Source organism: Meriones unguiculatus, chromosome 1 (genome assembly GCF_030254825.1).
Source record: "Meriones unguiculatus strain TT.TT164.6M chromosome 1, Bangor_MerUng_6.1, whole genome shotgun sequence".
NCBI classification, from domain to species: Eukaryota; Metazoa; Chordata; class Mammalia; order Rodentia; family Muridae; genus Meriones; species Meriones unguiculatus.
This window is the reverse complement of record NC_083349.1, coordinates 75331587-75403490: the sequence shown is the minus strand read 5'-3', so window position 1 is coordinate 75403490 and position 71904 is coordinate 75331587. Positions and strand designations below refer to the sequence as shown.

The 71904-nt window shown below is 44.6% G+C and overlaps 2 protein-coding genes and 1 pseudogene across 2 annotated transcripts in view; 2 read left to right on the top strand and 1 right to left on the bottom strand.

The window, feature by feature from the left end:
• LOC132652380 (grainyhead-like protein 2 homolog) overlaps positions 1–1673 on the top strand; it is a 22784-nt gene extending 21111 nt beyond the window's left edge. Inside the window, exon 4 of the mRNA XM_060377670.1 lies at positions 1377–1673. Coding sequence (XP_060233653.1) covers positions 1377–1673 — 297 coding nt within the window. The remainder of the gene's footprint in view (positions 1–1376) is intronic.
• Positions 1674–18117: 16444 nt separating this feature from the next.
• LOC132652361 (grainyhead-like protein 2 homolog) lies at positions 18118–42024 on the top strand. Its single transcript, XM_060377598.1, has 7 exons — positions 18118–18265; positions 18642–18781; positions 21004–21035; positions 27261–27355; positions 30379–30464; positions 40124–40188; positions 41910–42024. Exons 1-7 carry the CDS (start codon positions 18118–18120, stop codon positions 42022–42024), a joined length of 681 nt encoding a protein of 226 aa, XP_060233581.1.
• Positions 42025–42943: 919 nt separating this feature from the next.
• LOC132652348 (neurocalcin-delta-like) lies at positions 42944–68074 on the bottom strand (annotated as a pseudogene).
• Between the last annotated feature and the right edge of the window lie 3830 nt (positions 68075–71904).

The window sequence follows — 71904 nt, the reverse complement described above, 5'->3', positions numbered from 1 at the left end:
CATTATGTAGAACAGGGTCATTTTTAGCTCATTTACACTCATCCTCTGTCTTTACCAATCCTTTACAGTGAAACTTGTTTTTTATTCTGTTAATCAAATAGAACTCTCAAAAACTGATTAGAGTTTCTGTCCTGTTGGCATCATGTCATTTCTATTGTATATTTTTTGTTTGTTTGTTTGTTTGTTTTTTAGCTTGAAGGTTTTAAAAGTTTTTCTATTGCATTTCCTGATGCCACATGTTATAAGATGAGGATTTAGTTTGTTCAGAATCTTGCTATAATTCCCAGGTTGCACTGGTCCTCATGATCCTCCTGACTCAGCTCCCTGACTGCTGGATTACAGGTGTGTGCCACCACTTCCTGTTAACAGGAGGAGGTTTATGCTGTTATTTAATCCCTCCTGTTTCGTTTCTTGCCTTTGCCAGCTCCTCTTCTTCACTAATGTGGAGTAGGTTAGCATTTAGATTTTCTTTTTCAGGGAGAGGGCTTGCAGGCACTTTAATGGGACCATTGAACATGGCAAGTATTGAGTGACATGTATGAGGCCCCTTAGCTGGTTAATGCTACTAGAGGCTGAAGTCGGGGCTTTTGACTTGCAATCTAGTGGGATTCCTGTAAGTTCAGTTATCTAATGCTTAGTGAGTTCTTTGCTAGGCATTGTATTAGGTGCCAGGTCATATTAAATAATAAGAAATTATTCCAGACAGACCTCACGCTCCACAGTCAAGGAAGGAAGTTTTACAAAACATAACTGGGTTTCAATGCTATTCTATTAAAAAAGAATAGTTATCTAATTATTATTATTTTTTATCCTGCAGGTCAGAGGTTAGGGAAAGTTATAACTAGAAGTGTCAACTTCTTAGATTAATTGACTAATTTAGTATGTGGGTGTGCCTGAGTGTATGTATGTGTGCCACGTGCATCCAGGAGCATATAGAAGCCAGAAGACGGTCTCAGATCCGCTGGAACTGGAGTTACAACAGTTGTGCACCACCGTGTGGGTCCTGGAAATCAAACCCTAGTCCTCTGCAAGAGTAGCAAGTGCTCTTAACTGCTGACACATTTCTGTAGCCCCAGAAGTGGCGATTTTAATATACCAAGAAAATAACCTAGTTAACTCATTTATAGTGATGTGCTTTCTAGACAGTCATTTAAATTGTCTATTTCAAGTTCAAATATCAAAGCAAATTGTTTAGAAGTTTACAGCCATATAATGTTTTGTGCATCTGGCAGGATTCTATGGGAGAGTATTGAACAGTTATCAGTTGTCCTTATAGGTTTGTGTAGGATTTTCACTTCACATGCCTGCCTGCCTCCCTCTTTGAAGGTCCTCTGCATGGCAGTTTGTGAACTTTCTTCTTTTTCTGCCTCCTTCAGATTTTCATCACAGTGAATTGCTTGAGTACAGATTTCTCCTCCCAGAAGGGCGTGAAAGGACTTCCTTTGATGATTCAGATTGACACATACAGTTACAATAACCGCAGCAATAAACCCGTCCACAGAGCGTACTGCCAGATCAAGGTCTTCTGCGACAAGGTGAGTAAAGACAAATTTGTCAGAAAGGTTCTGTTTTGGCTAGATGTTCTTTTTAATGACATTTCTCCCTTGTCGCTGTTCTCGGCCAACCACAGAGACATGGCAGTCTTTTATTCTCAAGTCCTGTTAGATATTTAGGGAGTCACCAATCCACTGTCCTTTGTCTTGGCTCTTGCTGTTTTCAGTATTTTTACCATTAATTTAATGACTGGCATTGCCCTGGGGCTTAGTTCTCTCAGGCTGATAAAACAAAATACCTGAGGCTAGGTGGTGTGAGCAATAGAAATGTACTTTCTACGGAAACCTCAGCGCTATGAGTTCAGTCCCTGTGAGGGACTTCCTGGCTGCCGGTAGGCATGTTCTTTCCTTGTGCTCACATGGAAGTAAAAGAGAAGAGCTCTCCTGTGTCTTTCCATGGGACACTGTCACATCAGGGATCAGCCTCATCACCTCACCAGCGTTAAGGGCTTCGCTTCAGCACATGTCGGGTGAAATGAGGGAACCTTCAGTTTGTAGCATACTGTGCTTTGGTCCGAGCGTGCAGCTGAGATGACAGATCTGGAATATCCGCTGGGTGTAGACACTACTGTAGAATACACATTGCAATCTTGGCCATTTGTTGAGTTGCATGGGGCCTCACCTAGAACTTTCAGGACTAGAAACCTTGCCTACAAAATAAGTTCATCATTTCTTACACAGCACACAGTGCTTTCATCTCCATGATTGCTACTATACACTTTAACAGAATAGTTAGAATAAGAAAGCTTCAACCCTGAAGGTCAGGTACAAGAGATGGTCACAGGTGTGAGCACGTGTACTGATCATTTGACAGCCTGTGTGAGGTCAGCCTCTGTGAGGGCAAGTAACGGAGCCTAAGGTACTCGTTGGAAAGCACCAAGGGGCCTTCTGAGGACAGGGTGTGAGGTGGGCTGGGGGAAAAAATTCTAAAGACCCTAGCTGGCTGGTGTGTGCAAAGGGACTGACATTGCTATGTTGTTTTGCATGAGAAGTTACAATGTAAAGCCCTGATCTAAAGGGAAAACCCTGTTCTGGGCAAAACTGGTAAGAGTAAAATCAGCTGCTGGAGTGGGCAAACAGGTGGCCGGGAAAGAAAAGCACAAAAGAAAATTAAGATAGGAAGGGACACTCTCCTGGTTAGTTTTTGCCACACAGCTGGAGAGTTTTCTCGTAAGAGAAGGGCCAACCGAGAAAATTCCTCTAGCAGATTAGCATGTGTGTAAGTCTAAGGAGCATTTTCTTGATTGATGGGTGATGTGGAAGGGCTTAGCTTACTAAGGGCTTAGCTTGCTAGCCCTGGGCAGGAGATCCTGGGTATATAAGAAAGCAAACTGAGCAAATCTTGAAGAGCAAGCCAGTACGAGACATTTCTTCATGGTCTCTGATTCTGTTCCTGCCTCCAGGTTCCTGCCTTGAGTTTTTCTCCCTCAGTGATGGCCTGCACCTGTAAGAGGAAGTAAGCCCTTTGCTCTCCAGGTTGCTTTTGCCGTGGTCTTTATTGTAACAATAGAAAGAACACAGAAATGTCTATCTATACTCTGTATTTATATACAGAGTAGGCCATCTTATAAAACAGAAGACTAGGGGCTGGCTCAGTCCTAAAGAACACTTGCTGCTCTTGAAAAGGACTCAGATTCAGTTTCCAGTAACTGACAGCTTTACAGCCATTGGCAACTCCAGTTTCAAGGGATCTGGTACCCTCTTCTGGCCTCTGTGGGCACCAGGCACTCTTGTGGTGCATGTACACATGTGCAAACAAAACACTCCCCAAAATAAAATGAATAAACCTTGAAGTAACAATAACAGTGCGCTTCTTTGTATTACTGTGTGAACATTTAAGAAGAGGGATTGTAGGTTACAAGCCTCGGGGGAGAACTGTCCTGGCTTCTCATGTTGCCCAAAGTGACTCCGAAAATAGCCCCCCCCCAAAAAAAACGCATTTCATTAAAAACAAGATTAAGGTCAGACCAACTTCCTTATGAACAGTGAATGAACATCATGAAGCTACTACCACCCAGCAGATGAAAAACAGCCCAATATCTCAAAGTGAGCCAATGAATCTCGCTAACAGGAAGCTTGAAAACCATGTATATGAAGAATAGACCTATGCTTGAGCTCAGACAAGAACTTGCAATAGAAGCAGAAGTATTCCATAATGTACGAGAAGCAGCTAGTGGCTAGGCCAGTGACAGGTCATAAGGAGGTGCAGGTGGGAAAACAGCGCAGAATAGAAGGAAATTATAAAAGAGAGGAGTGAACATACCACAGACAAGAGCTAGAGATGACTGAATATTTGTAGAACAGTGGTCATTGAGAAGAACAAACCAAGAAAAAAAACAATAAACTCCCAAGCAACAGAATACAACAAATGCAAAAATGGTACATCAGAACCATGGGAGAGTGTTTATACCGTGCTGGGGGAACTGGCTCAGGAAAACAATATGAAACAACAGCTATCAGATGGGCAGAGTGGCACACACCTTTTAACCCAGCACTAGGGAGGCAGAGGCAGGTGTGTGTCTGTAAGTTTGACCAGCCATGTCTATGTAGTGTGTTCCAAGACAGCCAGTGAGACTCTGTCTCAGGGGGTTAAAAAAAGAAAGCATAGCTATCAGACTTTGAAAAGATGAAAACTATTCTTTGGGCATTTAATTAAAGGAAAATAAATAATTAGAAGTGAATAGGGATATTTTTATCATCAAAAATTTCAACAGTGGGGGGAGGGGCAAGATGGCGGCGCCTGGAGGACTCTCATTCTGAGCAGCAGCACAGCAGGATCAGCACAGTGAACAGCAATCAGAACTCTCGGCCATAAAACACAGTCATTGTGTTTCCCAGGTGAGAGGATACCCCACGGTGGGGGATTCAATCAGCTTTTAACTCACCCGGCTAAACCACGGAAGAGATCCCGGTTCCGCCAGACGCTTGGCTGCCGGCCGCCAGCCCCAGCCCCAGCCCAGAGCCACAAGCCAGTGTCTCTGGTCACGGTCCCAGACTGAACCTTGGGCACCACACTATCAGAGACTGGAATTTTCGTCGAGAGATAACCCCAGGGTACAGGAAACGATTGGGACCGGCCTTAGGTCACCCAGACATCCCCTGGAAAAGACTCGGGCGGGTTCCACGGGCACCCCAGGAGCCAGCCCGGAGCCAGAGCCGGGGACCCAGGTTCCTGCACAGAGCCCTGCCTGCCTGCACGCCTGATTCGCCGCCGGAGATAGAAACGGCGGGTCTGATCTCAGAGCACTCAGCTCACCCCCAACCTGAAAAGGTCCCCGGAAAATTACCCAGCTTAGGGAGCCACTCGGGCTCCCAAAAGCCGCAAAGGCAGACACAGGCAGTTTCTGCGCACCAGACAGCTGGCAGAGACTGAGCCGCCATCACACAGCTGTGCTCCAGGCACAGGCAAATTTCTGTGGCCAGCCAGCTGGCGGACACTAAGCAGTGTGCACCAGGGCAAAAAAAGACACTAGGAGTCCTTGTCTCCAGAGAATCCACGGGGAAGGAAGGAAACTGTACTGATCTAAATCACCCAATCCTTCCCTAGAAAAAGTCTAGCAGTCTAGTGGGGCCGAGGCGCCAGCACTCAGCTGTGCTCCAGACACAAGCACAAACAGTTGAGGCGCGCCTGATGTCCAACTGGGTCACAGCAGCTGATCATTAAATTTGCAACAAGAAACCCAGAAACAGGGCAGCTGCCCTCAGGACTTCCCTGGGTGAGAGGAGAACCCTCTTGACTAACAAAGACCACAGTTACCACTCAGGTCTATATCCCTGAGGTGAGCAACTCCTGAAAAAACACCAGCCATCCAGGGACTATACCCAAAAAGCTGAGAAGACATCCTTCAGGAAAAACCAGCTTTCTGCAAAGGGGATTCTCTCCACCACAGGATCCCCAGGAACCACCAGAAAATAACCCCAAACTCCTAAGATAACACAATGGGTAGAGGCCAGCGTAAAAGCTCAAGCAACAAAAGACAGAGCAATATGGCATCTCCAGAACCCAGTTACCCAGGGGCAAGTAGCCCTGGACACCCCACCATAACTGAAATCCAAGAAGATGACCTAACAAGTATGCTCATGAAGATGATAACAGAGGAAACAAATAAGATTCGTAAAGACATAGAGGAAGATAAACTCAAACAGAATATTGCCATCCGTAAAGAAATAGAGGAAGCTGCAGCCAAACAGTTTATGGCCTTTAGAAAGGAAATGCTTAAAACACTGAATGAAATGATAGAAACAGAGTTGAAGGAACTAAAAGAAAAACAGGAAAGTACAATCAGACAGGTGAAGGAAGTAAACAAAACAACTCAAGACCTGAAGATAGAATTGGAAAAATTAAAGAAAACACAAATGGAAGAAATAATGGAAAGGAAGAATCTAGGGAAGAAAACAGGAACTACAGAGGTAAGCATAACCAACAGACTAAAAGAGATGGAAGAAAGAATCTCAGGTGTAGAAGATACAATGGAAGAAATCGATGTATCTGTCAAAGAAAATGTTAAATCCGAAAAATTCCTGACACAGACCGTCCAAGAAATGCAAGACAATATGAAAAGACAAAACCTAAGAATAATAGGTATAGAGGAAAAAGAAGACTCCCATCTCCAAGGCCCAGAAAATATTTTCAACAAAATCATTGAAGAAAATTTCCCCAAGCTAAAGGAGAGGCCAATTAGAATACATGAGGCCTACAGAACACCCAACAAATTTGACCAGAAAAGAAAATCCTCCCGCCACATAATAATCAAAACAGTAAGTATACAGAACAAAGAAAAAATACTAAAAGCTGCAAGGGAAAAAGGCCAAGTAACATATAATGGCAAACCCATTAGAATCACACCTGACTTTTCAACAGAGACTATGAAAGCCAGAAGGGCCTGGACGGATATCATGCAGACCCTAAGAGAACACAGATGTCAGCCCAGGCTACTATACCCAGCAAAACTCTCAGTCCTCATAGATGGAGAAAACAAGATATTCAATGACAAAAACAAATTTCAACAATACCTACAAACAAATCCAGCATTACAGAAGACACTGGAAGGGAAAATACAACCCAAGAAAGCTAGCTACATTCAAGAAAACACAGGAAATAAATAACCTCACTTCAGTAAAACAAAAAGCAACCAAGCACACAACCTGATGACCACAGCCAACATCAAAATCAAGAGATCTAACAGCCACTGGTCATTAATCTCTCTCAACATCAATGGACTCAACTCTCCAATAAAAAGACACAGATTAACAGAATGGATACGTAAACAAAACCCAGCAATCTGTTGCATACAAGAAACACACCTAAGACACAAAGATAGACATTACCTGAGGGTAAAGGGTTGGAAGACGACTTTCCAAGCAAACGGACCCAAGAAGCAAGCAGGAGTAGCCATTCTAATATCTGATAAAATAGACTTTCAACCAAAATTAATCAAAAGAGATGGGGAAGGACACTTCATACTCATCAAGGGAAAATTCCACCAGGAAGACATCACAATCCTGAACATCTATGCCCCAAATACAAGGGCACCCACATTTGTGAAAGAAACATTGATAAAATTTAAAGCACATATAGATCCACACACATTAATAGTGGGAGACTTCAACACCCCACTCTCAACAAAGGACAGGTCAACAAAACAGAAATTAAACAAAGAAACAATGTCTCTGACAGAGGTCATGAATCAAATGGACCTAACAAACATTTACAGAACTTTACACCCAAACACAAAAGAATTTACCTTCTTCTCAGCACCTCATGGAACCTTCTCCAAAATAGACCACATAGTGGGTCACAAAGCGAGCCTCAACAGATACAAGAAGATTGAAATAATCCCATGTATCTTGTCTGATCACCATGGAATAAAGCTGGACCTCAACAATAACAGAAATAACAAAAAGCCTACACACACATGGAAACTGAACAACTTGTTACTAAATGACAGCTGGGTCAGGGAAGAAATAAAGAAAGAAATTAAAGTCTTTCTAGAAATCAATGAAAATGAAGACACAACATACCCAAATTTGTGGGACACAATGAAAGCAGTGCTAAGAGGAAAGTTCATAGCACTAAGTGCCTTCAAGAAGAAATTCGAGACAGCTCATTCAAGCACCCTAATGGCTCACTTAAAAACCCTAGAAAAAGAAGAAGCAGACACACCAAGAAGGAGTAGACGGCTGGAAATAATCAAACTCAGGGCTGAAATCAATCAATTGGAAACAAATAAAACAATTCAAAGAATCAATGAAACCAAGAGCTGGTTCTTTGAGAAAATCAACAAGATAGACAAACCCTTAGCCAAGCTAACTAAAAGGCAGAGAGACACCACCCAAATCAACAAAATCAGAAATGAAAAGGGGGATATAACTACAGACACTGAGGAAATCCAAACAATCATTAGGACTTACTTCAAAAGATTATATGCCACAAAATTTGAAAATCTAAATGAAATGGACAATTTTCTTGATCGATTTGACTTACCAAAGCTGAACCAGGACCAGGTAAATCAACTAAATAAACCTATATCCCCCAAAGAAATAGAAGCAGTCATCAAAAGTCTCCCATCCAAAAAAAGCCCAGGACCAGATGGCTTCAGCACAGAATTCTACCAGAACTTCAAAGAAGAGCTAACACCAATTCTCTTCAAACTATTCCACAAAATAGAAACAGAAGGAATATTACCAAATTCATTCCATGAAGCCACAGTCACCTTGGTACCTAAACCTCACAAAGACTCAACAAAGAAAGAGAATTTCCGGCCAATCTCCCTTATGAACATTGATGCAAAAATACTTAATAAAATACTTGCAAACCGAATCCAAGAACACATCAAAGATATTATCCACTATGACCAAGTAGGCTTCATCCCAGGTATGCAGGGGTGGTTCAATATACGGAAATCCATCAATGTGATCCACCATATTAACAAACTGAAAGAAAAAAACCACATGATAATCTCCCTAAATGCTGAAAAAGCCTTTGACAAAATCCAACATCCATTCATGTTCAAAGTATTGGAGAGATCAGGGATACAAGGCACATATCTAAACATAGTAATGGCGATATACAGCAAGCCTATAGCCAACATCAAACTGAATGGAGAGAAACTTAAAGCAATCCCACTGAAATCAGGGACAAGACAAGGCTGCCCACTCTCTCCATATCTCTTCAACATAGTGTTGGAAGTCCTTGCTAGAGCAATAAGACAGTTGAAGGAGATCAAGGGGATACAAATTGGAAAGGAAGATGTCAAATTATCACTATTTGCAGATGATATGATAGTATACGTGAGTGACCCCAAAAACTCTACCAGGGAACTCCTACAGCTGATAAACACCTTCAGCAAAGTGGCAGGATACAAAATTAACTCAAAAAAATCAGTAGCCCTCCTATATACAAAAGACAAAAGGGCTGAGAAAGAAATTAAGGAAACAACACCCTTCACAATAGCCACAAATGACATAAGGTACCTCGGAGTAACCCTAACCAAGGAAGTCAAAGACTTGTATGAAAAAAATTTCAAATCTCTGAAGAAAGAATTAGAAGAAGATATGAGAAGATGGAAAGATCTCCCATGCTCATGGCTTGGTAGGATTAACATAGTAAAAATGGCCATCTTACCAAAAGCAATCTACAGATTCAATGCAATGCCCATCAAATTACCAACACAATTCTTTACAGACCTGGAAAGGAAAATTCTCAACTTCATACGGAATAACAAGAAACCCAGAATTGCTAAAACAATCCTCTACAATAAAAGATCTTCTGGAGGTATCTCCATCCCTGATCTTAAGTTGTACTATAGAGCAACAGTTTTAAAAACTGCATGGTTCTGGCATAGAAACAGAATGGTGGATCAATGGAACCGAACAGAGGACCCAGAAATAAACCCACACACTTATGGACACCTGATCTTTGACAAAGACGCCAAAACCATACAATGGAAAAAAGATAGCATCTTCAACAAATGGTGCTGGTCTAACTGGATGTCTACATGTAGAAAAATGAAAATAGATCCATACTTGTCACCCTGCACAAAACTGAAGTCCAAGTGGATCAAAGACCTCAACATAAAACCAGACACATTAAATCGGCTTGAAAAAAAAGTGGGAAATACCCTAGAACTCATTGGTACAGGGGGAAACTTCCTGAACAGAACACCAACAGCACAGGCTCTAAGAGCAACAACCAATAAATGGGACCTCATGAAACTGAAAAGCTTCTGTAAAGCAAAGGACACCGTCATCAAAACAAAGTGACCACCTACAGATTGGGAAAGAATCTTCACCAACCCTTTATCTGACAGAGGACTCATATCCAGTATATATAAAGAACTAAAGAAAAAAAGCAGCAAACCAAGTAATCCACTTAAAAAATGGGGAACAGAGCTAAACAGAGAATTCTCTGTAGAGGAATACGGAATGGCAGAGAAGCACTTAAAGAAATGCTCAACCTCACTAGCCATTAGGGAAATGCAAATCAAAACAACCCTGAGATTTCACCTTACACCCATGAGAATGGCCAAGATCAAAAACTCAAGTGACAATACATGCTGGAGAGGTTGTGGAGAAAGGGGAACCCTTCTCCACTGCTGGTGGGAATGTAAACTTGTACAACCACTCTGGAAATCAATCTGGTGCTTTCTCAAACAACTAGGAATAGCGCTTCCTCAAGATCCAGCCATACCACTACTGGGCATATATCCAAAAGAGGCTCAAGTACACAAAAAGGACATTTGCTCAACCATGTTTGTAGCAGCTTTATTTGTAATAGCCAGAAGCTGGAAACAACCCAGATGCCCCTCAACTGAAGAATGGATGCAGAAATTGTGGTACATCTACACAATGGAATATTACTCAGCAATGAAAAATAAGGAAATCATGAAATTTGCAGGTAAATGGTGGGATCTGGAAAGGATCATCCTGAGTGAGTTGTCCCAGAAGCAAAAAGACACACATGGTATATACTCACTCATATAGACATACAACATAGGACAAACCCACTAAAACCTGTGCATCTAAAGAAGCTAAGCAAGAGAGAGGACCCTAACTAAAACGTCCAATCCCCATCCAGAAAGGCAAAGAGGATGGACATCAGAAGAAGAAGAAAACAGGAAACAACCTAGGAACCTACCACAGAGGGCCTCTGAAAGCCTCTGCCCTACAGACTATCAAAGCAGATGCTGAGCCGGATGGGCAACTGTTGGGCAGGAGAACGGAATTTTAGGTAAGAACTGGGAAATAGTAAGAGCTGGAGAGGACAGGGTCTCCACAAGGAGAGCAACAGAACAAGAAAATTTGAACATAGGGAACTTCCCAGAGACTCATACTCCAACCAAGGATTATTCATGGAGATAACCCAGAACCCCTGCACAGATGTAGCCCAGGGCAGTTCAGAGTCCAATTGGGTTACATAGTAATGTGAAGAGGGACTGCCTCTGACATAATCTGATTGGCCTGCTCTTTGATCACCTCCCTCTGGGGGGGGGGGGGGAGCAGCCTTACCAGGCCACAGTAGAGGACAATACAGCCACTTTTGATGTGAACTGACAGACTAAGATCAGAAAGGAGAGGAGAACCTCCCCTATTAGTGGACTTGGGGAGTGGCATGCAAGCAGAGGGAGGAGGGAGGGTGGGATTGGGAGGAGAGGAAGGAGGGGCTTATGGGGGGATGCAGAATGAATAAAGTGTAATTGATGAAAAATTTAAGAAAAAAGGGAAAAAAATAATTTAAGAACCTTAAATGACTTTCAAAATTGGAGGAAAACATGGAGTTAGTCAATTGGCATGGAGCACGTCTCGCCCCTGGGGGCAATGGTCTCCTGAACCTACTCAGACCTCGGACACCACCACTGCTAGTTCTGGAACTGACGCAGGATGTTCCAACGAGGGGTTAAGGCTTCTCATAATATTTCCTATAAGCCCACACCTGTTTGTCTATATCCCCCATTTTTATTCATTATTAGTCAGATAGAGCCAAGTAATTGTGGTAATGATATTTGCTTTTTTGCCCAATGCTGGAATGCTAGTAAATTTAGGTATGCCCTGGTTACTCGCATGCCTCACTGGGTGCCTGTGCCCATTGATGCCCCTCACGCTATGACTCTCTTCAGACAGAAAAGGGATCTTGGAACTACAGCCACCATTGTTACTACCATCTCATTGACGGCTGTTGGAGCTACCACCAGGGCATTAGCCATGAGTCACACTGGGCAGACTGCTCAGACCCTGAATAATCATTTAGCCAATGTAGCTCATGCCTTAGTTGTACATAAAGGAATTAATGCTCAACTAAAAGGAAGCTTGATGGTGTTCAATCAGAGGATTGACCTCTTGCAGGAGCAAATTGATACCCTATGGCAAATCGCTCAACCTGGCTGTCAATGAAAGTATGCTGGACTTTGTGTCACTAGCATACAACATGAGAATTTTTCCTGTGCTGCAAATCTGTCTAAACAATTGTCAAGCTATATTTTAGGTAATTGGACTGGAGAATTCGATACTACGATGGAGCAGCTGAGAGTGGCCATTGTCACAGTAAATTCTACCAGAGTGGACGCAGGACTAGCCACAGGATTATCAACATGGATTGCTGCAGCCATGAATCATCTGAAGGAATGGGCGGGCATGGGAGTGTTAGAAGGCCTTCTGGTGTTGGTCTCCTTGGTTTGCCTGTGGTATATATGCAAGATTAGAGTCTCACAACAGTGTGATGCAGCCATGATCATTCAGGCCTTTACAGCCATTGAAGCAGGACATTCTCCCCAAGCATGGTTGGATACCATAAAAAGCTAAAATGATACGCTCAGGATGCGAGGCTAAGCACTGCATTCAGGGTCAGCCGCTTTGGACCCAGAGAAGAGCATGTCTGATTGCATGCGGGTTGATGCCCCAGGTCCCGCCTCTGAGAAAAAGGTATCGGACGGGTCTGATGCTCTTTGGGTGGATGACACCTAAATGAACATCTGTACAAAGTCCCAATTTATTTCTAATATCAGAGATCAGACCTCTACTCTTGCATGATGCGTCTAAAACAAAAAGGGGGAACTGTAGAGAGCTGCGGAATGCTATGCCTTAAAGATGGAGCTGGTTTCCGCCTTCCACCTTCCCGATGGTGAGTGCTCTCTGTCACGAACAACTCCACATTCGGCTAAGGCCGAGGATCTGGCTTGCTTCCATGTATGTGGACCTATCTGCATTGCCCCCGTGGCACGCCTGGGTTGGCTACCCAGAGGCTATTTAAGATGTGGGCTGGCTTTCTCCGGGGTCAGAGGATTGTTCAATGTTCCTGAATAAACTGCATTGAAAAAACAAAAAAAAAAAAAAATTTCAACAGTAATACTATATCAGGAGAAAATAGTTATCTGAATAGAATAAAGTAAACCAAGGACTTTTTTTCTACCCAATTAACTCCAATGTAAAGAATATAGAAAAACACAAACTTCAAATAAAACATAAACGACAATATAACATCCCAATTCTGGTGAATATTCCTTCTCCCTAAATCTAGTAGAGAATAAACTCTAGACATGGAATGTGAAAGCACAGGTGATATGCTGATGGAGGGCACACAGTTATCTGTAAATCGGAGAGTGCAGACATGTAGCCATCATGTAGCCATCAGTGTGGCCTACTACTACTACTTAGTCATAGGATGACTACTGAAAAGCTCAATAAACTGCAGGGAAATGGCTCAGTGGATAAGAGTACTTTTTATGTAAGCACAAGGCCCTAAATTTGAATCCTTACCACTAGTATAAAAATCTGGGCGTATTGTATGTGCCTGTAACATTGGGATTGTTTCTGAGGCATGTGGGTGTCCAGCCACTCACTGTAGCTTAAATGTCAAACTTTAGGTTCAATGAGAGACCTGTCTCAAGGCAATAAGTCAGGGCATAATAGAGGAGGACATTCCAAATGCTTCTCTGGCCTCAGAACACACTGAAGGACACTTGCACACAACACACATACATACAAGTGAGGTAACAAAGACAGTGTAATCTCACTGGCTGCTTATAGGTATACACTGGTGACTACTTCAGATTAGATGATGGAGAAGAGAAATGAAAAGAGGCCCGTAGCTAATTCCATGCTACCCTTCATTCTTAAAGCTACACCAGTCTGTTTTAAATTGCCTGTTATAGCAATGAAATAGCACAGGGAGGAATGTGTCCCTGTGAGCCAAGAGAAGTGACAGCAGAGAGGAAATGGTTAAGAGAAGATAATAAAAGCCACTGGAATTGCACTGTAGGCACAGCTGTATAGCCCTTATAGAACCGAGGGACAGTTAGGTAGCCTCCAGAGCCCAGAGGCCATTTGACGCAACACTCAGTGAGTACATACACATGGGTCAAAGGCACTTGGGTGGACTCACGCAGCAGAGGAGCTGGGTCCAGACATAGATCTGTCTCAGTTCAGACTCCTTGAATCAATAGCTAACTTTATACACTGAATGTGAGAGTGACTACTGATCATTCAAAAAACCCAAAACTAAACAAACACACACACAAAACCCCAAACTTGTAGGGAGGAGAGTATTGCACTGTGGTTGTGAGCCTATGTCCTAGAGGAAAAGAGGCTTTAAGGGATAAAATGGGCTCATTATACCAGTTGTTTGCCAATTAAAAAAAAAAACAAACCTATTTTCATTCAGTTATTTTTCCTTTCAGTGAGAAAGGATGAGAAGGGGAATGTGTACGTTCCCTACCTGCCCCAAAGCTTTGTTTTTGAAGTCACATGGCGGGGCCTTAGGCTAGGAAAAGGTGGTTGGAAAAACCATTTACTTGTATGGCTATGATTTTGAACATTGAAAACCCAGAATGGATCACTCTCATGTACGCTTTGCCAATAAGAAAGGTCACATTCCTAATAGTTCCTGTTTTAAATGCCCTAATGAAGCATGATGGATTGGCATTTTTTTTTCAAGCAGTGAGTGATGACATAGGTTTCTGTATATTGCAGTGTTAAGGAGTGGGGAATGTCAAGAAACTCACATGAAGAAGAGTCTTAGGACCTTGTGGATGGGTTAACTGTAATTGCATCAGCTGCATCAAATTTGCCCTCTTAAATGAAATGGACTTCTTCCCTAAGTGTAGAAGTAATGCTTTCTGGAAGTTTTGGCGACAAGTACTCCTAGGAAATAAAGTGATGCAAGATCTTGGTGGAGGCAGATCTGTCTGTACTGAATGTGTAGTGCTTTTTTGGGTCTTATTGAAATCACAGCTTTATTTAGAAATGAGAATGACAGTTCCCCAAGAGTGTATAATGTGTTTCTAGTTCCTGAAAACTATACTGCACATATATAATTTTTTCCAAAAATACGCTTAATTCATTTTATGATCTTGTATAAAACCCCATATGTGGTAGCCACAGCTGGAGCCTAGGTCCTCTGAACTCTGGTGAGGGTTTTCTCAAGGTGGTCCATGAATTCCTGATGAGGTTATTTGATGAACACAGTCTTTCCCAGAGGTTCCAGGATCAAGAAGCTGTAGGACTTGGAGATGGCATGAAAGGTGGCCTTGATGGAGTTGCCCAGGGTGGCAGTGCAGCCCTGTCTTATGTTGGCGGTCATTAATACTGGCCATACTTAGCAGCTTTCTGGACACAGGAGCAGAGATGATGCCAGTGCCTCTCGGTTGGGGGGGACTCAGCAGTGTGGAACCACAGCTTCCTGTCACTCTGCATGGAACAATGTGGGGCTTGCCAATCTTGTTCCCCAACTAGCCTTTCCATACAGAAAGAGTGGAAAGCTTGGCCAAGATGATAGCCCCTCGGGTTTTGATTGGCTATATCCTTGGACCACTTAATACCAGGGCCAACATAACTATTCTAGTCCCCAATAGCAACTAAAGCCTTGAACTGGGTCCTCATTGCAGCATCTACCCTGGCAAGATCTTCAGAATCTCATCTTTTGGGGATGCTCTCAGGAAAAAGCTGATGGTCTAGGATTCCTTAATGGGTGGGGAGAAGAGGTAAATTGTCTCCAGAAATTCTATTTTCAAGTCCTTGACCAGGTGGCCCAGCTTGGTGACAGGGATCCACTCCGTGTCTTTGGCTTTACCTCCAGAAGCCTCACAGCTTCTATTATAACCTCAGTCCCCAAGGCTACTGCCAAGTCCTCTGCAGAAGCTGTTGTGGCCTTCCAAGCCTGGACCAGAGGTATTCTGCATCATCCACTGTTTGCTGTTTTCCTGAAGAGGAGGATGATATAGATAATTCTTAAACAATTCTTTCTTGGCTATTCTCAGAAATAGCACAAATAAAACCATTCTTTAAAAGTAAAATTTCTTGGGCTGTACCCATTTTTATTGGTTACTTTTCTTGTGCTAAGATAAAATGCCATATGGGTCCAGAGGGTTGAGTTTATCATGGCAGGTGAGGCATAGCAGTGTGAAAGTAAGCATGAAAGTAGGAGCAGGAAAATGAGATGCAGGCATAGTGCAGAGAGAGAAAGTGGAGTGAGGTTTTAAACTCTCTTAAGCCCACCCCCAGTGATGCACTTTCTCCAATGAGCCTTTCTCCAATGATGCCAGCTTCCCAGGCATCACCACCAACTGGGGACCAAGTGTTTGCATACCAGGCTCTGGAGAATGTTCTCATTCAGGTCATTGCACTATCTGTCTGAGTTAGCCGTCTAGCACTGGGATAAAGCCCATGACCAAAAGCAGCAGGTGGGAGAGTGGGCTTGTTTCGTCTTATTCTTCCAGGGCACATCACAGAGTGAAGGCAGGGAAGGAGCTCACAGCAGGAACCTGGAGGCAGGAACTGAGGCAGTGGTTATGGAGGAGAGCTGCTTACTGACTTGCCCTGCTCCTGCACACCCCCTCTCCCCGGCTTGCTCAGCTTGCTTTCTTAGATCCAGGAGCCTGTGCCATGGCCGACACCACTGCCAGCAGGCTGGGCCTTTTCTCATCCATCAAGAAAATGCTCCACAGGCATTTTCTCAGTTGAGATTCTCTCCTATGACTTTAGCTTGTGTCAAGTTGATCAACAAACAAATAAAACAAAACAAAAACACAGCAAACTAACCAGGGCAATATTCAGCATGATGAGTGTTTTTCACATGACACTAATACTTAAAAATAACACAAAATTTGACAATGAAAAAATAATTTGTATAATTTTGGGATGTGTCTTGAGTGAACTATAATTTATAGGGGTAGATAATACATATTTGTATGGAATACTGAATTACACATTGCTTCCAACACATGGCAAAGTGCTCTGTATGTATCTAAGAAAAAATGTTGCCATTTCCCACTCCAAACTTGAAGTTGGTTTGAGCAAGGTGTTATTGGGGGCATTTAGAATTGATTTCTCTTTGTTTAAACACAAAGGCTCTACAAAAATCTGTGTTATTTTGATGAGTTTTTTGTAGCCGGTGTATCTATATTTCTCTATGTTGTCCCTCTTGCTGTGGATTTCCATGGCCTGTAAGTATCAATGACACCTCAAAATTTAATGTAAAATAGCATAAGAACCGCTATTTCTTTGGTAGTTTTTGGTATGAAAGGTGCATTGTGATTGTCTGAGTCCCATCTATGGAAAACAGCAGTGGCCCATCCTTCAAGAACTCCCTCCAAAGCCATGGTGCTCTTGCTGAACCCAAGTCCCCACCGTATCCTAGTCTTGTCTGGCTTTCTGCTCTAAGTCAGTAAGACCAGTAAGAGTCAGTGTGACCAAAAGTGTATTTGGTTTGTCTGAAGGGTGCAGATTACTGGGTGCTTTATGTGGTGTGTGTCACTGTTTCCTAAACAGACTGCAAGGAAAGAGACTGTTAACATGGACCTAGGAAGCAAGTTTGGCTTGGTGTCCTGTGAATGTCACCTGTGAATTGTGAATTCATGGTGTACTTGAATTCTGCTGAAGCCAGAATGGAGGAAGCTGTGCTGGATGCCTTTCTGGGATCAGGAGAGGAAAATAGGTTAAGAAATGGCCCAAAAGAAATATGAACAGCAAATGATGCTGACACCAGGGGCAGCTGATCAGGTAGTGGAGCAGGAGAAGGCCTTGAATTTGGCTAATAAGAAGTCAAATTACAAAGAACAGGAGCACAGAAGTGAGTGAATGCATGTTTCTCCTACGTGGTAGAGTGAGCACCATCTCTAAGCATACAGGGAAATACGATAATTTCATGTGCAGAGTGATCCCGCATCTTTGTGTGGCTACAAAAATGCCCCCTTTATTTCTTCCTGTGATGATTTTTGAAAAAATTCATAACCATAGGCAGAGGAAAACTTGCCCTGGGAAGTGGCACTTGCCTGAAAGCTGTCTGTGCCTAGGAGCAGACGCCATGGGCCAGTGCTTAGGCTGTTCTGTTAATAGCACTGAGCTACCCAGCAGGTGACACTGGGCCAGAGAACTCAGCCTGTTCTTTCCCCATGGATTCAAAAGCCAAGTTCATGGAGTAGGCATGAGACAGGAAGAGGCAGCAATCCGATGAGCTGGCCTTACAGGTCAGAATGTAGCATGAAGATCTGTGAGTGTTCTCATTTTGCTGAGGCAGGAGGCTTCCTGGCTTCCTCTTCCCATCTTCATGCTGTGTGTGAGAGAGAGAAAGAAAATGAGAATATTCTTTTATGCTCTGAAACATACCTTGCTTGGTCTCTGTTTTCCCCATCAGGGAGCAGAAAGAAAAATCCGAGATGAAGAGAGAAAGCAGAATAGGAAGAAAGGGAAGGGCCAGGCCTCCCAAACCCAGTGCAACAACTGTAAGTCAACCCCTCCCCAATGCTGATTGTAGCCAGCAGGGTCCTTTGAAGAGACAGAAGAAGCTGGCTACAGGGGAAGGTACAAAAGCTCCAGGTGTGGCCTGCTTTGCCCCTACAGTGCAGACAAGGGCAGCGTTGACATGGAAAGCAAACAGAAGTCCTCCGGGGTACACACAGGACAGCTGGAAGTGGAGGAGCCTTCCACCCTCATTGTACTTCCCAGAATCCCATGCTCTTTTTGTTTATTTGGGCCTGGGGAAGGGCATTTGAAGCATAATCTAGGCTGCTGGGAAAGCTTTGGGGGAGGATCATGGACTTGGCTGACAGTGTTCATGTATGCATAGCCCTGTTCTGTGGTTGCTGTGGTTTCGTGCAGCCTCTGACGGGAAGCTGGCCGCCATACCTTTACAGAAGAAAAGTGACATCACGTACTTCAAAACCATGCCTGACCTGCACTCGCAGCCCGTGCTCTTCATACCAGATGTTCACTTTGCCAACCTGCAGAGGACTGGACAGGTACTACTTTTGCTCACAGCCTCCTACTGCCCTCCTCAGGGTGTGCTGGTGTGTACGCAGAACAGGCCACAAAAATAAACTCAAGCAGCAGGGGAATGGCAACACAAAAAGTAGGTTTTTACAGAAAACATTGTCTTGGGTGGAAATACTGGCATGCTAAGGCAAAGAAAGGTGTGAGCTGTTATTAGAACATTGTTGACAACAGGACAGGAGAAAGCTCCTCATCTGCCTGTTCAAGTTGTGGTGTCTGTGAAGCAGACTCGGTCAGTGCACATATCGCCACCTAGTGGTGAGAGGTAAAACTGTTTCATTTCATACATACATTTGCCCAGAGGAGAGAAATTAAGATCTTGTCAACAATTTTTTCCTTAGCAAATTAGTAGTTCTCATTGAGTGGATAAATCATTAGTCATCTGAGGGAAAAAGAGTGTTAGATCTTCCTTCAAAAACACAATAGCCAAGTCCTATGGTTATATCTACAAATGAAATGAAGGATTGGAAATCAAATAAATATTCAATAATTAAATCATTATGACAGCTTAGTTTTGTGGAAGATTATGCAGACACTGAAATTTAATGATGAAAACTATGCATCCACAGGAGAATTAATTATGATTTTGTTCGATAAAAACTAAAAGGGTACTGGTGTGCTGGGTCTAGCACTCCGGTGCTGACGGAGCTGAACTGGAGCTTGCTCAGGGTTTTTCCTGTGCTAACTGAAGACTGGTCCTCTATAAGGGAAGGTTTACAGAATTCTCGGGTGATGCTGATGTTATTTCCTTTACTCTTTAAGGTTACTTCTCCCAAGGGAGAAATGAAAACTGGAGAAGAAAGAAAAGATGTTTCTTAGCATCAGCCCGAGTTTGTTTTGGCCATACTAATTGGGACTTTAATTTTGCCTCGTTTTGTTTTCTTTTGAATCCAGAATCCTTAGCTGAAAGGATTGTTTTGAGAAATAGGAGCATTATGACAAACTCAAGTCCCCTCACATTCTAAGTGCTGGGACTTGACATCAGCCTGATTTCTCAATCTTGCAGCTTCTCCTTTTTCTGGAGAATGTTTTATATAGTGACAAGGCAGCTGTACAAGCAGAGGATCATGGTGTGTGGGGGGTTGCATGTGTGCATATGCATGAGTGTGTGTGTTTATTTGTTTCTCGGTTCATGATATAATATGATAATAAATATATTCATACTTTTTGCATGGAGTACATTTCTACTAAAATTCATTTTAACATTTCTATCTTGTCTTATTACATAGAAACCAATATATAAGAGGAAAGAATATGAATATTGTATCTTTTCCAGAAAAGACAGCCAGCAAGGCTGTGTGTGTGAGAGAGAGATGGTTGCCTGCATGTGGCACCACTGTCTGGCACTGTCTGCAGGATACTTCAGTTTCTCTAATTCTGATTGTGCTTGCCACTGCTCGTTCCTAATGACACTTGTCCTTGGAGATCGTCCTTTTGCCACATGACCTTTAGAGCATGAAGAGAGTTAATGAATGAAAAACTGAAATAAAAAGAGGAAGATGTGGCTCCCCTTAAAGTGTGGAGATTTTTATTGTATATGTAAAGGACAAAGTAGGCAGAGGGAGGAGTCCAGGCTGAACATGGCCAGCTGACTAAACGGGCAAGGAGAGAGAAGTAAGAGAGAAGCCAAGAGCTGCCACCAGGTTCAAGAGGCAAAGAAAGCCAAAATGGCTGAGTTACATGCTGTTGGAACAGGAAGTCCAGCCAAGAGAAGAGTGTAGGGGAGGGGTTGGGGTGAGGTATGTTGAGAGGAGCCACAGGTCCTGAGGGATGCTGGCCCGATTTGATATGTGAAATAGGCATCCCAGTTAAATATTTGTCCACCAGTTTCTTTGCTGACAGTTTACCCTTACATTTCTGTGGTGATGGGAAACCAGGGTAAGCCCCCTTTGACGAACAAACACCCGGGAGCCAGCACAGCCTTTCTAAAGAATGTGTTTAGATCTTACCAACAGATTTTCTTATTGTCAGGAGCAACATTTGGCAGAGAGCCAGAGTAACCTGATCAGATCAGACCAGCTTAAGCTAGAAATAGTCACATTTCTGAATTTACTTTATAAAATCTAACACACACACCATTGCTAATCAAATGTATCTTTTTTTCCTCTTCACAGATAGTTTGTACAGTCAGACAACTCATTCAGATTTCTGTTTTATCCTGTCTGACATGAGCCTCTTGTTTTCCCCACAGGTGTATTACAACACAGATGACAAACGAGAAGGGTAAGAGCAGTCCTTCATTCTAAGCACATAATGTTTGTTTGTGGGGTGGCAATGCACCTTCCCAGCCTGGGCCGCCCTGGGCAGGAGATGGGACCTTCCCTTGTGCTGTGACCTAGAATGGAGAGAGGGGCAACAGGTGGTCACCTTTTCCTGCAAGCCCATCTTCTGTGCCTTCCCTTTCTCCCTGTGATCTGCCTTTGACTAAATGGTAATTTTGCAAATGTGGCCCATCCCTTCTAGTGCACTGTTTGTTGAAATCTTTCTGATAGCTCTTGCTTCCCATCGTTTCATCTCAGCACAAGATCTGGTTGAGAGTGTAAAAGCCTTTCCTGCTTTCAAAACTGCCCGAGACACAAACAGCTCCTGAAGCCTTACTCAAGGTGTTGAATGGGGCCTGAGTAGATTGAGAACCTGTTCACTGCCCTGTGGGTTTGGGGTAGGAAGTTGTCTTCTGTATCTTCCAGATGTGTCTCTCTGGCCCCATCTTTGCAGAGAATATATGCCCACCTATAAATGTTTAGGGGCAGCTAACTCTTCAGTGTAGTTTCTTTCCTTAACTCATTTTATATACTCAGAAGCTTGCAGGTATGAAAGGGCTGTTTTAAGGTCACGAGATGACTCTTCTAGGACACAGTAATGATGGTAGCACATTCTCACGGGGTAGGTGTTGAGCTGCCTTCTATTTGAATATTGCCAGTGACGAATGCTCTCTGCATATGAGGAAGCTCATTATATTATTTCTAAGAGCTGGGTGGTTTCAGCTTTTAGAGTTTAAAGGAGGAAAACTATACTTTGGCTTATTCTTTTGGAACAACATAGGGCAGAGGCAGGGGCAGATGCCAGAGCTGTTCCTCTGTGGCCTCTGCCAGTTAGAGAATGTCATTTAGGCTTCCAGTCTCTTGAATGACACTGCCTATGTTTAGTATGATCTTCTCTGGTTAATTAATTCTTTTTGGAAACATCCTGACAAACATACCCAAGAGTGTGTTTTACAAATCTTCTTAGGGTCTCTCATTTCATATTGGTTAACAGTTGAGATTATCATAGCACGTTCTCTCTGATAACAGTGTTCAACTTCTGTCCATTCACTCCTGCTCTGTTCTCTGGATAAGCCTTTTCCACCCTCAACATTCAAACTTCTATTCTTCCCTGAAACTGTTCTTAGTTAAAATATAATTTTATCTTTTAATATCTTAATTTCTCTCATGGGAGACTACTAAATTTATACAACAACAGCAAAAAAGGAGCATTTTGCCTCTGTGTAGGTTTGTGTACCAGTTGCATGCCTATTGCCCATGAAGGCCAGAAAATGGCATTGAATCCCTGGAACTGGAGTTACAGATGATTATGAACTGTGCTATGGATGCTGGGAATTAAACCCAGGTCCTCTGGAAGAGCAGCCAGTGCTTTTAACCTCATAGTTCTCCAGCCTGACCACTAAGTTGGTTTTGTTTTCTTTTTATTTGCTTTTGTTTTCTGAATACTTGTGTTTAGAACCTCCTGAATTGCAGATTATGTTGGGAACTCTCTTATAATCCAAAGGCTATATTTTTCTCTTAAAGCAGGCTAAAACCACATTCATTCCTTAATACGTATTTTATGCTTATTGTTTGCATTAGTTGTGTATACCTAACATCCCAAGATAAATTTCCTACAAACCATAGTCAAACTTTCCCATTCCTATGTAAAACACTTCATAATTGGTGAAGGAAGTATAGCTGATATCGCTGGCTTTATTCCTGAAGCAGAAGTTTTCAAGTGACAGACCAAGGGCCAGATCTTCTTTTGGTGGGGGTGGGGGTGGGCAGGGTCTCAGTCTGTAGCCCTAGCTGCCTGGAACACACCATGTAGGCCAGGCTGGCCTTGAGCTCACAGAGATCTTCCTCCTGAGTGCTGGGATTAAAGGTGTGTACGCCACACAGCCTCAATCACCCATTTTGAATGGTCTACAGACTAAGATGGTTTCAATAGTTTAAAAACCTCCAGTGAAGACTGGCATTACATGATCAGTGATATGAAGTACACCCGAGCCTCTGCAAGGAATGTTTTTCTGGAACACAGCTGTATTAGTTCCTTCATGTGTTCTCTATGGTTTCTTTGGTGATACAGCAGCAGAATTGAGTGTTACAGTAAGAATCTGAAAAACCTTTGCTGCTGGGCCCTTTTTAGACAAAGTTTGCCACCTTCCGTCTCAGAGGAAGACACTCTCAAAGGAATTAAATTAAATAACCCCCAGGCTGCTTAGGACTGGAACTTGTCCAGGACCAAATCTCTAAAATCAGTTGTAAATCCTTTAAGTATTGATTAGAAAGACAAGCATAGTGGCTCATGCCTCTAGTCCCAGAAATCAGGGATCTGAGGCAGGAGGATCAAACGTTTTGGCTAGCCCAGTCTGTCTAGAAAATAAAAACTCCCATTTCAAAAACAGAAATGGGTAGTTTGTTCTTTTTATCTTGGGACAGAAATAATCAAATTTCAGTTGGTTGGAACAAACAAGTGATTAGACCTATGAATTCTAATCTTTAAATCACATATTTTATAAAGAGACAGCATGGCGTCATGAAAAGAATGTTGGCTTGAGCTCAGGAAGCCAAGTCCATCCTCTGGACTGTTGTTTATCCACATGAAGCCTCATCCAGCCTTCCTGTCCCTAACCTCCATGTCCTCAGGACTATACTGAGGGTGCTGTAGAAGGCTCTCTCTCTTACATCCCCAGCATTTGGCATTTTGCTTAGTGGTATTCCTGAGATAAAGTTCACAGGGAGTGTTATAAAGGGGAACTTTAGGAGAGTGTGAAGTGATTGTGCAGACCCATCAGCCTGTCTTTTGCAAGCTAAGTGGCCAGTGACCTACCTGTAACTCCACTGATCTCTCCATAAGAATTGCCTGTGTTGTTGCGTAGTCATCCATTCCAAGGACAGCCATGTCCTGTACTTCCATACATCTCTGATTGAGCAATGTGGGCAGGTTAGTGCCTCTGTGTTAATGCATGCTGGGTCCTTGGCTATTGCTATATGTTAAAGTAATAGCACTCCCTGGATACCTTGGCTAGGTTCTGAATGCTTTTACGTGTATTCTTTTCATAATAGGAAATCTCGGAGATTTCCTATTATCTCCCAGATTTCCTATTATCTGCCATTAACAGTGAGGAAAAAGGCCTTGAGAAATTTGGAAACTTCTTCAAAGTTGTCTAGCTGGTACATGATAGAAGCACAGGTTGAGCCAGTGCCTACCCATAATTCCCAGCACTCACCAATGTGCCTCCATTGCCCCGTTTCCTCAATTCTAGACCCATGCATGGCTGAGGGGAAGGCACAGGGGTGGGGGCTGGGCATATCCTATTGTGTAAGCTTTCTGGTCTTTACCAAGGCCTAACCTTGTTTCATCTCATGAGCTCTCCTGGCAGGGCAGACAGATCTCAGAGCTCTGAGGACACCGTGTGTGCTCATCTAGCCCTGAGGAGGTACTAACATCAGTGGCATTGTCACAGCAGCCATCAGGACGATGGATCAGGCCAAGCTTGTGATTTTGAGTTAGCTTCACTGTTTGCAGTAGTTAAAGAGGCTGGAGAATAACCCGCAGAGCGTGTCTGTGCCTTGTGCTCTCCAGAAGTTTCACCATAAGTCCTGGTAGCTTTGTAGCCCTCTCCATCCTTGCTCTTGTATCAGACCTAACATTTCTCAGGATTTTTTGGATGAATCTTAATATTGTTTGTTGCTTCCAAGGGTCTTGTTTTCCTTGTGATTAACCCCACAAGCCTATGGCTGAGTATGCTGCTGGCCCTGGGTTTTTCTAACTGATGGCCTCGTGATGGAGATGATGTCAGGGAAAGCTCTGCTCTGTTGCTCTCTGATCCTTTGAAAATGATTATATAGTGTCACTGAGCTGGGCACAAGAAGGCCTTCAGCCTGCATTCTTCTCATTAGAATGCGGGCAAGTCATAGCTGCCTTGTTTGGTTTTGCTTTGAAAAATAAATGAAACTACTGGATTCATAACATATAAAACTTACTGACTCCTACTGGGTTTATAGATTTGAAAGTGTTTGGCCTCCCAAGAGAAATGTGGTTTATCTGAGATACTATTTTAATGACAAAGCCTGCTGTGGCTTGGATTAAGTTGTTCTCAAAAGTCAACTGAACTGGAAAAAATATAAATGAATCTTACTTTGTGAAGCAGCTTGACTCACACAGCATGAGAAGGTATCTGATAACATTTCAGGCAATTTACCAGTTATTAACCTAATAGTGCCTGGCTGCTATGTGTATGGATTTTTTTTTTAATCTTCTAGTTCTAAGTTCATGGTCACTAGTTCATGGTCACTACTATTACAGTTCTAAGTTCTTGGTCAGTTCCAAGAGGAGACAGTATCATGCCTGCTTTTATGACAAAGCAGCAAGGGCAAGGCAGAGGCAGCAGTGTTCTAAAAGTTCTTTACTGCCTTCAGGTGAGACCTGAGTCGTAGTTTTTTCCTTAGCTGTTTCTACTGTTTGACATAGAGGAAATAAAATAAGATGGCTCTTGATAGGCTATCCTCAAAAGCATCTCAGATTTCTTGGGTAGCTCTTTCATGAGATGATTCCCTTGAAGGTGGCACATGCGAATAGCCTTTTTTCCTATTAGCTGAATCACAGTGTGGAAGGCTGATTACACATTTGAGCCTTCTGTCATTGTGGACACAAGGGCTAAGATTGTTCTTATTCAGCTGCCTCAGAGTGCTCAGGACGTAAGTGAGCAAGGCGGAGATGTGTGTTAAGAAACTCAGTTGGCTGATGCTCCCTTTGGAGGTAAATTAAGTACCGTTGGTTTTAGTGATATAAGCTTCCAACATGGATAGGAATGTTTTCAGACTGTCCCAGGTAGTGTGCATGTGCTTTTATAAGCTGGGTCCCTACCAACCCGACTTGGGAAGTGTTGAATGGCTCTCTGGTGGCAGGAAGCTCACTCAGGCAGGAGTCACAGTTTTGTGTTACCCACAGGACTGGGGTTAATTACTGTGTCCATCTCCTATGTGAGACCAGGAGGTAGTGAGCTGTTTGCTCTGGGTGGAAAATCTAGTCTTCTCTGTTCTTGCCCTCAGCCTGTGATCATCAGCATCTTCATTGTCTTCATCTAGCACTTTGGTGGTGCTTCCCCTCAGTCCCCAACACTCATGGAATTCTCCCGGGAGCCTCCTGTAAATTTAGCATTTTTATTATTTTTTAAACCATGTGTGCATTGCATGTGGGTATGTACACGTATGTGCAGGTGTTAGTGGAGGTCAGATGCATTGGATCCCTCGGAGCTGGAGGACAGAAAGCTTAGCCCCCTGCCATGGTGCTAGGAACCTAACTCTGGTCCTCTACAAGAGCAGTGTACAGCCTTTATTGCTGAACCACCTCCCCAGTCTCCTTTTAAATTGTATTAAAGTAATTAATTTTTATTTGCACATAATATTTGTACTTATTTATCTGGTGTGGTACGATCACTTGACAGTGTAAATAGTGTATACTGATCAATTTGGTGTAATTAATACTTCTAGTTCCTCAAATATTATCATTTCTAAGTCAACAGCCTCCTTTTAGGAGACTGAGGAGCAGGAAAGTTGAGCAACATGCCAAATTTGTACAGTAATAAACTACAAAGCAGGGATTTTAAATCCATCGAGGTGGTCTGACTGCTGAAGTCCTGTCCTAACCATTCTGCTAAGTGATTGCTAGACACTGCCTCATGGGCTAGTCTTCAGAGAAATGATCATTTTCTACAAGTCTGCATCTACGCCTGAGACTAAAGGATTGTAAATCTCCACTTTTCTGATTTCTCTTCTAATTCCCTTAGTCTGTCTGGAAAGCATAAGAACTTTGAAAGCAAATGCAGAACTGACTCCAGAGAGAATGTTCTGGTCTCAGTGGAGTGGGTTGAACCTTCACTGTGGCAACCAGGAAAGGGAGAACTGTAGGAAGCCAGGACAGTCTTCAAGAGAGGTCTGTTGAAGTGGCCTGTGTTGTCTCCTGTCGGGAGCTCACCGTGGATGTGAGAGGCTGCTGCAACTTGGGTGCCATCAGCTTTTCCGTGGTCCTGACCTTCTGAACAGAAAAGGAGAGGCAGGCTCAGCAACCTCCCTTTTGTGGCTGCATCTTTCTCCCTCAGTGGGGATGGTGGTGTAGAGCCTGCAGGGGAGGACAGGTTAGTACCCTGTGGTGTGACACTCTCTGATGTATTTAACCATTTCTGCCTGTCTTCTCCAGCAGCAGCGTCCTTGTTAAACGGATGTTCAGGCCCATGGAAGAGGAGTTTGGTCCGACACCGTCTAAGCAGATTAAAGAAGAAAACGTAAAGCGAGGTATCTCTCCTTCCTGTGTGCCACTGGTGTGAAGGTTAGGGAGTGTCTTGTCAAGAACTCACTCCCTGAGACTGAACCATTCCCAATCCTGGTGGGCTTTCCCTCATATGGGAGGTTACAGGCTTTTCCATTACAGGCCTTGGAGGAACGGTTATGTGGCTCCCAACTCCTCCAGCAGGGAAATACATAGTTCAGAGGACATTGGCTCTGTGAGTGCGTCTCATGAACCAGTGATTCAGAGATATTCAATAGATAAAACAATTAACAACAAAAGGTTGGGCACGGCCATATGAGTGGTGGCTCCCAGTTCACCATCACTTGTTTTCACCTCCATTCCTTGGTGTCTTTTCCTCCCTGACTTTACTTAGGAATAGGGCAGAGTCATAGGGAAACCAGGAGTCACACTGGTGTGTGGAATTATATTTACAGCCTGGTAGCTGGTCCAATAACTATTTTTCAAAGCTTGTGAAACTGCCACCAAAATTGCCACTACAAATTGTATTGGCCTATAAGTAAAAGTTAAGGTATGGCTTCTGAAACTTTGAATTCAGACACAGAGGGCGCTGTAACTTACCAGCGGTAAGAACCACCTCCACGCTACCTCCAAGAGCTTCTCTTTGGAGAAGGATGGAGACATCACTGGGCCCTTGCTCTTAGCAGGTGCTTGGCTCGGGTATTGAGGGTTAGTGGCAGCTCCTACTTGTCAGAAGTCGCTCAAGAAGAATGGTGACAGTTAACAGCAAAGCCATCGTTACAGGTTGTTTTTCCTTTGCAGCCACTTGTCAGAGTAACTGGGTCAGAGTCATTTTGGGGCTCCACAAGAGGCTGCCTGCCTTTGGCTGTGTGATGTCTGGGATGTTCAGTGCTGGTTCCTGTTGTGGTTGGCAGGATTGTTGCCATTGGTACACCCCAGAATAAATCTAATGAAAACTGGCTCTGTGGGCAAGCCCTCTAACGGTCTGGAGCCCAGTATGGCCTCTAGGCTAGCTGTCAGCAAGCCTGACAGGGGAAGGCTGAGACTGCCCCACCTGCTCAACAAAACAGAACAAAATGAAGCACCTGAGCTCTTACCAGCCACCCCTGAGCAACAGGAAAAGCAATGGTTCAAGCTGAGGCTATTTATTAGTAGTGCTAATTTTAATAGAATGTAATCTCTCTAGGGTCATCCTGATGGAAGTTGCTCTTTCCCTCTCTTTCTGTTGTTGAGAGCTTCAAGAAGTTACAGAATTTCCATCAAGTAATAGCTACCAGTATGTCTTCCTCTTGAGTTTACTCTTCCTTATCTGGATGTAGCCAGGGTCCGCATTCTAAGTATTTTTCTCACACTGTTCACATTGCCTCCTTTTCTGATAGCCTTTGGGTTCTAGGCAGCTTAACTGACATGGAAGTGATGCAGGATTGCTTCAAGGGACTAAAGTTGTAAACTTGTAGGAAATGCCGTCAGTCTGCATATTTACTCGGCACTTCTGTTTTGATGTTTGATAAAGAAGGCACCAGTGCCCAAGTCTGCCTCTCTCCTTCCTCTGCCTCTCCTCCCGTTACCACAGTCACCGCAATCTACCTGAACATTCACAGGCCACAGAAGGGAGTTTGGGCAGAACCCCTGTCAATGTGGCCTTTATATGCACAGCTTTAAGAAAGCCTTTGGGACGGAGCGGGAGGGGAGACATGGAGTTTGGATTTGGCTGATTTCATTTCCCAGTCCTGCCTTTGTTTTTCTGCCGATGGTGATGGTAGCTAGGTGGATTTAAGATGATAGTTGAGATGTAGGCTCACCAGTGTTTTGCTGTTATTGTTTTTGCCTGGGGCAGTTTTCCCTAGTGTGGACAGATGAGGGGTTTCAGCTTTTTCTTCCCTTGGGTGGGAAGTTATGCTGCTGCCAGAGGATAAAAAGAGTAGCCCTCTGGAATGCCGGACTGCACCTGAATGACAGTGGCCAGTTTTTTGTTTGTTTGTTTGTTTTGTTTGTTTTTGTTTTCTGGAAGCTGCCCTTTCAGCATGATTGCTGGAGTGGTGGGCACAGGAGGAGGACTCAGTGGTCAGGGGAAGCAGAAGCAAGGGTGGCCATGTTTGTGGGACCCCACAGGTGCATCTTAGCCTCCCGAGGTCCATTTACATTGCTGAGATCAGCAGTGCCTGCCCATCTTAGCCTGCACACTCCCCAGTTCAGAGCTCTTACAGAGAAGTGAAAGGAAAAGCTATGCCCTCGCTGGAGGGCACAGGGGCCACACCTACTTCCTGGTTGCTTCTGTAGGTTGAAGACTGAGCCTCTCTGTGTGCTGGGCCTAGATGAAGCCTACCACATGGACCTTATTTCCCAGAACTGGCAGCAGGCACCTATGTGCTGGATGCTAGTGTCCTACTTCACAGATTATCCAGACAGGGAAAGATTAAGTCATTAGGGTCACAGCAGGGGCTGAGCTGGACTTGCACCCAAATCTGTGATTCTCTGCATCCTAAGTTCTTCCTGGACTGTCCTAGGTGCTACCCTGGTACCCTTCCAAGCCTGTGCAGGAGAATGTCTGCCTGACCTTCTCTTCTCCTGGTGTCATTCCTTTCTAGATTTGGTGCTTCTATGCTCTTCACAACTCAGAGATACTTGAGTATCTTAGCCTTCTCCCTCACCTCACCATGGTAGGAGCTGTCTGGAAAGCATCCTCTTTTTGGCTCTTTCTTTATGACTCTCACAATGGTGTCTAGGTCATCTGGTACCTGCCTGTCTCTCCTAATGGACCATAAACTCCCTAAAGGCAGAGAATGGGGTCTATTAGCTCTCTACCTCAACCTCAGCTCTTGGTATATACAGCCTATGGCACCCAGGAGCCTTCAGTGGTATTCACTGAATGAGCACAGGGAACAGTAGTCATGAGGAGACTGTGTGCCTTTCTTGAGAAACTAAAGTGTGGATCTAGGTGTCAGAGCTGGTACATCCCAGTAGTCATTGGCCTTTTGGCAGAGCAGGTGGTGTCAGCTTGAGACTCCCATGTGACAGGAGTCACACTGGCTGTCCCCTTCTCTTGCAGTGCTTTTGTACGTGCGGAAGGAGAGTGATGATGTGTTCGACACCCTGATGCTGAGATCGCCCACAGTGAAGGGCCTGATGGAAGCGGTAAGCCACAGCCCCCTCAGCCTCCAGAGTCCCTGCCCTGCCACCTGGGCAGAACTTAGGTGGCTCCAGAATCAGAAAGAAAGTGAAGAGTCGAGTTCTTTGTAAATATCCATGTCTGTGTCAGCCTATCAGCGTGTTAAGACAGACTTTTGGAATAACAGCCAAATTCCTATTGGTTCCAGACTAATCATCCCAGTCAGATGCTTTGGAGGAAGGATAACATGGGGCTTTTGTTTATCTGTTTTAATAAAACCAAATTAGGTGCATACAAATAAACACAAACCAAAAAATGTATGGTGCCTTGTTGGCTTGGGTAGCGTATTCCAAAGTGGAGAGAGGACATGTTGGTTATGGGGAAAGATCTGCTGCAGAACTGCAGTGGTTTGAGATGATTCTCCCCTTCTCTCCGCTGCCCTAGGCCAGGGTTAGCAGCACGACCTAGGGAAAGCTGTGTTTTATTCACACGCTGTTCACCTAGCTTTGACTGTGCCTCAGTATGAGCAGTTTCAGAGACAGCTGTGCAGTAGGGGATAGGCTGTGGCAGTGATGGGGACCAGCGCTGCCTCTCACCTCTCCTGGGGGCTGATGGTCTGAGAAATGCATCGGATGGGATATTTGGGCTTATGGCTGAACACTGCAGTACGTGAGGAAGTTCCTATGTGTAGACCACACAACACAGTGGCCTGAGATCACTTTCATTTGTACTTTTCCCTGGTGTGTGTCCATGCTAGAACATGCTACAAACCAGCGCTTCCTTCTCTTTACTGGCAGAGTAATCATTCACTGTATGAACACAACATACTTCATTTTTTTTTCATTCATTCAGCTGACAGGTCCATGTGCTTTTCCTTCTTGGGGTGCTCCTGAGAATGCCCTGCTGTGAATGCTCATGGGCTACTTTCTGTTTGGACATCTGTTTCCAATTCTTTAGGAGTATATACAGAGTAAAACTGGCAGGAAGACACAAAATGCCCTCTATTACACGATTCAGTTTATCAGTAATGTCCAGAATCAATGACTTCCGGGAGAGAGAAAGCAGGCAAGTTTGCCATGGGTTGGGGAGCAGAAGGAAGATCTACACTAGTGCATTTCCTGTGGAAGTGATGAGAATGTTTTGGAACTTGAGAGAACAGCTGTGTGATGTTGTGAATGTATTGTGAGTGTCTATCTACAGTTCTGAGTAGTAATCAGAAAAAAATTAGAAGAATGTGGCCACGGTGGGTTTCATACTGCTCCCACTCTGGCATTTCATGACCCTGGTCATTCTGAGCAGAGCAGCACTGTCACTCTCCAGAAAGCGCAGGAGGAGGCTTGGCAGCTTTTTATTTGTCGTGACTTGTGGGGACTATTGATTTCTATTCTACTCAGAGCAGAAACAAATCCAGAAGCAAATGCAAGAAAGACTATGGAACTTCTAATGAACTATGATTTTTGTTGTTTGTTTTGTTTTGAGACAGGGTCTTACTGTGTAGCCCCAGCTGACCTGCAATTCACTGACTGTATAAGCAAGGCTGGCCTATATAATTCAGAGATCCACCTGCTTCTGCCCCGGTAGTGCCAGGACTAAAGGCTGTGTCACCACCATCATGGGCTCTGAATTTTAAACTGATTAGAAAGAACAGATACTACAAAAGGCCTAGAAGGGATGAACCAAGATTTTTTTTAATGACCTTGAAATTGCTGAAGGATGGATAAATGGTCTACAAAATAATGTAAAATAGTCAGATTTCTCTGAACATCATTGTCCACTTCCATACCTTAGTCTGGTTTTTAAGAGCAGATAAAATAATTGTTTATAGGAGTATCTAGAGGTTATTTCAATGCACATTCTTAGTCCTTCCTGCTGAAGAGGCAATGTTGCTGAAGATTCAGGCTGACCTGGATTCTTGCCTCACCTTTCTGAGCACAGGGATTATGGGACTGTAAGCATATACCAAGAGGCCTTGTAGGAATCCATATTTAACCAACTCCTAGAACAGCCTGTGGGATGGATACCACAGATCTAGAACAGGTTTGAACTGCTGTGCTATGCTGGGATCCTGCTTTGGTCCTTGGTGTCTTTTTTTCCTTCTGTAACCTCTGTCTACTTTCATAAGTACCCTGAAGATGTGTTCACACTGGACCACTGTGGAACAAAAGGTCACTTCACCTACTCAACAGCAACTTTTCTAACTTTTCAGCCTCCCTTCAACTCCTGTGTTGTTTTGGTAGATGGTAAATGGGGGTGAGGCAGGGGAATGGGTAGAGAGAGCTGCAAGCCTTGGAAACTTCAGGTTCCCTCCATGGCTTTAGTCATAGTCTTCAGGCAATTCTGGCTTCATCTTCCTTTCAACTTGGAACAAAAAAGTTTCCTTAACGTTTAACACAAACTACCTGCTTGTTTCTGGAGTGTTACAAGTGGGAGAGGTGGTCAAGAAGAGCCTTTTCAGGGTCCACAAGTGGGCTGGTAGTGATCTACAAACCAAGTTCATTGACCTTAGGGGTGTCAAGACCACAGGCTCTGTCGAAGGGGACCATCAGCGTGTGATGGAGATGGTGTCTTTTGAAGAACACTAGAGCTTACTAATGTAGTTCTCTTTTTAAAAATGATTTATTTGTTTTATGTGCATTGGTGTTTTGCCTGTATATATGTCTGTGTAAGTGTGTCAAGTCACTTGGAGCTGGATTACAGTCAGTTGTAAACTGCCATGTGGGTGTTGGGAATTGAACTCAGGTCCTCTGGAAGAACAGGCAGTGCTCTTAACCACTGAGCCATTTCTCCAGCTAATGTAATTCTATCCTGAGTTGATTTGTGTCTCTGTGTGAGGTAGGACAACTGACTGGAATGTGGATCCGCCGAGAACCAGGATATTTTATTATACTCACATTTACCAGTACATGTTTGTATGTTATAATAAATATGTACATGGGTATATAATATGCATGTGTAATGTATGTGTATTCCTATATATTGTAATATGTGTGCATAAAATGAATACATAAATTTATACATCATCTCTCCATATCTAGAATTTGTTTCACAACTTTCCATAATACTAAACTTCATGAGTACTCAAGTCCATGTATTTTATATAAAATAGCATATTCCTACGCAACTTCAGCAATCCTCCATCTGCTTTAAACCATCCCTAGTTACACTACCTGATGAATGTAAAAGCTATGTAGATAGCATTGTTTAAGAAGTAATGGCAAAAAATGTCTATACATATTCAGCACAAGCACAACTTTTATAAAATACTTTTGATCTTTAGTCACTTAACCCTGTGGGTGCTGCCTGCAGTTATCGAGGGCAGACTGTATAGATGTCCATATTGTTAGTGGCATAAATATGGGTGATATGTGCTTGTGTGAAATGAATCCACATATGTAAACGTGTCAAGAGTACAGTAGAGTGGTCAGTATTCCCTGTCTTCAGCCATGACTCTGTTACTTGGATATATGTTCCCTTTTACTTATTTTATTGCAGTTTTGTCATTAGCATACAAGACATTAGATTAAAACATTTTTGAACGAAGTGAATTTTAGTACACTCTCCTCCCTCAGTCTTCCCACCTCTTGTCCCCAACCTCTGGCAACCTCCTTCAGTCTCTTTTCTTCTTTCATGTCATACGTGCCCTCGTTTTTTCTGGTTTTGTTTTTAAAGTAGTCTTTTACTTTTTAAAAAAAGAAAATAATTATTGACAATGATGAAATGTGACTCTGTCACCTAAAAAAAATACAACTGTGTTTCCACCCTTCCTTCAGGTGTGAACTGGTATTTGAATCAGAAGGTACCATATCAGACAGATTCATGAACAGTTCCGAGGTGGTGACTTTCTGTAGCCCACATGGATGTCCTACAGCCTGTGAGCCAGGCCACATGATGGGTGCAGTAGCTCGGTTAGCTAGAAGGTGGTATGCTCACTTTAAAAAAACTGGTGTTTGTGTGTATGTGTGTGCACATGTGTTTTCATCAGTGAGCATGGGCTGTGTCATGTGTGGAGGTCAGAGGACAACACTGAGGTCACTTCAGGTTCCCCCTGATTGAGATAGGCTCAGTCTCTGCTGTAGCACCTGCTGCAAGTTCATGGGAGCTCGGCCATTGCAGGTGTGCACTGCAGCATCTGGCTAAACGTGCAGTTTGGACATCCAGACTCAGGTCCCCATGCTGTGTGGCAGGCACTTTAACCACTTAACCACTGAGGTGTGTGAGCTTGCTGTTTCTTGAGACTGTTTCAGAGCTTGCCTGGCTCTTACCACAAGCATACACAGCAGCAAGCAAAAGATCATACCTCCTAACTGTGCTACTTCCTGTGGGCCAAGCATTCATACACACTAGTCTAGGGGGGCCATTCCTGAAACCACCACATAGTAACCTTATGAAGAGTGAACTTTGACCACAGAACCTCGGAGCTTGTTCTGGAGGTCAGTGAAGCCACTCAGACCTCAGGGCTCTTGCACATGCTGTCCCCTCTGCCAGGATGCTCTTCTTTCATATCACGATGTTGGGGCTGCTCACCCCCAGCTCGTGGGGCCTGTCAGACCACTCACATAAATAACACCTCTTCTCTGTGTGCCTCCACCTGCTTTATTTTATTTCAACCTGGTGTCTTGATCAGTTTTTATTGTCAACTTGACATGACCTAGAGTCACCTAGGACAAGGGACCCTCAGTTGAAGAATTGCCTGAGACAGACTGGCTTTTGGCCATTTCTGTGAAAAATTGTCTTGACTGATGAATGATATGGGAAGACCCAGCCTGCTGAGTCAGCACTGTCTCTAGACGGCTGAGCAAGAGCCAGTCAGAAAACCAGTAAGCAGCTTTCCTTTCTGCCTTTCTGCTTTACTTCCTGCTTGAGTTTTTTAGCTTCTCAGTAACAGACTGGTATTTGAGGTATAAGAGGAAATAAACTTTGTCCTCAAGTTGCTGATGGTCAGACTGTTTTGCTACTGCAAGAGGAAAGAAGCCAGACCACCTGGCATACCTAATATTGGTTGGGTGTTCCTTCCTTCTTTTCTCCAGTAGAATATGCAGTCCCGAGGGGTTTGTCTCTTGCTGTCAGTTGCATATCCTCAGGCCTTGGGCACAATGTTTGTTGCAAATGTTTGCTATTCGCAGAGTATGTCCCACCATGCTGAGTGCTACAGGCTCCTTTTAATTATTGTCATACTCCTATGAACATGGCATGGAAATAGCATCATCACCATTTTACAGATAGGGAAAATGAGGCTGGAAGACATAGGTGCCTCTTTTACCAAGCTCTACCCCAAATGGTGGCACCACCCTAAGCTCTCCATCAACTCAAGTCTAGGTAGGCAGATGTCCATATGTTTACATAAAAGAAGAATAAACAATGCCAGTCACACAAAGAGTAAAGGGAAAGCAAGAATCGATAATAAGCATCTGGGAAAGAGGCGGGATAGACAGTTGATTGATCAGCCCTTTGCCAAGTACATGCTTTGGAGAGTGGAGAGCCTAATTACTGAAAAGAGGAGCCAGGAATCGATTCCTTTTTCTTTTAGAAAAAAGGGCGACTGAACAGACATGAGACTACTGCTGTTGAGTAAGCAAACTTTTTCACTTGAAAATTAAAAAGAAATTGCAAGTGACACTAACCAAAGCCAAATCTTAGAAGGCAACTGAGTGAGAATAATTAGGTGAAAATACTGGGGACTCCATCCTCCCCCTCCCCCTACCCCCAGCACACGTACACATGCAGCAAGCACTATGCACAGAAAGGAATGCTATCCAGGGCTTCCTACTTTTTTGTGCCATGGGTGCCTTTTGCAATTTCAAATCCATTGACTCTTTGAGAGTGCTTTTAAGTATCTAAACTAAAACAGAATTACAAAGAAAAGCAATGGCATTATGAAAGGCAGTCACCAAGATGGTAGAAAGTGTCTGTGATGTAGGATAGTGCATCAGATATGATGTAGGGATAAGATGAGTAGCACCCAGTGCGGTGGGTGAGTGCAGCCCATACTGTGAAATGCATACAGAAATTTTTAAAGATTCATTATTTTGTGTGTATGTCTGTGCACATCTGTCCCTACTGATGAGGAAGTAGTGAACATCCTTGTGGAAATAGAACCCGAGTCCTTTGCAAGAAGAACAAGTGCTCTTGGCCGCTGAGCCAGCTTTCCACCCTGCAGGCCGAATGCTAATGCACCACAAAATATCCGTGATCCACACCACCAAAAAACAAGCTAGTTGCTGTGTGGGAAAGGCATAGAAAGGTTCTGGTTTGAGGCTAATTTAAGTATGGGTGTATGTATGTTGTCCTATCCGAGTTCTGTGCATCGTCTTGCTGTGGCTCTGGCCAGCTATGCTGAGGAAGTAATCAGGAAATAATGTGGAAGCAGGCCGCTCTCAAGGAGTTTCTGAGAACTAGTTCTGTTCACTGAGTGGTTCTAGATCCCCAGGGAATGAGTAAGGAAGTGAGGTCACTCTTGAGAGCCTTGCCATTTCAGCAAGAACTGAATTCAGTTCAGAGCTCAAAAGACAGAGCTAGCTCACCATACCGGGTTCCTCTCTCTCTCCCTCCTCCCTCTCCCTTCTTCCATCTCTTTCAGGGTCTCATGTGTCCCAGGCTGCCTTCAAAACTTGCTATGCAGGGGAGGTTGACCTTGAACATATGCTCCACCTGCAGTGCTGAGATTGTACAGATACCCTTCACACCCAGTTTATGTGGTCTTGGGGCTCAAACCTAGCCTTGTGTATACTAGGAAAGCACTCTTATCAACCTGTCTAAAATGGAAGTGGCTCCCTTTTATTTGCATATGCAAATAGGACACCAAGGGGCTTGCTAAATAGTGTAGGGGCCTCAATGGGAGGAAGAGAGAAGAGAGTAGAGGCAATGTAAAGTATTCCTGAGAGGCTTAACATTTTTTATTAACTTCTCAACTTTTTATTTCTCATTTTATTGAATTATGGTTCAATTGTCTTTGTTACACATTATATGACAGAGTATCTTTGGGAAATTCAGTATGTATGTGTAAATGCATTTACTATTATATAAACTAGACCAACCGTATCATTGTAATTTATCTGCTAAATTTCTCCAATTCTGAATTAAGTCTTCCACCATGCGTGTGTGTTTTTGAGACTTCCTGTGTCCATTCATTTCCCTTAGCTTTTGCCTCTCCAGCTGCTACTCATCTGCTTCTCACTTTATCTGCCTATTTGTTTGTTTACATTTTCTGCAAACAGGCCCTTCTAACACAAGGCCTGTTTTCTTTGCTGCCTCCAGGCTCTTGTGAGAAATGTTGCCTTTTCTATTTATTTGCACGTTCATGTGGAAGTCAGTAAACAACTTGCAAGAGTCAAGGTTCTTGCCTTCCACCTTGTGTTTCTGGAGTTGAGCTCACCTGGCCAGCCTTGGTGGTGAGGGCCTTTACCCACTGAGCCATCCCACTGGCCAACAAGTGTGTTGTTTTGTTTTGTTAACTTTTGTTCATTGGGCCTTATTGTGGCTGTGGGGAAACCTCATCAGGACCACCAGTGATGTGCCCCACGCAGGCAAGAGGATACTTGTCTAGTCTGTCTTTATCACCCTGCCTCTCTGTCTTGCTTCTGAGTGTACATATGGTGAAGAGGTCTTTCTGCCCTGTGGTAGGGATGGAAAGGCAGGAACCTAGGGTTCTCTGGAACAAACTTTTCTCAGGATCTCAGCTCTCCCCTAGGGTTCTGCAGCCCTTTTCTAGCCTGTGCTGCACTTCCTAAGTCTGGGTCCCAACCTTACCTGTGAGCCACTAGCGAGGGGATGGCACATAGTTGGAGTAGATCTTTCTCGAATACATCTTGCCACTTTGTACTTACAAAAATGACACAATCATAAAAATAAGCACTGTGGAATTATACAAAGTAAAAGGGAGCTTGAATCTGACCATTTATCAATGTAGCTATCATTAATAGATTGCTATGTCATTTAAATATTTTATATACATTTAAATATATGTAAACATTAAAAATTCAGATAAGATTATACTATATTGACAAATTTTCACTTATTTTCCCCTCTAATATGCTAGCAATTTTTAAAGTGTAAGTGAAGAAAATGTCAAGATATTTAATGCATATTTGTTATGACTTTCCTCTGTTATGAACAGGTATGTTCCAAACATGTTTGAGCATGAGAGTATTTCTGTATGTCCGATTACTAGACATGATGTCAATGGCTCATATTCACTTTTAAAAACTATGCTTCTGTCAAACTTCTTTTCCAGGAGGCTGAGGGTCACTATTCCTTATATAGAATCTGAACACTGCTGTTTCCTCATGCTCTGACCAACATTAGATTATGACTTCAGTTTTGTTTCGTTTTAGATTTTTTAGATTAATTTTTAATGTGTCATTTGTCTGCCGTGTGTGCAGGTACATATGGAGGCCAAAAGAGGGCATCAGATCCATCAGAGCTGTAAATCAAAAGCAGAAAATGTTTAAACCTGCTGGATCTCTCATTCCCTTCCTTCCCCCTGCCCCCCGCTTGGTTTTCCAAGACAGGATTTCTGTCCTGGACTCACTTTGTAGACCAGGCTGGCCTCCAACTCACAGATCCACCTGCCTCTGCCTTCCAGAGTGCTGGGATTATAGGGGTGTGCCATGGCACCTGGCTCATTTGCATTTTTGATAGTTAAATTAAAAGTACTATCCTATCATTATTTTCATTTGAAATTTTTAAGTAAAAGTTCAGTGCAGTTTTCATATGCTTATTGCCTGATTATATTCTTCTTGTATATAATTTTTCTGTTTTTTTTTTTCTTCTCTGCCCTGTTCCCCATCGAGTTCTTTTTAACGAAGCAGTTTGCTCTGTATATATTGTTTGTATTTTAAAATGCTTCCCAGCATATTATTTTTCTTTGTGGTATGTTTGAGCTACTGATATTTTAGAATTCCACAGTTATTACTATTCAGGCTTGTTTTGCAGGTGTCATGTCTCCCAGAAAAACTGTACTTAGGATGATGGCTATCTGAAGAATGAACTCATGTTTATCTTTTCCTGTGCTTTCATGGTCTCAGTGGTCTCATCTTTCATATATAAATCTTTTATCCACCTGAACTTTTTCTCTCACTACCTCTTGAGGTTGGTCTGGAGAGCATTCCATCGCTCATGCTGACCTCAGGGCTGGGCTCACAGGGGTGAACCACTGCAAGTGGCTCAGTTGAAATGTGTTTTGATGCATGGCTACCTATTTAATCCAACATTGTGAGTAGATGTTTTTTTTTTTCCAAGGGATCGGAAATGCCACTTTTATCAAGATTGTTTTGCTGAGTGATTTAAGATCTATCCAAAGGGAGAATCAAAATTGGGATGGCACTAGACATGGGCTCTGACACACTGCGAAGCATGAGCTGCATTTCTCTTCCTTCTAAGGGCAGAGGAAATAATGACTTGGTGAAACTAGTCAGGGCCATAGTTAGTGAGCTGTGACCCTGTGGCTGCTAACGTGGATTGGGGCTCCATTCACTTCTCTACGCCTCATTTTGCTAATCTATAAAGCCAGTGGCTTGGGCTGAATGGTCTCAGCAGTTAGTGCAGGGAAAGTGTTCATCATGAGATTTCCTGACGTGTCTCATTAGGGGACTGTGCTGTGCTCAGATGTGAGGTCTGAGCTGGAATGCTGTGCTTCCCAGTGTGTCCCTGCTCTCTGCTGACCACTTTCCTGTTATTCATGTTTCAGCTGTCTGAGAAGTATGGGCTGCCAGTGGAGAAAATCACAAAGCTTTATCAGAAGAGCAAAAATGGGTAAGAAAAAAGCTAACTCAGCTAGCTGCCCTGTCTGCAAGGTACATTTTTAATATAGCTTTACCTGTTGTCACATCCGTGGCCCACGATGCTAGCAGTTCAGGCAGGGAGACCCACGGTGCATTTCTAACATGTCACCCGAGGTGCTTTCATCTACTGACAGCCTCACATGGGTGGGAGTAGTCTAGAGGTGGTGGGACATCGGGGAAAATGACGTTGCAGAACTACATGTAGCTCTTCACATTGGCTTCTGAGTGACACAGTACGGACAAAAATTAGCTGAGGCTAAAGGAAATTATTTCAAGGTAATCATTAATGAAATCTCAAATGGGCGTCAGGCTGCTCGCCCACATGGTAAGGAACAGTGAACAGTTAGTCCTTCCTGGTTGGGTGGTGAGGAGCCTCTGGGTTCCCTGCTCCATTTCCTCCTCACAGGCTCACTGAGGAGGAATGAAGCCCAGGGCCTGCTTAAGTATTTGCCCCAGGTCTCACTTTCAGTAAACAGAAAGCATATTCAATGCCTGCAGGGCGGTGGGCCGCTTCAATGGCCTCAAGGATCAAGTGCTTCCCTCTCCTCTGCCCCTCTTAAGACCTTTCTAAGGCTTCCTCTTTGGGAGTAGGTACCATAAAACTCTTCTGGACCCTTTTCATAAAGAAAATATGGCCTGGGTTCTCGGGCTTTCTGATTTTGCAGTCTTTGGCTGACGGAGCATCAAACTTGAACTCCTGTTAGACACTCGGTGAATGTGTGCTGCAGTTCTTTCCAAGATCAGTGCAGTAGGCTGGGGATACCACTTTGAGTGAAGCCTCAAGTCTTGCTGGCTAGAGAGCTTCAGTGTGGACAAACACACTGCTGATAGCACTGCCTTTCAGCACTGGGCCTGTGAAGGCCTATGCATAAGGCTTTTATCCCAACATCAGCCCACTAAGCGTGGGTGCCTTTTAATTCCATAAAAGAACAAACTGAAGGTATGGCAGCATCCCTGATGACACCACTATAAAGTGATTCAGGGAGTCATTCTTTCTCAAATGGAAATCTCTTTGGCTAACAAGAGTGAGACAGGCTCAGGCACTTCTCAGTCACAGATAGAGGTGCTGGAGGGACACTTTACTGGTTAAGAGCGTGTGTGGCTCTTCCACAGGACCCTGGTTTCATTCTCAGCACCTACATGGCATCTCACAACTACCTACAATTCTAGTCCAGGGGATTAAATTGGTCTTCAGAACTCTGAGGGTACCATGCACAATGCACACATACCGTACACAGAGATGCATTCAGGCAAAACACTCAAATATAAGACAAAAACAAAATTTATATAAAAAAAATCACAGATAGACTCTGGAAGTTGGTTTTCTTGAAACCAAACCACCATGGAGTAGGCAGCCAGGAAGAGGTGAAGTAGCTTGGGGTGAGGCAAAGCCAGCTTTAGACCCAGCTCAGGCGTTCATTGGCTGGGTGAAGTTGGAGAGCCATTGACCTTACTGAGTTGTTTCTTACTTGCAAAGCGCTGCTGATAAAACTTGCCTTTATAGTTGCTGTAGAGTCATATGTAACTTTTACTGTACATGTGTGTTCAGCCAAGGGCAGTTGAGGTTTGTAATGAAAATACAGAGGGGCCTAAGAATGTGATTAGTCAGTAGCTTGAAGGCTGCTCTTGCATAAAGCCCTCTGTTCACTGGCTTTGTTTCTTACCCCACCCCATCTCACCCAATTTCGGCAGCATCCTGGTGAACATGGATGACAACATCATTGAACACTATTCAAATGAGGACACCTTCATCCTCAACATGGAGAGCATGGTGGAAGGCTTCAAGATCACGCTTATGGAGATCTGAGCACTGGGCCCAAGTCCCCTTGACAGGAGCTTCCGGTGCACTCCTTCCTGGGAGAGGTGGGCTCGCTGCCCTACAACCTGGAGACCCATCTCACCCATCTCAAGTGACTGTTACAAGACTGCTTGGAAGGGGGCAGGGCCCAAGGCCCACCAACAGACCAACAGTCAACTCTTCTACTTGCTTGGAGCTGAAGCCTGTATCCCTCGGCTAAGTTCTTTAAGCCTGTCAGGCCCTTATTTATTGTCCATTTTTTCCCCAAGAGCCTGGAGTCCAGGCCCTCCAGGACTCTACAAGTTACTGATAGCTCCACCTGAGACCTCCAGAGTTCCCCCTTCAAGGGAAACACAGCTAGTCCATTCATCTCGAAGAGCCTGGGGAACTGCGATGCCTTTTTTCTTACCTCTCCACATTTCTTGAGTGGATGGACAAGATGAGCTGCTTCTTGGCACAGTCGTCATGGGTGGGGTAAAGAGGACACCCATTTTCTGGCCTGGAACCTTCAGGTTGCTCTGAGGAAGGTCATTTTGCTTAAATACCTCCAGGGGATCTCAGCAAATAGCCACTGGGCCTTGTTCAGGAAGACATTCTGCTACCATGTCAGTAATAAGGAGCACAAAGTATGATTGACAGCCATGTACATAATTTGTACCTAATATTGCAATAATATATTTTACCTGTGGTGTGTGGGCATGTTTACTGCCATTGCCCTGGAGGGGACATACCTGGAGACTCAGAGCATTCTGCTCTATCTGAGAGGAGGCTAGGAAAGAGGCCTTTAAGGTATCATGTGACTGGTGAATGCCAAGACGGACTCTCCACTGAGCCATGCTGAGGACTTGTTTCCCCAAATGGAGCCCTCTCCCCTCAGACATGACTCTCCCTTGAGGCCATCACATTTTGTCTCATGGTGATCTGTTGTCTAAGAGTGTCCTTTGAGCTGTTCAGGAAAGATCATGCTGTCAGCGCCTTCTTTAGCACTGGAGTGAGACACCTTGAAGCTTATGCAAAGTTTCCGCAAGGGTTTGCACTGGGGTCCTATCCCTGGGGCCTGCTGCAGAACTACTTGGCTTACAAGGGATGGACACAGTAGTGGCTCATAGTTTACAAACATGTCCTTCATCTCAAGTGGCCCCTTTGCGAAGCGAGCCAGCAGCTCAGCTGGGCTGTGACCAGCAGACATTGCTTCCTCTGGCTTCTGAAGATGGGAAGAGGTGAGGCTGTCCACCCTGGCAGTGGAAAGCGTGGGATTTCTGGAACTTCTGAGACTGGCTTTGAGAGGCACACTGGAGAGCTAAGGCTGTTTCCTCCTCTCCTGGCCCTTGGGAGGGCAAGAGAAAAAGGCTTTCCTGAACAGCATGCCCCATGGTGGGCCTCAGTTCTCTTTGAGAGGACAGGTTGGTAGTTTGGGGATTTTTTTGTTACACTGTGGGCTGAGCACTAGTTCGGATAGTCAGGCACATCCCACCCCAAAGCCTGGATAATGGGGCAGCTTCCATGGAAAGGTCCAAATTTGTCTATGAAGCACTTTGATGTCTTACCTGGAGGCTCTGTTCTCCAGCTCCTGCCTTCTTGCCCCACCTTCCCCTGAGAGCCCGAGCAGCCGAGGCTGACTCTAGCCTAGCTACCCAAAGCTGCAGAGGAATGGGCTGGAGAGTAGGTGCTATGACCAAGAGGATCCAAAGAATAGCAGGGGCACCTTTCTGAGAGCCCACTGGGCTCCGAATCCCTCTGTGTTGCCAAAGGTTTGTATCCTGGGCTCAGCTCTGCTTAGTCCTCTGCTCCACCCCACATCACTTGCTGAACCAGCAGCTTGGGGACCCTCTAGGGCACTAGCAGGGCTCTGATCTAAGGCAGACAAACTCAGTGTTGGAAATATATGCTCTATGCGCTTCCCATGCTACAGCACTTGGGGTTAGCTCCAAACATGAATGGCAGACCTTAGGGTGGCTCAGGATTCCAGGGAGACAGATCTGTAGTGATCTGACAGGCTCCCAGCTCTTCTCTCCGGTTTCTGGAAAACTGCCCATCTCCCCCGAGGCAGAGGACCAGCTGGAGATGGCTTTGCCTTTGTCCTGAGTCACTACAGTCCTTGTGGTAGCCAGAACAAGGGACATGAAGCCAGGACCACAAATAGGGGTACAGCGGCAGGTCCAGGAGTGTCTGTTGGTGGACTTCTCTGCATCCATCCCTCGCTGCATTAGCAGAGCTTTGCTGAGCATCATTTCCTGAACAAAAATAGCAAGATAGAAAAGCTTGTCTTTCCTTTGTCCCCGAATTAACCGCACCCAAACTTTTTTTTTTTTGTAATCCATAAAAGGTTGGGGAACACATGAAGCAGGTGTTTTCATTCTATGTCCCCACTGAAACTTCCTCAGTGTTTAGAAATTGGAACCAACAACAACAAAAATATACAATGGGCTGCCATCTTGAAATCAGTTCCTAAAAGACTAAGGCATGTCCCAAAGCAGAAACCTGGGAAGCATGAAATGAGTTAAAACATTTATTTTTCATGCAACAGGAAAAGAGGGTTTGTGCCAAATTCTAAGAATGGCCCTTTCTGAAAGACAAACAAGGGGAGACTGATTTGTATACAATCTACTCCCACATAAAAAAAGAGTAAATGTAACTTAATAGTTTTGTAAATGGGAGAGGGGAATCTATAAACTATAAATATGTTATTTTATTTTTTGTACATTTTTAAGAAGAAAAAAATAAATATTCACAATATGAGTCAAACAGCTGTGTCTGCTGCTTTCTGGGCAGTGGCTGCTGGTGTGGGGAAGAGTCACCAGCCTGGGGTCTTGGCTGTCCCTGCCCCTTCAGTCCTTCATACAGTGGAGACTTGCCTACCAGTGCTCTCCCTCCTCCTTACACCAGGCTTGCAAAAGAAGAGGGCCAAAGGGCAACAAGAGGCCTCCAGGGTGGCTGCCAGCACAGCTGCCCTTGACTGGCCTCTCAGGTGGGTTCTTTCCACTCCCTTCTCTCTGGCACTTTGTGGTTATTTCTGCTTCATTAGATCTGTGCCAACTTCTACGGAGAGGCTGAAACCGCACGGCTCCTACTTCAGTTCCGTCTCCACACTCTCTGACCCTTGAAAACCCATACTGGGGCTCCTGTGCTAGCCACCTCATTATGCAGCATTCACACTGCTCCAGCTGGTATCGTCAATGATCTCCAGGAGCAGCCATTCCAAGAGGCAGAATGCTAGCATTTTCTACAGCACCCTTCTCTAAGGCACAGTACTAAAATCTTGCCTCAAAAAAGCCTTCCCTGGCCTCACCCCCAATGGGATCCCTGCCCTTTGTGCTCAGATCAGTGCTAGGGAAAAACAGGCCTGGGGTGGATGGAGAGTGTTTATTATGGAAAGTTCTGGAAAGATCATGTAATTAGAAATGGGCCATGGTCTTTTTTTATTGCTACCCATGTCCTTCCTCATCTTTGGGTCTGATTGTTCTTCATACCTGCCTGAATGGGTCGTTTGGGGGGATGTGAGTGTTATCACATCTTCCTTTCCCTGTGGACATCAGTGAACTGTGCTTATCCCCTCCTCCCCCCTCCCCAAGCTCCCCAAACTGGGGGAGATTTTTGGTGACATATTCCATCTATTCCAAAGGGTTCTTCAGCTCTGTACTCCTAAGCAACTCTAAATGGGTCCATGGTTAATACTGGGAAGTCAAGAATTTGAGGAAAGACAGTGGGGGCCTCTGATGAGCCAGAGGCAGAGAAGAGAAATGTGAAAAGACACCAAGGGTGAGCACCACCCATGTTCATTGGGCATCAGTATCCATCACGTGGTACTTGGGAAAGAACATTTCCCATTCGCCATGAAGTGTTTATAGTGGTATTTGATCCTGAGTTAGGTATTCCCCTCCAGCCATCTCCTTTGCTAACAAGGCCTCTCTAGCTCACACATACACTTCCAAGCCTGCCACACTTATGCTGACTGGCGGCCCCATCAAACACTCAGTATGAATCCAGCCAAATGATGAGATGTTGCTATTGAGGTTCAGCGAGAGGTCTGACTGGCCATTTGCCTGTCTTCCTGGAGGTGGTGTGTACTGGTGAGAATTTTTATTAGCATATACTAATTTAGATATTTACACACATGTATGATTTGGTCATTTTCATACCTCATTACTCTGGTTTGTTCCCCTTCCACTCTTGCTGATCCCTTCATTTTTCCTAACCAGGCTCCTTTCACATGTCTCCCACGTTTCCATGTGCACCGTGTGTGTGTGTGTGTGTGTGTGTGTGTGTGTGTGTGTAGACTCAATGAGTTTAGAGTTGCTTATGTGAGCATGGGGAGAAAGTTATTTAGAGCATGGGCATGGGCAACTTAGTATCACTGTTACACCAAGTTACACCCCTAAGGAAAATGTCTCCCCTTCCTCCTCAGGGAGGGGTGGAGTCTCTTCCCTGTCCCTACCCCCTACCCCAAACCCCACCCGTGTTAAAATGTCCATGGGCCCAATCTTGGGCATAGGAGGGAATATTTAACTAAGTGGGGTTGGCAAGTCCAGCTGCATTGTACCTTAGAGTGTTTTTACTGTTTGTCACAGAGAAATACTAAAATATCAAATATTCCCTGGAAATTCATAGAGCTAAGCCTTCGCATGGCCTGGGTGCTCCAAGCTGCCCCCTAGTTAGCTCCTGATGGTCACTATCTCTGCACCCGAGGAAGGTCTGGAACTATGCACCACACATTAACACTCAGTACAGAAAGTCCTAGGCAACAGGCATATTGATGCTACAAAAGTGGGGAAATGGTTGAGTTGTAGGTATACAGGCTCCTCAGGGCTCTGGCCACATTCCCATCATCACCTCATCATCACGTGTTGTGTTTCAGATATTGCTTACACACAGAGACTAACTGTGGAGGAGGAAAAGAGTCTCCTCCACATCTGCACCCCAAAGGTCTAGCTGGCCTGTGAGGAGCCTATTGTACCTCCTAATCTAGGGAGCAAGTTAGTAGCTCTTGTTCATATAGCATTAGCCTTTGGGGCTGTAGTCAAGGCCAGTGATAGGAACAAGACGAGAAAAGCTTGATGTGATGGCTTTGGGGGAACATTTAGTTATCTCTCCCACTAAATCTCCAACAGAGTGGGAAGGGAAAGGATTATATTGCTGTTGTATTTTTAGTTTGGTTGGTTTTTGAGACAGGATTTCTTTGTGTACCCTTGGGTGTTCTAGAACTCACTACATAGACCAGCTTGGCCTTGAACTTACAGATCTGCCTGCTTTGCTTCCTGAGTGCTTCCCTGATCCTACTGAGGAGTTTTTCTGAGTTTTGCTTTGGTGCTTCATGTTTGGAGAAGCACAAAGTGGGAGGGAGTGAAGGCCAAGCTGAGAAGGAAGTAAGGAAGACACACATGGACCAGAACTGCTTTCAAACTCTTCCACCCTCAAACCTGAAAGACACAAGACACTGTCAGCTGAGGCAGCTTAGTAAGAAAAAAATCTCATGCTCCAGACAATGATATTAAATAATAAACATGCTTTAATGCCAGGCAAGAGCTATACAATCAACTGAGAATGGGACCACTTCACATAATATGACATATATATAATTAAATCCATTTCCAGAAAGTCCCGCTGGGGAGTACCACACCGCCCCTTCTCCATCCTGAGCGAGGTATGAACAGTCAAGCACTCTGAAACGTCCTCCAGTCCTGTGGACAGCACAGACTTCCTTTACTTGGAACAAAACAGGCTCTACCTCCACCAGAGGCCCCTGAACACAGCACAAACACTGCCTGGCCACAGGAGTGACAGATGTCTTCAGGCACTCGGCCCTCCTGATGCTGTGAAGTTCATTGGTCAAACATGCATGCATAAAATGACACCCAATGCCTTCCTGGGAGAGGTGGAGAAGAGGAGGAAACATACAGATAGGTCTGTTATGTCTGTGTGTCTAGCTGGTCTGGAGCTCTCCAGGCCTTCTGGGGACCACAGGGTTCATAACCTGTGCTCTTGAATTCTGAAGAGCTGGAGGCCACCTCTGGTTTCCATCCCAACTTGGGTTAATTTTGCTTTCCAAAAACAGACTTTATCATTTGGCTCACAGGATTTGGCAAGCCTTGCTACAAAAGGTAAGGAAATGACACTAGGAAATATTAAGATTACAAAATCTAGGTCACAAAATTTCAACCTATGGAGACACCATTAAAGTTTGAACTTCTGCCAGTTAAGAGTATCGCCATGGGGGGGGGGGGGGACCTTCGGCCAGCAAGAATTGCCTGGGCATCATTTCTTATAGCTGTGTTTAACTTTTTGCGGCTTTGTTCTACAGGACGTGGCTACAGGCAGCAGAGACCTTCCTGACTCCTCTTAGGCAGGCTCTGCCACCAACATCCTTGAGTGTCTGGGCCTTGTTGATGCCACTGTGTGTGAGGCTTTGGTTGCCTGTAGCCAGAAGTTTTTGCTTCCAACCCTTATTTCAAAGTAGTGTATATGAGGTGACCAGCCCAAGCAACAACTCAGCTTTGCTAGATTCAAATAACACGGTGAAAGGGAGTGCTGTTGGGACCCACGGTGGCCTCAGACACTGCAGGCTCCCTAGCCGGCACCTACAGTGGGTGGGTGAACTGCCTGGCTGGCCCACACCTCACTACATGAAAGATACCCGGGGGCAGAAAAAGAAGATTCTAGGCATGGCTCCCCCACTGAGGATGTAGGTTACACTGTTAGGACCAATCTGCTTTTCCGAGTCTATGGAACATTCATCTGCTTAGAAAGACAGCACACCTGCACCTGCCGGTGCGCTGCTGGACCATGGCCCCTTCTCAGAGCTGCTGGTGGACAAGATGCTTAGAAACTGCCTTCCTCTGGCCACCTTGACTCTGTAAAACCATTCGAAATCAAAGCTGGGCCCTTGTCATCATTCTTTTGTAATTTTATGGAGTATATAAAATACACTTGTTGACTGGTACATTTGTGCAAAGACAGGACTTTAAAACAAGACACTGACATTCGTTGTAGTTGGCTTCACAATAAACTGCTAAAACAAGTCTTCTGTAGTAAGATTGCATTAGCGCTCACTAAACATGCATTTACAAGGCAAAACACTTAATTTGGTCTGCAATACCCAATATTTTATATACAGCAGTCTTTTTATAAATCACAAGTAGGTAGCAAGATGGGTCTGGTTTTAGAATGTTACCATCTGTGTTTGATTTTTCAAAGGGCCTCATATTAGCTCACCTCTGTAAACCTGTGGGGTGGGAGAACCGCTGAGTCATCTTTCCCCATCTCTGTTAATTTACCTTGTAATGTTCACAGCTTGGAAACTACAGCCTGCTGGGGTGGAGGGGAATGTCCCAGCTGGCTTTAATAGCTTTACCCCAGAGGGTAACCTGCTCTTAGAAAACCTAGCCTCAGGTGCCTGCCATAGCCCTGAGGGCATGCGTGACAACACACCCAGATTAGGAGTTTTGTCTTTCAAACAAAGCCCCTCAAAGCTTGCTGAAGGATCTCAGGGGCAGAATGGAATTCTTTTCTCTGGCCCCACCAGTCTTGGGTTTTAAGACAGACACATTAGAATCAAAGGGAAAAAAGTAATGATGATTAAAAAGTCATCCAACAGGGAACACCACGAAGTCTGTTCATGCTCTCCACAAGTGCTCTGGGCATTCACGTCCACGACGAAAGAAGCAAGGGGCAAGGGTGTCACAGCAGAGCACGTCTGACTGAAGAGGGGACAGCTTCACCATCAATATTGTTTGGCAAAAAATACAAATAAAATAAGTTTAAAAGCCAACTGGGAGAGACCCAGGCAGCTGTAGCGTCCTTAGGGTGCGGGGCTCAGAACTGGCTGGCGCTGCTGGGGTCACACTGCAGGAGACGCACTATGGATGGATCGCTTTTGGCCCCTCGGATGAATTCTTCCAGGGAGAGTTTTCCTAGAAGGCAAGAGGACCAGTGAGTGATGGCCTGTGGTTCTTTGCACTGCACACGGGGCACAGCAGAAGCCCATAGCTTCACCCACCAGAAGCCAGGAGACCATGAGGCAGGGACCCCAATTCTCTGTTTACCGTGGCATTCCCCCACCTCGCTCAGTGCACAGGGCCATTTAACAAGACCTCCAGGACAGGACCCAGGGCCTGGGGAGGGTACTGGCTTACCCTGACCTGAATCTTTGCCCTAGTGCCTCACCCCACTCCTCGAGCCCCTGTGCTCATGCTCAGCTTCTGAGGACTGAGTAGCCCTAGCTCGTTTGCGTGTGCCAGGCTCAGGCCCTTCAGCCCCTGTGTACTGCTGTATTCTGGTTTGCAGAAGACTCCTCCCCCCACCCCGCTCCCAGTGGGCAGAGCAGGAGTGTAGGTTCTTTTTAACAACTTTTGAGGATAGCACCACCATCATCCAAAGTCGGGAGGATAAAGGAGTGTGTTCTAGACAGAAGGTGATACACTTCTGTCAACCCAGGCAGCTTGAGAAGGAAGCCAAAAACCTGGATCTCTCACCAGACGGCTTTCTTTCTTTTTTTTTTTTTTTTTTTTTTTTGATATGGACTCTACTGTGTAGCCCAAGCTTCCTTTTTTTACTTCAGGCTCCTCAATTTCCTGGATCTTCAGTATCCTTCCTCCTCAACTTTCCGCCAGTAAAGGTCTCTGTCACTATCACTTTGGAGAAATGGGGGTGGGGGTGGCTTTCCTCATTCCTGGCACTTCCGTGGTGACCGTTTGATTGAAGTGACTCATTGACTGATAGTTGGAAATAGAACTGTTGGGAGCCGTTACCTAACTACCTAACTTTGCCCTCTCTCCTTCCCTGCAGACTTAGCCCCATCTGTTTTTCCAAAGACAGATACGAGGCTGCCAGGCTCCTCCAGGCCTGTGCACTCCAGTACCTCCTTAGCTGCTCTTCCGTGCTACCTGCTCAGCCCCTGCAGGATGAGAATGAGGGGATGGGATTGGAAGCAGCATCTAAACACTTTAAAGCTGCAGGCACAAGCACAGGCATCGGGCACCACAAGCTGCAGAGCATTTGGTACCCCATATGAACTCTGCCTCTTGCACAGACTCCCAGATTGACTTGCTTGTAGGTGCAGACTTTCCATGGCAGAGGCCAGCAGTGGGATGCAAAGACCCTTATCTAAGGAGACTCTGGTGGCAGCAGGCTTCACACCACGCCGGCTCTGCTCCAAGTGAGGAAGGACAGGAGGCTCATGCCCGAAGCACTGAAGCCAAGCCCTGAGCTGAAGCAGTGTGTTTTTCGGGTGCTCAGCAGTCCCTGCCCTCCTGCCCTCACTGCCTCCATCCCCATAGCTTTCCTTGTTTAAACAAATCTTTCCTTATCAAAGCCCAGGGCAGTAGTAGTCGGCTGTGCATTGGGCAAGGGCCCAGGCAGAGCTCTTTGATCCCGTAGAAACAGTCCCAGTGGAGAGGCTCTGCCATTGCCTTGGGCCAGATATCCAGAAGTGTCTTTCCCCCCATCATTTAGTCCTCCTCTAAGGAAGAGGCTGGGTCTTAAAGCCATCATGTTCCCCAGATGACCAAAACCTGTGGTTCAATATCATAAAAACAATCCCATGTTTGTTTAAACTTGTGAAACAAACTATGTGCTGTGAATCAGGGCACATGAGGGAAAACAGCTCTCAGAGGATGTCAGGCAGCTTCATGGAGGCAACTTCTAGCAGTGAACAAGCTGGCTGTGCCACCAAACCAAGATTCTCAGGGAGCTGGCGCCCCACGTATGGGGGGAAAAGGAGGCTTATTCTATACAGAACATGCTATCATACACACCACGAAGGACCTGGTCTATTTCTACACAGCTCACTAGAATTATTAAACCTCAGGTGTGAGGGTCTGGGGCCAGTGAGCTGTCTCAGGGAATAGAAGTATGTGATGCGTAAACCTGATGACCTGAATTTGATTCCTGGAAACTATGTAAAGGAAAGTGGGGGGAAACGAACTTCATAAACATGTCTTCTGCATGTGTGCACCATGGCACACTCATACATGTCATGTAATAATACTTGCAAAATTCTACACTGTAATATTAAAATGAGTTTTATGTTTTAAAGATGAGTTGGCTGGAGAGATGGCTCTGCAGTCAAGAGCAGAGGACCAGTTTGATTTCCAGCATTCATGTTGAGTAGATCACAACCACCTGCAGCTCCAGTTCCAGGGAACTGTATATCCTCTTATGATCTCTGCAGATTTCTGCATGCGTGTGATGCATATAAACTCACACATGTGTGCAGGTACAAACATACATGCATGTAAATAATAAAGAAATACATGTTTGTTTAAAGAGCTGTGAAGCTTTTGGCAGCATTGGGTCATCAATGGTAGGCCTTGACTTAGCACTGTAAACTCAGGAACTATTTCTGAATAGCATTTCAAGATTTGGCAAAAAAAATAATGATTCTAAAATAACTTTAAATTTCAGTTGAATAACGATCAATTACTTAGCATACGTATGTCCCAAATATTGCACAGAGAGAGATGCTATAAAGAAGTCATTATTTCTCAATTGCCTGGGGATCCTGTATCTTACTTGGTAGCCCAACATGCAGAAACCATATCTATTTATTTGATTTTGCAGATAGCTTCAGACTTGTGGTCCTCCTGTGTCACCAAGCGCTCTTTGGTTTGTGCACCTGCTGGCTGCATCCAGGCAGCACCCTCACCCAGTGGAACCAGCAGACCACTCCAACCTGCTTCCCACTACCTGAGCTTTCACTTGGACGCAGCATGGTAGAGTCTGCTCATAAGATCACTCAGGCAGGCTGGGATAAAAGCTGTTGGGGTCTTTAAGAAACAGCAGGCACATCCCCATACTCTGGCCTATTGGCCACAAGGATCCAGACTTCTAGAAAAGGCCCATCCTACCTCAGTGGCTTCTTGGGTCCTTTTATTTCTGCTCCACAGGACCCATTCTATTCTGGGGAAGGCTAACTTAGGAGAAAGCTAGAAGGGCCTAGAAAATAAGGCCTTTGCTCTAGACTGGGACAGCTCCAGGGTCTACCCACTTCTATTCCTCCCCGCCCAGCATAGGAGGTTGTCACATATCACTGTGCATAAGGTCCCTGTGGTTGACATTTGGTCCTTTTATAGAGCCACCCTGCCCGGACTCCACCAGAAGCTTGACCCAAGCAAAGTCCTTTAGCCTCTTACCAATAGAGATTACCAATAGAGATTGGTGTCCATCTGGCGGAAGATCTTCTCTGTCCTTTTTTCTGGGGTTGATTCATCTTCAGGCATTTCCATGACAGAGGAAACCATTTTGTAGATAGCCTAGGGAAAGAAGCAGCCGGGTTGTGATATGGAAACAGTTCAAGCCAACAGTAGCTCTATCAAGAGTCAGATGCTGGAGTAAGGGGAAGGGCCCTTTGTTCTGCTGGAGTGCTGTCTGTCCCTGAGCCTTTTACAGGTAGAAGCCAGGCCCTCGAACTTGCTCTCCACCAACGACATCCTCGGTAGTGCCAACTGGCAGAAAAGCCCATCCTGCTGCCTCTGATGTGTTATACGTGTAAAGGAACTCTCAGCAGTTGTGTTAATATTTGAGCCATGCTTGGGGGAGGGGCAGGACTGAGGTTGTATTCCTAACATGCCAGGAATGGTTGCTATTCTCAGGACCTCTCACACATTAGATGACTGACCACCCCTAGGCTCAGAGACAAGTAGGGCCTATTGTGGTTACAACCCTGGCCCCTCGAGGAAGACAGACACCCGCCAGCCTGTGAATGCACGTGGAGAGAGAATCTCTTATGTACTGCATGAAAGCATTGCCTGTCTATAAAAAGCTGAGGTAGGAAACAGGAAGTTGGAGTTCTGGCAGAGAGAGATAAATGCTAGGATAGAGTCAGAGGTAGATTCGTCCTGGACTGTAAGGTGAGGTAACCAGCCATGCCGCACACATATAATAGCATAAACAAGCTGGGCACAGTGGCCTTTGCCCCTGCTGTATCCCAGTTCTTGAGGAGGCAGAAGCCGGTGAATCTCTGTGAGCTTGAAGCCAGCCTGGTCTACAAAGTGAGTATAGGACAGCCAGGGCTACACAGCAAAATCTGTCTTGACAAACCAAAAAAAAAAGAAAAGAAAAGAAAAAAATAAATGGGTAAAATAAGTTATAAGTTCTGAGCTGGTCAGGATTGAGCCCAAACTTTTGGTCTAAGCATTTGTTCATAAATAATAAGGTCTCAGAGTCATTATTTCAGGAACTGGGGTGAGGGTGGCCATGTGTATGTCATTATCTTCCCCCTGGCAGACCCTATCAGTCCTCTCAACCTGTGCAGCACTGTTTTCTCCGCAGTGCGTGGCTATGGGCTCACTCATTCTCTGAAGATCCAAGTAGCTCTGTTAGAGTTTTGGATTATAATAACTTTGCAATCTCAGGCTGAGATAGACTTCTGTGAAATATGATAGAAGAAAAAGAGATTTGACTGAAGGACTGAGTAAGTGGAAGTGAAGATGCACAGGAAAGGTTCGAGGGCTTCACTCATCAAAGGTACTTTGTATTAAGGAAGAGCAAGATGAAGTCATTATTTAGATCATGACATTGTTAATCAATTTTACTTTGGGCACTTCAGCATGGTGAAAACGTTTAAAAAAATAGATTTTGTCAGAAAGTTCTGGAACTTTCTGGAGTTCTAGGTACATCAGTGTAACTGGGAAAAACAGGGAAATAAAGACAACTAAAGAGAAGAGGAAATGCCAGGTGAAGGTGATAGTAAGTAAATTTCCCTGCTTTACATTCTTGTTTAGGATCAATCCTATCAGAAATACCTAAAATATTGTAGAAATGTTCTAATCCCAGCCAACAAAATAAGAATGAAGGTGGATTCACCCAGTAGAGGTCCCCTTGGGCAGATACCATCCCTCAGAGACCCCTGTGGCAGACTTCCATGTCCCTTGCTGAACTCCAGGGACACCCCATGGTCAGTCACTCTAGGAAGACAGTCAAGGCCAGCACCGTGGCCCAGTTTAGAGTGATGGCCAACACTGGATAAACTCAGCCACATCCAGCTTTCCTGAAAAGTGCTTGCTAAAGAGTTCCTGCAGGCAAGAATAGGGCTGTAATTAATTCTTCTCCCAGACCCTGTCGGCTGTTCTCAGCTGTTCTCGCAAGCCTCCATCTGTGTCTCCACCTGTGCTATGGGTTTAGAACCACAGGCCAACCTGTTGGCCATAGAGGTAGTGCTCTTTTTAAAAGTGGGAAAGCTTTCCTGCTAACTCCAGAACAAGGCAAGATGGGACCAGGCAACACACACACACACACACACACACACACACACACACACACACACACACTTCGAGCGTCTTTGTGTTCTGTGAGTTCATAATCTCAGGGATCTCAGAACAGCAACAGCAGTGCAGTGTCTGGACCCCACCGGTTCACCCCAGCACAGCCTCTGTCCAGGGCAAGCACTGCTCCGTCAGCATGCGTAGAGGTGTCAGCTGAGGAATATTTACAGACAACAGAGGCATTTATTTTTTGCCTCAAGACTTCAGCATACTGTGATTGTCTTTCCCCAATCTCTTTTGGACCCAGTTGTTTCTCTACTGAGTCTTTTTGCCTCTTGGGGGCTCCTTCCTGGTTTGTGTTTGTGACTGTCTTGCAGTCAGGTGCTCTCCTGTTTTCCTAGATCAGTGGCTTCACTCGCACTCATTTCTTATCTGAGTGTTCACCTGCTCACCCCCAAGCCTGGCCCATGTACTAAGGATAAAAGAAAACGGGACCCTACCACAGGAAGCCACCTATGCCTTCCCTTCCTTCCTCTTCAGCGTGCACTCTCCCTTCCTCTGCACAAACAAATGGCTCTATTGCAACGTCTCTGGGAGCATTTCATTCCACTTACCCTAAATTACAGTTGGCCAGGACACCCTCCTTTTGTGACAGGCGATCATGCCTGGCTACTCATCAAGCTACTGGCAGTGGCTACTGCAAGGTCTTGTATAGCACCAGTGTAAAGAATTTGTTCCAGAGTGAGAGCCCCACCTCACTTGCCTTCTTTCATATATACATTTTTAAGATTTATTTATTTGTGTATTTTATGTATATGAGTACACCAGAAGAGGGATCAGACAGATGAAAGCTGCCATGTGGGTGCTGAGAACTGAACTCAGAACCTTTGGAAGAGCAGAGAGAATCTTTGCCACTGAGCCATCTCTCCAGCCCCGCTCTCATATTCTTCCTCTCTTCTCCTTTACTCTGCTTCTCTATATAAGGTTCCCTCTTTGTCTCACAATTTTTGTTTCCCACCCTTTGTTTCCCACGTCTCTCTCCCTCTGTAAATGTGTATTTATACATAAAATCTAATTCTTGTAAGCTCCCTACACTCTCGGAGTCTGCCAACAGCTGCAGCCTCCCCCTTTGGCGCAAATGTTTGTGGATACATATCTATCACTGCAGACAACTATGCAGACCTGGGGATTTAGGAGCATATCCACCGACACCCCAACCCTGTAAGCCTCTGCTCCTGACTATCCCCTCCACAGGTCTCAGTTACCATTCATTTTCCCAACCCATTCATTCAACTGTCATTTTCTGTCTTGAGTCTGACACACCAGGATACTGCGCCCAGCCCTGCCTTTGTCCTGAGGGGTTTACCAGGAAGCAGGCAGAAGGATGAGATGCCCACTGTGGGACGGGCAAAGGGACTGTGTGGCATGATGACAAGAGGTGTGGGACTCTGGGTCTGAAAGGAGGCTAGGGCAGGCCGCCCTGAAGGCTGACTATGAAGCAAGACATGAAAAGAGCACAGGCCTTCCAAAGAAAAGCAGTTGGCGGGGTTTGTCCTCTCACATCTCATCTGCCCTTTAGAAAGAGCTTGGATGATACCACACTGCCAAAAGTATCCCACTTTCCAGGGACCACCGTTTAGATGGGCTTAGGCACACCGGCAACGCCTTAGTAGTTGTCATGAAAGTCTTCACTTCCGTTTTTCTCAGTCCCTAGTGCTCCCTTAGAAACCCACTGACCCTTTAAGAACCCTGGGCCTGGAAGGCTAGGGCTAAATGGAATCCTCCTTCTTGGGACTTTGATGACAACGAGCAGTAGCAGTATGGAGGTCAGTCCTTTAACACTTCTGCTAGAGTGGAGGCGTGAAAGCTGACGCAAACACAGGGCGTAAGAGGAGACTACCTCTACGGCCAACAGGTTGGCCTGTGGTTCTAAACCACAACACAGGTGATGACACAGATGGAGGCTTGTGAGAACAGCTGAGAACAGCCGACAGGGTCCTGAACTGTTAGGAAGAAATAGAACTGGCTCAGAGAAATGAGGACTCTACAAACAGCTCCCTCGCCACATCACCAGCCCACAAAGAACAGAGTCACTGAATCCTCCACAAGACGATGCATAAGTAGTAGTTGCAAACTGGGCACCTGGATGTCTGGATGGTTAGGTTTCCTTTAAGAGGCTGGTCTTTGGCCAAGCATAATGGCTTTGTTATGGCAATTAGATTAGATTTGTTCTTTGTGCATCAATTAGCCAATAGGATGAATGCAGTGATCCCCAAACCAAGTTTGTAATGTGGTTGGCCCCAGGGCAGAGCAGACAGGGGTGGCTTCAGGCCCCAGGGCAGTGCACAGACAGTGGTGTGGGGGGGACTTCAGGCCCCAGGACAGAGAAGATAGGGCGGGTGGGGCTTCAGGCCCCAGTGGTGTCAGTCTCACAAGCTTAGCTTGGAGGGATGATGGCTTCCTTCTGTTCCCCAGAGCAGGAACAACCAAAACTGACTACTGTTGAGCTTCAGTCTAGGGCTCTAGAGCCTCAAGAGAAAAGACACAGTCCCAACCAGTGCTCTGAGGCAAACCATGTCTTTTATTATCACCATTTCCCCCAAACTTAATGGGATTAAGCCATAGAGAAACCAAGCTGCTTCCGCATGTTAGTTTTAGCAATGTCAGTGAAGACTTGGCAGAGGTAGCCTATTTTTAAGTCATGTTAGAAGGACGCTGTCCCTGGGTATATGTGGACCTTTGGGACACTCAGAAGCCCAGTAAGGTTGTTCCCTGTTAGGCTCACTTGTGGCCTTCATCTTTGTGGTCTTTCCTCACTCCTCCTTACTTTCCCTCCTTCCTCCCTCCCTCCATTCCTTCCATCCTGAAGGAACAAACTCTTAGAAACAGTCACATCTGGATTGACAGGGCTGTGGATCGACCAAGGCCAGGCAAAATTTTAAGAATCGAGGTGTTTTCTCTGAAAGACACCAGCGACTCTTTTCACCAGAGAATTTAGAGTCTTCCTATAAAGCACCAGACATTCAGTGCTCTCTGATGGCAGCGGAGGTTAGCTGAGCAGTGCTGTCTGTGGATTGCAGATAAGGAACAGCATCCTACTTTGAAAGATTTCTACACCAGGATAAGAGACCCTGAAAACCTTTTCTGGTAATAATTTTAAACTGCAGTCGGTGTCTACATGCTGGAATGATGTAAGTCATTCAGCTGGAAACGTAAACTACATCAGTGTCCGTCACCATGTCCTGCTGAGGTATTTGAGTACCATTTCTGACAAGAGAACAGCATTCCCATCTCCTCTTTTATTTTATTATTTGAAACATTTTTTATTTATGTGCATGAGTGTTTGCCTGGTGACCACGAAGGCCAGAAGAGGGCATCAGATCCATTGGAAGTAGAGTTAGAGAATGCTGTGAGCTGCCATGTGGGCTGGGACTCCATCTCTACCCTCTGAAGAGCAGTGATCTTAACCAGTCAGTCATTTCTTCAGCCCCTCTTGCTCCCTCTCCATAAATGACATCTCATTCTTATACTACATTTCATGAAGGTTTTTACTTAGGAAAAAATAAACTATCAGTTTTTCCTGTTCAAAATAGGGTCTGTCCACTTTGCATATTTTTCCCCATACAAGCCTGAGAACTTTGAAGATCTTAAGTACAGATTTATAAACTGACTCTTGCTTCCTACACAACAGCTTACTATTTAAAAGGCCAGCACAATGCCTTTTTATCATTTAAAGGTGATAGACATTAGATAATCTATAGAACCAAGTGTGTGGAAATTAAAGCTATACACACATAAGCGGGACAAACTCTGCGATACAGTGCTTTCACTAAAGTTTTTTGTTTTGTTTTGTTTTTTCTTCTCTCCCAAGATCGTATTTCTCTGTGGAGCCCTAGCTGTCCTGGAATCCTCTCTGTAAATCAGGCTGGCCTCAGACTCTGAGATCTGCTTGCCTCTTCCCTCCGAGCCCTGGGATTAAGGTGTGAGCCAGTGCCAACGTGCCCCTACAGCTCTTTTTAAGAAACGTGTCTTTCAAGATGCCCTAAGACCACCATCACCCAAACAAGGTGAGAAACACTGGTTTATGCTGACTGAAATGTATTAGGACAGAGAGAATTAACTGGAAAATTACTGAGTGCTGGTGCTCCCTAGCACCATCCCAGGGGCTTCTGTGCCAGCACCCTTCGATGCACTGTGTGCTAGTTTTGACTGAGTCCATAGCTCATATTTATGTTGAAATACTTCAATTCTACCTATCTGTAGCTTTTCAAATATAATAGCAGACAACACTGACTTTTAGTTCATGTAGAAAGTAGAGTACTTAGGGGCTCAAGTGCAGAGATAGGCTACCTTTCCACTTCTGATTACAGAGATTGAACAATGTATATTTATTATACTTTAAATAAAATCAAGTTTTAATAGAAGAATAATGAGAAAGTCTCTGACTTGACCAGAGTCAATTTTTTTGTAAAATTAATATATTATAAAATGTGAACAAATGAATGAAATAGAAATGAAGAGAGATCTGTGAAAATGAAGCTTACAAGTATTAAAGAAGGGTAAGAATACCACAGCGCAAATGTTAAAAAGGCCCTTAGAATCTCTGCACTGAAGATGCCCACTAAGTTGAATCCAGCACTTCCCAAACTGGTTTGACCAATCCTTTTGTTACAAAGCATTGGTACAATCAGCACCCCAAGAAGAGTCTCTCTGAGCCAAGACCAAGTCTGATGCTAACACCTTCTCCTGGAATCCTCTGTTCTTTTCCCTCTTCTTCTTGGCAGAACTAATGATCCAAGACCCATGATGCTTCTCCATGAGTTTTCTCTTCCCAGTGGAATCTACATTGCTTCAATATAGGATGTTTATTCATCTGTGTATGTTTTGTGGCTTAGTACTTGCTTTGGTTGATGAATGCATGCTGGCTTTGTGATAAGCACAGGGACAGCACAATATCTTTCAGATTTAGAAAAGAAAAGCATGGTCCAGGTCAAGAAACTCACAGGTGGCAGAGAGACAGGCATTCAGACTGAATGTGAAAATGGAAACAGAGAAGGTTACTTCCAACCAGGATTCTCAGGGACTGGACTACCCTCCCAGTTAAAGCCATCACCAACAGAAACCAAAGGCAATACATGTTCCATAGATGGCACTGGTTAAAGCCAACGGGTCACAAAGCAAAAAAACCATGAAAATGAGAAAACAACTTACATGGGGGGAGGGTAGGTATGAGGACAGGAAGGAGGTAATAGAGATCGAGGTGTGAGTAATCAGAATGGTTCATATACACACAAGAAATGGTTGAAGAATATTTTGATTTGACAAAGACGAAATACATCGAACCTGATGTATAAGCTTATAAGATCTGTAAATTAGGCAGCCAATGACAGTGATTCCTGAGAAACTAGAACCAGAAGAAGTAAGCCCTGGACATCTCCACTGTGATGTTGTGACAGTGACTGACTCACTCCTATGGAAGGAGCTTTATAGACTCACTGGCAGGTGGACAGACCAAGGTGTTTAGTCATTCAAAGACAGTGTAAAGGAGAAAACCACACAGGCAGGAGTCCAGAGCACTGTTGAGGCTCCCCATGCATGTCTGGCTGAGTTCCTGTGCAGAGGAATGAGAACTAGCAAAAAACAGGGTTGAAAGAATCAAATGGGAAGATGGATGAGGAGAGCCTGACCGTCAGCTGTGGTCAGGAAGAATGTCACCATCCATGGAAAACCTCCTGATTTGTGGGGTCTGTCTACTGGGAAATAGTAAGTCCCAGTGATCCCTGCTCAAATTTTAAAACCAAGATCTGGAAAGTTCGAGCCATTTCCAAGTAACTTAACTACTTCTCAGAACAAAGCATAAGGACATTAAAAAGCTGGACAGAATTTATATTTACAAAATATACCTCTCAACGGGTAAAATTCACAATGTCTTGTGCCCTCCCACCCACAGCTATCAGTCTCCTAAGGAAGCAGTATCATCCACACAGAAGGAGGAGTAACTCCATCCAGTGGCCCAGAACTGCCACAGATGTTATAATTAGCAGAAGGCCATTTAAACCCATACAAAAATGTGCTCCATCTTTCCCCAAAAGAGATGGGAGAAGACATTAAAAAGAACCCAACTTGAATTTTTAGCAATGAATTCTACAATGTTTGAGGTGGAAAATGCACAGAGTGAGATTGATGGCAAATCAGATCTACTAGTAAAACAAATACTCATGTAGACATGAGGCTAAGTTACCCAAGATCAAAGGGAGAACAGTTAGCATCTGCAATGCAGCACACTGGTGGATTGTGTGTGGGCTTCAGGCTGTACAGTATGTCCATAATTAAAGACTGAAGGAGGGAAGAAAGAGAGCCAAAAGCATAATTACTAAAAACATTCCAAATCTGATAAAAACCATAAGTCTACAGACCAAAACTTTGATAGACAAAAACATAGCATCCAGAAGGAACTAGATGGTTTGTGCATTCCACTGTCTAGTCAAGAAAGTAGACTCATGGTTAAATTTCTTCTTAAGGGACCTGCAAGGAGCACATAATAGATGCAAAAGGAGGATAGGGGAACCTGAAGTTTTAAAAAGAAGGGGACATTGGCCTGCTTTCCTCAAGATGCCTAGCCATCATCTTTACTTTGGGTAAAGGTGGCTGTTGCCTGCACTTGTTGCTCACGTTGAGTTATGAGGCTGACACCTGTCCCTGTAACCAATGACAGTCCTGCCGTCACATCGGCCTTGCTCAGTGACTACGTGTGAACAGACGGGAGGCAAGCGTCACCCCATCTCTTACACTGGATGCTGTATTCCCATCCCAGCTTCTGTCTCTGACAGCTCCAGGAAGTTCTAGGCCACAGGAGAACTGGTGATGTCTTTCAGGTATCACTTGGCCCTTTCCGTAGACTCAGCCTGTGCCATGGCGGGTATGTGGGCATTTAGACTGCCCCCAAGCAGGGCAGGGAGCTGGAACTATGAGAGGAAGAAAGGAATTTCCTTCCTCATAAAGTGACAGGCAGCTGTTCCCATGGAGAGCAGAGAATCCAGAGTATGGTGGAGAAAGGTCCCCATTTCAGCCTGCTTTAAGCTGCAGGAAGTGCTTCGGTACAATACTAAAAAACAGCCTAAATCAGGATCCTAAATTTGTAACTAACAGGAAATCAGACACATAACTGTAAAAAAGAAGTGTTCATTTAAGGCTCTAAACCAAATTCACAGATGTTTTAATTTATTCGTCCAGATGATGGTACATCAAAAAATAGTGAAAATAAATAGTTTTCTTTAAAAAGAGCCACAACTGTCCTCCAGCATATGTGGTAGATTGAGTAATGAACCCCCCTCCCCGTGGATGTCCGTGTCCTGACGCTTGAAGCCTGGAGCTGTCTTACCTTACATAGCAAAGAGACTTCTCAAAACTGGATGAATCAATCACAGATCTGGAGATGGGAGGGTACACCTGGATTCCACACATGGCCCCGGAAAACACAGGAACCAATGATTAACATTCATAACTACACAAATGCATGCATGAACGGAAGAGACGATCAGGGTTGCAGTCCCAGGGAGCCAGCATCTGTGCAGCTGGATTTGAAGGTGAATGAGCAGGCCTGGGAATGTAAACTTCTTCTAAGAACTGGGGCAGATGAGAAATCTTTTCTCCAAATAGCTCCAGAAGGGGACACAACCATAAGCACACTTTAATTTTAGTCCAGTGAAACTGAGGTCAGACTTTCAGAACTATGAGATAATATATTTGTGGGCTTGTAAGCCATGAGCTTTGGGGCTCCTTGCTGTAGCAGCCATAAAGACTAATTCAGCTGGCTTCAGCACAGAATTCATGGTAGTGTGGTAAATTCTGGTCTTTCATACCAATATCAGGAAATGAATTCTAGCCTTTTTGTCACTAATGCTATTCCAAAACTAAGTCGAGGGAAAGATCTAAGTACAACAAATGGATGATTTCTGAACAGCGTACGTCCCTCCATCTCTATGCAAAGCCTAATTAAAGACTCATTTTCATCCTGGTCTATGCCCTGACCCTGTCAGCATTTGTAGGTAAATGATCATAAATTTTCCTCCCCTCATTCCCCATTAAATGGCTTGAATTGCTGAGTCTTGAAGGGATGGTGATTCAGCTAGGAAGTTGCTTTCAGAGATTGTTATTAAGCTACAAGTGTTCCTTCAACAATGAGACCCTTAGTCTGTTTATGGTGCTCCCTAGCATAGCTGGCCCCGCCTCCCTGCTTCCGAACAGCTGTTTGCCCAGCTTACCACAGACACTCAGCAGACAGTGACTGCTTTGAAGTAAATCAATGTTTTCCTAAGTGGTGCAGACCAGCTAGGACAAAGACAAGAATATCCCCACAAATAGCTTCCTGTGACAGGGCTTAGAGAGTGTAGGCTTTCAAAAAGGGAAGGAATAAAAGATTAAAAAACAAAAAGCAGAAACAAAAACAAAACCAGACCGTGGAGCTCAGTGAGGTCCTACACTGAATTCCAGTTCATCCCAAATAACTGATGATAGGGATCAGCCTAAGAATGTGATGGACTGTGTGGACTGTCAGCTTGCAAAATAGCCCTGGGTATGAAAATGGTTTGAGATTTAATTTAATCTCTTCGATGATCTAAAGTCACTTCAGGTGCTTGTGGTGTTCGCAGCCATGAGTATTAACCATCAAAGGAATGGGGGTGTCCAACGGTTGAAGAATTTGAGTCTTCTATTGACAGGCTTCTTAAGAACCTCAGCCTTACACACGCATGTCTGAAGTTCAGGTCTGGACACTTATGAGGGCCTGGGAGTGGCCTAGGGCACTTTACAGTGAGGGGCAGGCCTCCATCAGGTTGAGCACACCTTCATGTTTCTCACCAGGCTTGAACATGGTGGAAGACCCTTCAGGGTCTGGGGTCTGCTGTCGTGTTCTGCATGTCCCAGCGTTCTCCTACCTGCTCTTCCAAGCCACATTCCAAAGCACGGGGCAATGTGACCTTCCTGAACACTGTTCCCCTTGCCAGGGCCTTTGCTGAGCTATGGATAGCAGATGAGTGCATAGCTGCATCTCCATTCTCGTAAGCTCATGTTCCTTACAGTCTTGCTATCTACAGGTTCATCAACAACGGCTGCAAAAACCACCAGTAAAATTGGGCAAAAACCAAAACAAAACAAAAAACAAAACATTAGAAGATAACACCATGGCTCTTGGACATTTCTGTTTCAGATTCCAGTTAGGAAGAAGTTTTGTCCAAAATGAGAATAGCCCTTTCCACTCTTCCAAAGGCAGAGCCCAGCGCTCTGAGATAGAAAGGCCTGGAATGCAGCAAAGTCCGCGCTGGGGTGTGTACTCATGAAGCCCCTGATTCTGTTCCCAGTACCAAATAGTAAAACAACACATAATAGCAAAAAAGCCTAGTTAGGATGAAAGCTACAACTGAATGTCATGTGTTCCCGAAGCTCTGCGCCTGAAGGTCTGGCCCTGCTGAGAAGTGGTAGACTCTCTAAGAGGGGGCCTGCTGGGCTCATCTTCAGGTAGTCCGAGTGAGTCTTCAAAGGAGACTGCGGCACCTCAGTCTTTTTCTCTTTCACTGCTTGCTGGCCATGAGGTGAATGGTTTTTCTCTGCTTCACACTCCCGACCCTGATGTAATGTTTTGCCACAGGCCCAGACTCACAGAGCGGACGAAATCTACAAAACTGTAAGTCAATACAAACCTCCTTGTAAGTCGATTGTTTCAGGCATTCATTATAGTTACAGAAATCAAACCTTGGAATTTTAATTTTTGTTTAACTATCAAAAAATAAGGAAAATCTAAGATGCAAAATGATAAGCAGTTGTCCTACCTCCACTTGTGGGGGCATTAGAAAAACTACTTTGATAAGATGTATCAAGAGATCTTAGAAATATTGACCCAGCTTTTGGGATTCCATCCTAAGAATGGAAAGAAAAACTTTATATAGAAAAACTTTATATAGAAAGATTGACTTTTTTTTTAAGACATGATTTCTATGTGTAGCCTTGGCTGTCCTGGACTCACTTTGTAGATCAGACTGGCCTGAAATGATCACAGGTATGCACCACTGTACCTGGCAGATTTATTTTATTTTTAAAGGATAAATCATTTATAATGAAAACTGGAGGTAACCTAAATATCCAACAGTAGAAAATTAAGTAATTTTAATATACTGTAGGATTATTATGCATTTTATTAAATATTTTTATAAGACATCATTATAAACACAGAAATACTTGTGTTACTCTGCAAGATGAAAATGGCAAGGTAGAAAATATCATACACTTTACAGAAGTAACTGAATATTTTTAATGCATGGTAAGAGGACCAGGAAATATATAATTTAAAAATCATCATATTAAAAATTATCAAGGAATATATCATTTAAGAAACTGTCCTACCCACAAAAAATTTTTAAAAATAAAAAAAAATTGAGGGTAGGATGGAATAATGAATACTTTTCTCTTAATATTCTGCTTTATTGTACAATGTGGGTGCTTTGGGTGCATGTATGTCCTGTGCTTGCAGTACCTGTGGATGCTAGAGGAGGACAATGTATCTCCTGAGACTGGGGTGACAGACTGTTGGGAACCACCATGCTGGGAATTGAACTCTGGTCCTCTGGAAGAGCAGTCAGTGGTCTTAGCCACTAAACTATCTCTCAAGCCCACCCCTTTATCTGTCCATCTTTTACATTAGCTGTCCCCCTCTGCAGAGGAGGAGAAATGCTTAAGATCTATATCACTGAGTGATTATTTTGGTATGGCCTGTTACCCTCTGGTGGAAGGAGAGCCACTGGTGGCCATTCAGAAGAGAGAAGTGCTTGGAGAGCGATTCCTGGTTGAGGCAGTGTCACCAGAAACCCTCATCTTGCATCTTCCTAACGTTTGTGCTGTAACTGCCCATGCAGGCTCCACCTGAACATGACTACTGTTCAGTCACAGCTCTATTGTAGTCTTTTCAGCTCTGTCCAGTTTCCCTTGTCATGGTCCCCAACATTCTCCGCAAGCTAGCCATCCTCTATCCTAACCCCATTCCTACAGCAGCTGACTTCTTTCATCTCCTTGTTCCATCCCTTCCTACCCAACGCTACCATTTTCCCAGGGCAGCAGCTCTATCTCAATAGGACATTTGCCCAGAAGCCCTGCAATGAATGTGACCTCTGAGCTGAGCCCTCCAAGAATCCAAAACCCACGCCCTTGACCCACTTCCACCAAGTGGTTCTCTACCGAGCTTCCCTCACCTACCTAGAGGTGAACGGCAGCCAGCTCCCGTGGTCTCTGTCATCATCTAGTTCTTAGTAATGGCGGTAGCAGAAGCTCTCCAAGTCTCTCCTGAGCCCTCAGTGAATCTCCTTAGCTTTGTCCCCAGACCCCACCCACTGCTCAGCAAGCTGCCATTACCACGAGCCTACCAGCACCACCTTCTCCTGTTTGCTTCAGTGAATTTACTCAAACTGAGTGGTATGGGGAGGCCAAACTCAGCGTTTCTTAGTAAAATGAAGAAGCTCTCTGTATTTGCATCCTGGATAGGATAAAGAGTCCAGACCCTACAAAGCTGTAAATTAAGAACAGTGATCTTGACTATGTGTTTGGTCCTGGGCATTTGTGGTGGTTTGAATAAGAATGGCACCCATAGGTTCATATGTTTGAAATCTTGGTCCACAGTGGAACTGTTTAGAGAGGTTTAAGAGGTGTGGTCTTGTTGGGCTCTGAGGGTACAAAAGCCCACACCAGGTCCAGTCTCTCTCTCCCTGATGCCTATGGATCAGGATGCAAAGCTCTCAGCTACTGCTCTAGCGCCATGCCTGTCTGCTTGCTTCCTACTTTGATGATCATGGACTAACCTTCCAGAACTGTAAGCAAGCCCCCAATTAAATGCTTTCTTTTATGAGAGTTGTCTTGGTCACAGTATCTCTTCACAACAGAACGGCAACTAAGACAGCATTTCACATGGGGAGGTAAATCTAAACTTAAACGAGCCCCATGACAGGCAGTCCCACTTCACAGGTGGAGACACTGCTTGAGTTGACTGCTGATCAAAGCCACAGAGGTGGTCCCTGAAAAACGCAGGTGGGGACCCAAGCCAGGGCTTTGTTACTCACGCAACTTCAGAAGATGTGACCGCAAACTCTATGACTGAGCAGGTCATTATATTGACCAATGGGAAGACTATAACAAGGGTGGCCACCAGGGAGAGCCCTGTCTCTCTGCAGTGTGGGAGCCACCCCAAAGCCCAGGTGACTGCTGACAGGAGAGCATGTGCAGGCAGCAGAGTTGCAGCTCCTGGGTTTGCAGGAAATTCTGACCAGTGGAGATTTTTATGCCATTTTTGGGCATGCAAATTCAAACTTTTCAAAAAGTTAACTGCCTCAGAAACACACCAGATTACACACTCAGTCCAAATTCTCCCGGTGCCTCTTGGGTCTTTCTTGTGACACATGCTTCTCCCTCTAACATGCCAGGGCCCCTACCTGCACGATCTCCAGCATTTCTGCCTTGCTGATGTAGCCGTTACCGTCCAGGTCGTACATGCTGAAGGCCCACTTCAGCTTCTGTTCCAGCTTGCCCCTCGAGGTCACACTCAGGGCTATGATGAACTCTCTAAAGTCTATTGTCCCGTCTCCATTTGCATCAAAGGTATGAAAGACATGCTCTGCAAATTTGGAAGCATCCCCATAAGGGAAAAAGTTCCCATATATTTTCTTAAACTCTTCCATTGATAAGTGTCCACTGGGGCAGTCTCTCAAGAAGCCTTTGTACCACTCCTAGATCTCATGCTCCGTGAAGTCCGTGCTCTTCAGTAAGTCCTGCATGACTTCAGGGCGCAGCTTGCTGTTCTGCTTCCCCATTCTGGCCACGAAAATTCAACTGCAGAGAGAAAAGAAAATACACATCATAGTTTGTAGAGCTGTCCGACGTGATTATCAGGTGTTGTTCCTTGGGAAGAGGGAAAAGAGCGTTTTCATGCAGCCTTCCCTGACTGTGTGCGGTGAGGCAGCGTGTGTGTGTGTGTGTGTGTGTGTGTGTGTGTGGCAGCATGTGTGGGGGGGGGCAGCGTGTGTGTGTGTATGTGTGTGTGGCAGCATGTGTGTGTGTGGCAGCATGTGTGTGTGTGTGTGAGGCAGCATGTGTGTGTGTGTGTGTGTGTGTGTCAGCATGTGTGGGGGGGCAGCGTGTGTGTGTGTGTGTCAGCATGTGTGTGTGTATGTGTGTGTGTGTGTGGCAGCATGTGTGTGTGTGTGTGTGTGTGTGGCAGCATGTGTGTGTGTGGCAGCATGTGTGTGTGTGTGTGTGTGAGGCAGCATGTGTGCGTGTGTGGCAGCATGTGTGTGTGTGTCTGTCTGTGTGTGTGTGTGTGTGCGGTGTGTGGCAGCCTGTGTGGTGCAAAGTGCGCACATGGCGCCTCCGGAGCCAGTGCTACAGTGAAGTCCCATGATGCAACTCAAGCAAGCTCCACCAGGAACATCTCAGATTCACTATGTGTTTGATTTTGAGTTAATTGAAAACTATTTTTAGATTTACTTGTTTATGTGCTTGAGAGTTTAGTCTGCATAATGTGTATGATTTCATCCTCCTGTGGTTAGTGCCTGAGGTTAGAAGAGGGATCCCCTAGAAGTGGAATTATGGATAGTTGTGAGCAGACTATCCAGGGAACTGAACTGGGGTCCTCTGGAAGAGCAGCAAGTACTCTTAAGCCCTGAGCCACCTCTCCAGACCTGGAATTAATATTGCCAATTGCTCACATCCTCCATATTCCCTGGTGGGATCTTCCGTGGAGTCCTGACCTACAGCAGAGAGCTTTGCCCTACAGTGGCCCGGGAGGCCGGGATGCTGGGCAGGTGAGATGTATTTGATGCATTTTCCACACAAATCACAGTCTCACAGCATGCATGGGTTTAGCAGGATTTATCTCCACTGTACATTAAGGAGTGTTTGTATTTTTAAATATTTTTCATAGAAAAAGGTTTATTCACTTATGTGTACGTATATGTTTGAATATACAGAGGCCAAATGAGGGTATCACATGGTCTTTGCTGCTACCCTTCACCTATTTCTTTAAGAAAGGGTGGGGGCAGGTTTTTTTTTAGGCTAGGCTGGAAACCAGCCAGCAAGTTCCAGCAATCCTCCTGTCTCCGCCTCTCCCAGAGATGGGGTTACAGATCTGTACTGTATGTCCACTGATTGCGTGGTGCTTGGATCTGAGCTGGGAACCTCATGGGTATACAGCAAGGGCTTAACTGCTAAGCTGTCTCCCTAGCACCATGTTTCCATTTGTAAAGTAGAAGTATACACTCCCGTGTTACTCATTCTTGGCACGGTGTGGGGGAGGAAGTGCCTTCCATGGGGGTGGAGGTGTCGCTCTCAATACTGGCTTCCACTCACATATCCAGTTAGTGTTCATTCAGCCTTTCTCAGACTTCCGGAGATGTGGATGCCAAGAGTGAGATGTGACCTTTCCCTTAGGACACTCAGCCGTCGGTACACAGGGGGTGGTGGTGGCAGTGAGGGGACCCATGGAGGCAGAAGACTGGGTACAGTGCGGTGGTACATGGAGGAGGGACACTCTGGGGGAGGCTAGAAAGGGGCAGAGGTGCCATCACAGGACATTGCTCAGAGGGGGTAATGCCTGACTTTAGTCACGAGCTTTCGGACTGTTGTGTAGTGTTCTAGTTTCCTTTCTGTGAATGATAAAATTCTCTAACGAAAATCAACTTAGTGGAAGAAGGGTTTGTTTCAGCTTGCAGACCACACTCCTCCACTGAGAGAAGCCAGGGAAGGAACATAAGCAGGAACTTGAGGCAGGGACCGTGACAGACTGCTGCTTGCTGGCTTCCTTGAAGGCTCAAACCATCTTAGAGAATGGTGCTGTCCACAGTGGTGTAAGGCCTTCTATATCAATTAGCAATCAAGACAATTCTCCAAAAATATACCCATAAGCCAGTCTGCTCTAGGCAGACTCTCCCAATTGCCTCTAGAATGCGTGGGTGACAGGCAGTGCTCAGTAGGACTTGTAGTCTGTATATACCCCTTCACACAGAAGATGCTCTGCCCTTTCACTTCAGATGACCTGAAGGACAACAACCTGACCTCTGATTTTTCGTTTTGGGATACTTGTCATTTGTATATGTCTCTCCTGCTGCTGTCTACTCTGCAGGCAGATCTTAATGGCTGTTAGGCTTTGCCTCTCCAAGGTCCATCACAAAACACACTGTGAACTAAAGGCAAACAAACAAACAAAAAACAAAACTAAAGAACAAGTAGGAAAAGCATCATGGGTAATCAAAAGGATGACTAATTACTAGATGGACACAGATGCTAGACTTGGAAGACTAGTCTCCCGGAAGCAGGCTGGCTTTCTGGTGCTATTCATCGTGCTGGAAAGCACCAGGTGCTTGGAGTTACACCTTGGTCTCAGGGCCTCTGATACCAAACTGTTTCTGAGGCCCTCATTCACGAAATTCCTACCGGGCAGCATTTGTGTGGCTCACAGGGCTCAAATTTCGTTTGTAAAATCCATAGATCAGGAAATAGGGATCGTTATCAATCACCTGATTGGTTAGTTTTGACTTTAGGTACTTGTAACTGATACATAAAATTGAACATATGTGGCTTCCAATGTGAAGTTTTTATAGAGACATGCCTAATGTGATGATTAAATTGGGCATACGCATATTCAGCCTTGCAAACACTCACCATGTCATTGTGATGAGAGCATTCATCTTCCTTCCTAGCTATTTGAAAACACAATACATTAATGATACCCCCTACTTTGCAGAACACCGGAGCCTAAGCCCCCCATCGAGCTGTGCCACACCCTATCTCACTTCTTTCACTTCTTTCAGAATCTGAGTTCTGCATTGAGGTGGAACCCGACTCAGCTCACATACAGGCTACCTCTGAGGGGTAGGTTGAAGAGGGTGTTCCTTCAACCTACAACAGCTGCAAGGAGACCTCATCCAGAGATCCCTACATTTATACAGAGACAAATTAACTTACAGATGAAGCCCAGATTGAATAACAATCCAATAACGTTCACTTTCCTCCTCTGGAAGTGAAAATCCTCCCAAATGAAGAGGGAGTGGTTTATGAGAATTTTAAAACCCTCATTTGGTTGTGACATTGGCAATTTGCCTGAGGCCAGAATTCAGAAACAAAAGTTGATACATAATGCATAGGTTTGAAGGGAACCAAAACACTTAATGAAATTTACAAGTGATTTCAAGTTCTTTCAGGATCTCTGTAGACCTCCCCTCTTGGTGGATGCCATGGCTTCCAATCAGATTGCCACTATCCAGTTTTGTTATATGCAAATCATCCGGTACCTGAGTTAGGAGGGGATTGCTATTTTAATATTTCAATCTACCTATTTAAATAAATCATTTCTTTTCCTGTAGAAACAAAGTTCTATTTCTTAAAAACCAACTTAATGTCCTTTTCCAACCTTTACAGAGTACTTCTCACTTATTAGCTGCTTTATACAAGGAACAAATTGCCTCAACATTTTGGCTAAGTCTCTCACAAGACTAATCTGTGTGCAGCTATTTTTCAGTAAACACTAATTAAAGCACATTAACAAACTCATTAACACAGAAAGACCGTAACAAAGAAAAGAGCATAGCTTGGCTGTTTGGGAAGCAGGTGTTTGCAGCTTAGTCCAGTCTTCATCTCTGTAGTTGTCAACAAATACTTGACT

Excerpts from the sequence above, each read along its gene's own strand:
- LOC132652361 (XM_060377598.1), top strand. The coding sequence starts at position 18,118 with ATGAGAATATTCTTTTATGCTCTGAAACATACCTTGCTTGGTCTCTGT. Across the intron at positions 30,465-40,123 it reads TGAAGGGCCTGATGGAAGCG|CTGTCTGAGAAGTATGGGCT; the intron begins GTAAGCCACAGC and ends TTCATGTTTCAG. Across the intron at positions 40,189-41,909 it reads TATCAGAAGAGCAAAAATGG|CATCCTGGTGAACATGGATG; the intron begins GTAAGAAAAAAG and ends CAATTTCGGCAG.